The following is a 52,372-nucleotide window of genomic DNA, read 5'->3' as shown; positions in this document are numbered from 1 at the left end:
AAGAACAGAAAACCAAACATCCCATGTTCTCACTCATAGGTGGGAACTGAACAATGAGATCACTTGGACCGGGAAGGGGAACATCACACTGGGGCCTATTATGGGGAGGGCGGAGGGGGGAGGAATTGCATTGGGAGTTATACCTGATGTAAATGACGAGTTGATGGGTGCTGACGAGTTGATGGGTGCAGCACACCAACATGGCACAAGTATACATATGTAACAAACTTGCACATTATGCACACATACCCTAGAACTTAAAGTATAATAATAATAATAATAAAGAAAAATGAAAACAAGAAAAAAAAGAAAAAATACATCGCTTTAGACATGAAATAGCAAAAATTACTCATACATCTTTAATGACCAAATTATTAGCTAATAATTAGCTAATAAATCAAATTATTAACTAATAAATTTACATGCCTTTCATCATTAAGTTAAACACTGCAAGACAAAGACTGTCATTTTTTAATTTTTCAAATGAGGAAAGAGAAACTCTGGGAGGACAGGACACCTGTCAGTGCCACACAGCTGATAGGTGGTAAAACTGGCATATGAGCAGAGATCTTCTAATGCCCATTGGGGTGCATTATCACTTACACCAGAGCTGGCTCAAGAACAATTTTAGAAAAACAAAACAAACCCCTAGATATTAGTTACTCTAAAGATACACCACGTTGACTCTTCAGAAAGCAACAGGCTTCACATTAAATAGAGGCTCATTTGTCTAGAAGAATAAGAGGACCAGAGATGCTCAAAAGAAGGAATAAAAATTAGAGTCCTCTCCTCTGCATCACCATATAGTGAAAGTTGTCAGCATTATTGAGGAAAAGGTCAATTTCAGATAATTTATTGGAGAGAACTTGAGAATCTGTGGCTTCTCCACCTCTCAGTCACCTCCAGACATGGCTGCTTCTGTTGTTTTTGGTCTGTAATTGTAAAAAATAATAGAATGCAATAATGCACAGCAAGGAAGAGAAAGTGATACACAGAACAACAGCTGTGGATTCAATAGATGATGGGAGGTAGAAAAATCATTGAATGAACCCAGAGCACAAAACTATCACTATGTGCAGACTTGAATGGAAACTGATATTCAGTGGTCATGAATATCTAAATACAACTAGATTTATACATGTTACTAGATCACCAATGACAAAGTGTGTGTGCAAAGCCATGTTCTGAAAAGAGATCATAATACTGATTTTACATTGAGTAGTGCAGTAATTTCCAGCTTTTTAATTAATAAAAATTTAAGACCCACATATACAGCGTTTTATTGATTATGTTTACAGAGATAATGAAAAATTTACAGAGAATTTTCACGCTGATCACATATATTTCTATTCTTTCAATTATTCCCACTTTAGAGAGGAGAAACTGGGCCATGGAGATTCAGTACTTTGGCCAAGGACACAAAGAATACATGTGGACAAGCTGTAGCTGGAACCAACAACTGCTGCATCTTGCTGCCTTCTCTCTATCCTAAAAATTCATTTCAACTATATCACCAAGAACTACTGAAATTCAGTATTTCAGGACTGATCTAATTAGTGACTCTCTTTTTTTTTTTTTTTTTAGGCAGAGTCTGGCTCTGTCACCCAGGCTGGAGTGCAGTGGCCGGATCTCAGCTCACTGCAAGCTCCGCCTCCCGGGTTTACGCCGTTCTCCTGCCTCAGCCTCCGGAGTAGCTGGGACTACAGGCACCCGCCACCTCACCCGGCGTTTTTTGTATTTCTTAGTAGAGATGGGGTTTCACAGTGTTAGCCAGGATGGTCTCGATCTCCTGACCTCGTGATCCACCCGTCTCGGCCTCCCAAAGTGCTGGGATTACAGGCTTGAGCCACCGCGCCCGGCCTAATTAGTGACTTTCAAAACAAACATTAATTTAGTTAATAATTCCAGCACCAGTTGAGTAAAATGTGGGTCAGAAGAGTTTGGTTTTATTACCTTTAAATCATGAGTCCAGGTCCTCATGAGCCCTTTATCCAGGGCGAAGAGAAGCAGTAATTTACTGCCTGACTCATGTAGCTATAAACTCTAAAAGAACCAAACTAGCTTAAAGCAATAAATTTATTCCTCAAGAGATAGTTGTCCTTGCTGTGCTCCTCCTTTCTTCGGCTAAGGTAAGGCTCCTGCCTTGACAGTTTCTTTAATAGAATGAAAGAAATATAGACAATTTAGAGACAAAAGGGGTCTCTGAGACCAACTAATCTAAATTTTGTGTGTGTGTGTGTGTTTTGTTTAGAAATTAGCACTTGGTGACTCAGTGAGTTAGAGTGTCATTAATGCATCAATACAAGATTTTTCATTAGAATCCAAGTTTCCCTCCTTGCTGCTTCAGTGATGTCTCACATCTCATCCTACAGAATCCCCACCTCAGTCCAAATGATCAATAGGGTATCGATATTAAGCCATCTACAGTCACAGAATGATGCTAATCTCAGCTTTGCTGGAGTGGTGAATTCGAGGGTTTTTAAAGAAATTAATATAGTTAATTTTTACAGCGGCTTTAAGTTTCCAGCAACACTAAGTGGAAAGTATACAGTTCCCACTAACTCCTTCCCAGCACCAACACATAGTCTCCTACAATCAACAACCTTATTATTGAGGTTAATTAATTATGGTTAATAAATCAACAATCAGATATAATCACCAACCAAAGTTCATAGTTTACAAAGGATTCACTCTTTGTGTTGTACATTCTATAGATTTTGACTAGTGTATAATGCCATATATCCACCACCATAGCATCATACAGAATCGTTTCACTGCCTAAAAATCTCAGTGCTCTGCCTATTTTTTTTTTTTTTTTTTGAGAGAGAGTCTCTCTCTCTGGCTGGCAAGCTGGGGTGGGGGGGCGGGGTCTCGGCTCACTGCAAGCTCTGCCTCCCGGGTTCACGCCGTTCTCCTGCCTCAGCCTCCCAAGTTGCTGGGACTACAGGTGCCCGCCACCACGCTTGACTAATTTTTTGTTATTTTTAGTAGAGACGGGGTTTCACCGTGTTCGCCAGGATGGTCTCGATCTCCTGACCTCGTGATCCACCCGCCTCAGCCTCCCAAAGTGCTGGGATTACAGGAGTGAGCCACCCCACCCGGCCTCTGCCTATTCTTTAGGCCTTTCCCTGCTAGTCTTTGGTAACAAGTGAACATTTTAGTGTTGCCATAGTTTTGCCTTTACTAGATTATTATATAGTTGGAATAACACAGCATGTAGCCTTTTCAGGTTGGTATCATTCATTTACTAATATGCATAAGATTTCTCCATATCTTGTCATACCTCAAAAGCTTATTTCTTTTTACTACTAAATAATAATAAAATAGTATTTCCTTATACTGATGTACCACATTTGTTTGTCTATTCATCTACTGAACATCTTGGTTGCTTCCAATTTTGGCAACAATGAATAAAGGTCCCGTGAATGTCCATGTGCAAGTTTTTTGTGGACATAATTTTTCAACTCATTTAGCAAATGTCAAAAGCACACCAGCTGGATCATACGGTAAGCATATTTTTGTTTTGTAAGAAATCACCAATTTCTTATTGTTGAGCTTTAAAACATCTTTGAATAATTTGGATAATAATATTTTATAAGATATATTTTTTGGAATTATTTATTCTCACTGAACTTAACTTCTCATTCCCGTAAAAGTGTCTTTCATAGAGTAGAAGTTTTTAATTTTAATGAAGTCCAGATAATTGTTTTTTCTTTCATGTATTGTGCATTTGTTGTTGTATTTATAAAACCATTGTGAGGCCAAGGTCATCTAGATTTTCTCTTATGTCATCTTCTCGGAATTTTATAGTTTGTGTGTTACATTATCTCTATAAACAAATTTCAGTTAACTTTTGTAAACAGTGTAAGGTCGACATCTAGATTCTTATTTTTGCAAAACAATGCTTAAGAAAAGTGGGACAAACAAAAAAGCTTCTGCACAGCAAATAAATAATCAAGAGTTAACAGACAGCCTACAGAATGGGATAAAGTATTTGCAAATTGTGAATCCAAAAAAAAAAAGCTAATATCCAAAGTCTACAAGGAACCCAACTCAAAAGACAAAACAAATAGCCCCATTAAAAATTGGACAAAATTCCATTTGTCTTGAACTATTGTTGCATTTGCTTTTGAGGTCTTAGTCATGAATTCTTTGCCTAGGCCAATGTCAGAGAGGTTTTCCTAGGTTTTCTTTTAGGATTTTTATGGTTTCAGGTCTTACATTTAAGTATTTAATCCATCTTTAATTAATTTTTATATACAGTGAAAGACAGGGGTCCAATTTCATTCATCTGCAAATAGCAAGCCAGCTTTCCGAGTACCATTTATTAAATAGGATGTCCTTCCTACAGTGTATATCTTTGACAACTTTGTCCAAGATCTGCTGGCCATGGATATGTGGCTTTATTTATGGATTCTCTATTCTCTTCTAATGTAGGAATAAGACTTTAGGTTATTTTTTGGAATGTTTAAAGTAGAAGTCACCTCTTTATTTTGGATTATATTTACTTTATTTTATTTTATTTATGTGGGTATATAGTAGGTGTATTTATTTATGGGCAACATGAGATGTTTTGTTACAGGCATACAATGTGTAATAACCACAACATGAAGAATGGGCTCTCCATTTCATCAAGCATTTATCCTTTGTGTTACAATCCAGTTATACTCTTTTAATTATTTTTAAATGTATAATTAAATTATTAATGACTATATTCACCCTGTTCTGCTGTCCACTAGTAGGCCTTACTTCTTCTAACTATTTCGTGGAACCTATTAACTGTGCCAGATCCACCCCACCTTCCCACTACACCTCCCAGCCTCTGGTAACCATCCATTTCCTCTCTACGTCACTGAGTTTAATTGCTTTGATATTTAGAACCCACAAATAAGTGAGAACTTGCCATATTTGTCTTCTGTCTCTGGCTTATTTTGCTTAACATAATGATCTCCAGTTTCATCTATGTTGTTTCAAATGACAGGATCTCATTCTTTTTTATGGCTCAATAGTACTCCATGGTGTATATGTATTAATACCACATTTTCTTTATTCGTTCATCTGTTGATGGACACTTGGATTGTTTCAAAATCTTATCTCTTGCGAACAGTGCTGTGAGAAACACAGAAGTGCAGCTATCACTCCAATATACTGATTTCCTTTGGGGGGAATATGGACCCAGCAGTGGGTTCTTCATTGACCCAGTGGTCATTCAGTAGGACATTGTTTAATTTACATGTATTTGTGTAGTTTCCAAAATTCCTCTTTTTATTGCTTTCCAGTTTTATTTCACTGTGGCCAGAGAAGATGTTGTATATTATTTCAATTTTTTGAATGTTTTAAAACTTGTCCTGTGACCTAACATATGGTCTATCCTTGAGAATAATCCATGTGTCAAGGAAAGGAATGTGTTTCCTGGAGTCATTGGATCAAATCTGTAAGTATCTATTAGATCCATTTTGTCTACAGTGCAGATTAAGTCTGATGTTTCTTTGTTGATTTTCTATCTGGAAGATCTGTCCAATACTTAAAGCAGGGTATTGAAGACTCCAGAAATTACTGTACTAAAGCTTATCACTCTCGTTAGGTTTAATCATATTCGCTTTATATATCTAGGTGATGCACTCTTTGAAGCATATATATTTAAAATTGATATATCCTGTTTTTGAACTTTCCACTTTATCATTATATAGTGTCACTGTTTCTTCTTACAGCTTTTATCTTAAAATATATTTTGTCAGATATAAATAGAGCTACTTCTGCTCTTTATTGTGTTCCAATGGCATGGAATATCTTTTTGCATTCCTTTACTTTTAGCCTATCTGAAGTAACCAGATCTGATATTTTCAATATCTTTGTAGGGTGAAGTGTGTTTATGGTACACAACAGATCAATGAATCTTGTTCTATCATCCATTCAGCCAATTTATATCTTTTAACTAGAGAGTTTAGTACATTTACATTCGGTTTTATTTTTGATAAGTAAAGATATACTTCTGCCATTTTGTTATTTGTTTTCTGATTGTTTTGTGGTTTTCTCTTCCTTTCTTCCTTTCTATCATCCTTTTAATGAGGGTGAATTTCTCTGGTGATATGATTTAGTTTCTTGCTTTTCATGTTTTGCATTACTGTTGTATGTTTTTTGGTTTGAGGTTATTATGAAGCTTGCAAATACTATCTTATAACCCTTTATTTTAAGCTGATAACAACTTAACACTGTTTACATAAACAGTGTTATGAACAAGCAAGCAAAACTCAATAAAAACTATGTCTGAAATGCTTTTCTCCATTTTTAAACTTATTGTTGTTGCTATTTGTATCGTATTGTGTTCTATGTGTCTTGAAAAGTTTTCATAGTCATTATTTTTGATTGGTTTATCATTTAGTCTTTCTACTTAGGATAACAGTAGTTTTACACACCACAGTTACACTGTTATAATATCCTGTGATTTTCTGTGTACTTACAATACCAGTGAGTTTTGCATCTTCAACAAAGTCAACAATAACAGTCAGAAAAGAACTCCCTATTGAATACAGTGTGCTGGGATAACTGACTAGCCATATGCAGAAGATTGAAACTGTCTCCCTTCCTTTCACCATACACAAAAATTAGCTCAAGATGGATTAAATACTTACACATAAAACCTAAAACAAAAACACCCTAGAAGAAAACCTAGAAAATACCATTCTGGACTTTGGCCTTAGCAAATAATTTTTGACTAAGTCTCCAAAAGCAATTTCAACAATAAACAAAATTAACAATGGAAAGCAATTAAGGAGCTTATGCACAGAAAAAGAAACTATCAAAAGTAAACAGACAATTCATAGAAAAATATAGTCAAAAATATGCATGCGGAAATGTTCTATTATCCAAAATCTCTAAGGTACTTAAAAAATTCAACAAACAGAAAACAAATAACCTCATTTAAAAAGGGCAAAGGACATGAACAGACACTTATCAAGAGAAGACGTAGATGCAGCCAATAAATATATGAAAAAATTCTCATCATTACTTGCAATAACACCATCTCACACTTGTCAAAATGGCTACTATTAAGAAGTCAAAACCAAGATATGCTGGTGAAGATGTGGACAAAATGAAACATTTATACACTGTTCATGGGAATATAAACTAGTTCAGCCACTGTAGAAATCAGTGTGGAAATTACTCAATGAACTTAAAATAGAAATGCCATTTAACTCAGCAATTCAATTAATGAGTATATACCCAAAGGAAAATAAATTATTCTGCCAAAAACACACATGTATGTTCATTGCAGCACTATTCACAATAGCAAAGACATGTAATCAACCAAGATGCCCATCAATGGACTGCATAAAGAAAATGTAATACAAATGCATAATAGAATGCTGCACATCCATAAAAAAGAAAAGATATCATATCTTTGCAGCAACATGAATGCAGCTAGAGGCCATTATCCTAAGTGAACTGATGCAGGAACAGAAAACCAAATACTGTATTTCTTGCTTTTAAGTGGGAGCTACATATTGATTACACATGGGCACAAAGACAGAAACAACAGATACTGGGGATTGCTTGAGAGTGGAAAGGGCACATGGATTGGAAGGCTTCTTAATGGGTACTATACTCACTACCTGGATGATAGCATCATTTGCACATTAAGCCTCAGTTTACTGATGTTACTCATGTTACACACACAATTTACTCATGTTACAAAATTGCCCATGTACATCCTGAAAATAAAAGTAGAAAGAAGACTAATTAAATAAATAAGCACCAGAAAAATTGGCCCCATAATTTTGTTTAAAAACTATTTTGGGTTTAGTTTTGATTTAGATGAGAGAATGGCATAAATTTAGAACTTTGATGTTTCATTATTATTTTGCTTTTTGTCTTAGTACAAGTTTTAGTGATTTTATGACTATATTATATTTAAGTTTTTGTGTTTTAGTGGGAGATTATTTGACATTTTATGAATGGCTGTATGTAAATTTTAAACCTTCTGAGAGAATACAGTATATCAAGGAGCTATCATTATGACTATTAGGAGAATAATTTTAATAGTTTGAAGTCTTTTTTTGGTCAGGATTTTTATGAACCAAACTAATTAAAACGAAATAGATTAAAGAATGAGTTAGCTAAAGAGTCTATTTTTAACTAAATATTCCTAGTTTTATCGTTGAATTTTTATATGTCATATTTATGTGAATCAAGAAGTGTTAATAATTGGATAGTTTTTGTGTTCAGTCACTTCAGTAATTTAGAGTCATTTTGTTATTTTGTATGACTCTAGTAAGGGAATTTAAAGAAGTCCGTTATGTCATCATAGCCTTTGTGGTATAATTTGTTAAAGAGCCTATTATGAGGGATACATTTTTAATTATTGTTTTATATATTTCAAGTAACTATGGAAAAGGGATCTAACAAATGATGTCTATCTAGAGTAGTGAATGCCTTTTGTCAATTTTTTTTTTTTTTTTTTTTTTTTTTTTTTTGAGATGGAGTCTTGCATTGTTGCCAGGCTGGAGTGCAGTGGTGTGATCTTGGCTCACTGAAACCTCCGCCTCCTGGGTTCAAGCGATTCTCCTGCCTCAGCCTCCTGAGTAGTGGGGATTACAGGCGTGTACCACCACACCCAGCTACTTTTTGTATTTTTAGTAAAGACGGGGTTTCACCATGTTGGCCAGGATGGTCTCCATCTCCTGACTTCCTGATCCACCCGCCTCGGCATCCCAAAGTGTTGAGATTACAGGTGTGAGCCACAGGGCCTACGATTTTGTCAATTTTTTAAAACAGTGTTATTGGTTAAGAGGAGTGGTCCAGTGTTTTGTTTTTTGACTGATTATGGAATAACAAAGGTACTATTCAATGTTTTTGCCCACAATGGCTCTTTTATTTTTATTTATTAAGCCCTAAGTTTATTGTGTATAAGGTTGATTGTGAAATATTTTATGCATGAAAGTATATCTTATGAGTATACATAAGATCCTCTATTTTAGTTTTAATTTTTATAGACACATAAGTAAGAAAAAAGAAGTAAGAGTCTCTGTGATGTTAGAGAAATCTTGATGTGTTATTTTGGGATCACTGTCTACATCTAGGATGTTATCTGAAAAACATTTACCTTTAGATTTGTAATAAGTGTATAGTTTTAAGAGTCTGGATGACCATTTTGAGTTGTGAGATTACAAACCTAAGGTTTCAGATCTCAAAGTTTTGTTGTAGTCTGGTCGGAAAAGGTCTTTGTTTGATGCTGTTTTAGAAGACCCAAATTTTAGGTTTTAGATTGTGACAGGTTTGATCATATTTAGTTAGTAAATTGTGAAAAGATTTTTTACCAGGGAAAATATATTTTGGTATAATGTATTAGAGTCTCATAAAATTTAGTGATATTAGAGTGCAAGTATGAATGATATATGAGGATTTATTACTAGGGGCAAAGGCCTTTTAGTGACTATTTTATAAAGGGTTAACTTGTTTTTTGTTGGAAGTAGATCTGATTGCCATTATTCTGTGTTAGTTTTACTAATGCAATCTAATTGATTTAGTCAACCTTATCTAATATTATTGTATTTGTAATATTTTATAACTTTTATTGAAAGATATTGTTCAAAATGTCCTATGAGGGAAATGTGTTTTTAGCAACCTTTTAGTTACTGCTATAGTATTAGTCTTTTTGTATGGGGAAATTTTTAAGTAGCTAGAAAACATGCATTGAAAATAATAATTGAATGAAATAGCTCTAAAAATATCAAAATAGCCCATTAGGGTAGTAGAAATGTATGTGAAGTTTTAGTTGTCTTTTTAAGATTGTGGATTTGACCAACTAAATTAGTCATTAATTATTTTAGTAATTTAGAACAGTAACTACACAAATATATACATATGTCTGTATATGTATATTATATATGTGTGTGTGTGTGTATATATATACATATATGTACACACTTAGATTATTTGTTTTTTTATCATGAGTAACAAAGTGCAGTTTTAAAAATAGTATAATAATGGAAGTTTTAAGGACTCAAGAAGGACCAGAAGGTATGTTGTATCTTTGTTCTCATTGGTTTCAAAGAACATCTTTATTTCCACCTTCATTTCGTTATGTACCCAGTAGTCATTCAGGAGCAGGTTGTTCAGTTTCCATGTAGTTGAGAGGTTTTAATTGAGTTTCTTAATCCTGAGTTCTAGTTTGATTGCACTGTGGTCTGAGAGACAGTTTGTTATAATTTCTGTTCTTTTACATTTGCTGAGGAGTGCTTTACTTCCAACTATGTGGTCAATTTTGGAATAAGTGCGATGTGGTGCTGAGAAGAATGTATATTCTGTTGATTTGGGGTGGAAAGTTCTGTAGATGTCTATTAGGTTTACTTGGTGCAGAGTTGAGTTCAATTCCTGGATATCCTTGTTAACTATCTGTCTCGTTTTTCTGTCTAATGTTGACAGTGGGGTGTTAGAATTTCCCATTATTGTTGTATGGGTGTCTAAGTCTCTTTGTAAGTCTCTAAGGACTTGCTTTATGAATCTGGGTGCTCCTGTATTGGGTGCATATATATTTAGGATAGTTAGCTCTTCTTGTTGCATTGATCCCTTTACCATTATGTAATGGCCTTCTTGGTCTCTTTTGATCTTTGTTGGTTTAAAGTCTGTTTTATCAGAGACTAGGATTGCAACCCAGCCTTTTTTTTTTTTTTTTTCATTTGCTTGGTTGATCTTCCTCCATCCCTTTATTTTGAGCCTATGTGTCTCTGCACGTGAGATGGGTCTCAGTGAACTCCCATTCACAATTGCTTCAAAGAGAATAAAATACCTAGGAAGTCAGAAGACAACAGATGCTGGAGAGGATGTGGAGAAACAGGAATGCTTTTACACTATTGGTGGGACTGTAAACTAGTTCAACCATTGTGGAAGACAGTGTGGCGATTCCTCAGGATCTAGAACTAGAAATACCATATGACCGTATACATTACTGGGTATATAGCCAAAAGTTATAAATCATGCTACTATAAAGACACACGCACACGTATGTTTATTATGGCACTATTCACAATAGCAAAGACTTGGAACCAACCCAAATGTCCATCAATGACAGACTGGATTAAGAAAATGTGACACATACACACCATGGAATACTATGCAGCCATAAAAAGGATGAGTTATTGTCCTTTGTGTAGGGACATGGATGCAGCTGGAAACCATCATTCTCAGCAAGCTATGCCAAGAACAGAAAACCAAACACCGCATGTTCTCACTCATATTTGGGAATTGAACAATGAGAACACTTGGACACAGGAAGGGGAACATCACACACCAGGGACTGTTGTGGGGTGGGGGGAGGGGGAAGGATAGCATTAGGAGATACACCTAATGTAAATGACCAGTTAATGGGTGTGGCACACCAACATGGCACATGTATACATATGTAACAAACCTGCACATTGTGCACATGTACCCTAGAACATAAAGTATAATAATAACAAAAAAAGAAGGACCAGAAAGCCCTCTAAGCTCTCTATGTATCTATGCTTAACACTGGATTTTCATCTTTTTATTTGTTTCTTTTTATTATGCTTTAACTTCTGGGATACACATACAGAATGTGCAGGTTTGTTACATAGGTATACATGTGCCATTGTGGTTTGCTGCACCCATCAACCTGTCATGTACATTAGGTATTTCTCCTAATGCTGTCCCTCCCCTACCCTCCACAGCTCCAAAGGCCCCAAAGTGTGATATTCCCTCCCCTGTGCCTATATATTCTCATTGTTTAACTCCTACTTATGAATGAGAACATGCCGTGTTTGGTTTTCTGTCCTTGTGTTAGTTTGCTGAGAATGATAGTTTCCAGCTTCATCCATGTCCCTGCAAAGGACATGAACTCATTCTTTTTTACAGCTTCATAGTGTTCCATGGTGTATATGTATCACATTCTCCATCTTTTTAAATACAAATTTTGTGTTTTGAATTTAGGTGTGCAATACTGTTTATTAAAAGGGTTACTATAGGCAATTGAACTCAGACCATGGAGTTTCTTTAAATTATGTACCTTAATAATTTTAGCATTGGGTAATTTAGTCTGAAAATTTGACAGAGTATTCTTTGCTATTTGGTTATTATTATTTTTGTTTAGGTTAGAATTTTTATAAATGAGACAATCTCCTTATTAAAGTTTTGGGGATTTTTGTCTAGTCTAAATGATGTGAATATTAAAGTTATTAAAAACTTGTACTTAAAATCATTTGTCAGAATCCTTTTAAAGTTTTTTGTGTACCTCTTTGAAGACACAACGCTCTAGGATTTCACTTGTTTGTAAAGACCTTTTAGAAAAATATATTTGAATTAAGTAATTAACTGTGGGAATGATATAAAATGGCTACTGTTAAAGACAAAATTAACAGGGAAATTTGGTTAATTTTGTGTCCCATAATAATTGCATAGGTCCCTGGACATGATGAATAATCCTTCAATAGTATTTTTGAGTTAAATTTACTAATACTTTGTTGAGGATTTTCCATCAATATTCATCAGAGATATTGGTGTGTAGTTTTCTTTTTTTTTTTAGGTGTCTTTGTGTGGTTGAGGTATTATATAGTGACTTTCTTTGCCTCTTCTTATAGTTTTTGTCTTGAAACCGACGTTGTCTGATATAAGTGTAGCTACTCGTGCTTTTGTTTGATTGCCATTGGGATGAATTATCTGTTTTCATCCCTTTATTATCATTCTATATGAGTCTTTACAAGCAACATGTATTTCTTCAAGGCAACAGATCAATGGGTCTTGTTTTTCCATCCATTCAGCCACTCTGTATCTTTTGATTGGAGAGTTTAGTTCATTTACATTCAGTGTTATTATTGATAAGTGAAGACTTACTCATGGCATTTTGTGGTTAACTTGTTGTTTTGTGGTCTTCTCTTTCTTTTGTTCTCCCTTCCTATTTTCCGTTTAGTGATTTTCTCTGGTGATATGATTTAGTTTCTTGATTTTTATTTTTTGTGTATCTGTTGCATGTTTTTTCGTTTGAGGTTACCATGAGGATTCCAAATACCATAGTATAACCTATTCTTTTAATGTGATAAGAATTTAACTTTGTTTGAATAAACATCCAAAGAGACAACAAGAAATAATAATTATTTGCCTTAACTTTGTTCCTTCACTTTTGTTGTTTCTATTTATATCTTTTTGTATAGTCTGTCTTTAAAAGTTTTTGTAATTACTGTGTTTGCTCATTTTACCATTTAATCTTTCCATTTAGAATAAGAGTAGTTTACACACAAAAGTTACAGTGTTATAATATTCTGTGGTTTTCTGTATACTTATTATTGTCAGTGAGTTTTGTATCACCAGGTGATTACTTATTGCTCATCCACATCCTTTTCTTTCTGATTGAAGTACTCTCTGGAGCATTTCTTGCAGAACAAGTCTGGTGTCAATCAAATCCCTTAGCTTTGGTTTCTCTGAGAAAATATTTCTTTCTGCATGTTGGAGGAATTAAGTGGATATAGTATGCTAGGGTAAAAGTTTTTATCCTTCAGCACTTTAAATGTGTCACACCACTCTCTCCAGTTCTAAAAATTTTCCACTGAAAAGTCTGCTGACAGACTAACAAACAGAAAGGAATAGCACACATCAACAAAAAGGACATCCACTCAGAACCCCATCTGTAGGTGGGTTCAGACACCAAAGGTAAATAAATCTATGAAAATGCAGAAAAACAACCTCAAAAAGGCTGAAAATTCCAAAAACCAGAATGCCTCTTCTCCTCCAAAGGATCACAATTCCTTACAAGCAAGGGAACAAAACCGGATGGAGAATGTGTTTGATGAATTGACAGAAGTAACCTTCAGAAGGTGAGTAAAAACAAACTCCTCTGAGCTAAAGGAGCATGTTCTACCCCAATGCAACAAAGCTAAGAACCATGAAAAAAGGTCAGAGGAATTGCTAACTAGAATAAGCAGTTTAGAGAAGAACACAAATGACCTGATGCATCTGAAAAACACAGCACGAGAACTTCATGAAGCAAACACAAGTATCAATACCTGAAACGATCAAGTGGAAGAAAGGATATCAGAGATTGAAGATCAATTTAATAAAATAAACGTGAAGACAAGATTGGAGAAAAAATAATGAAAAAAAATGAACAAAGGCTCCAAGAAATATGGGACTATGTGAAAAAACCAAAACTACATTTGATTGGTGTACCTGAAAGTGATGAGGAGAATGAAGCCAAGTAGGAAAATACCCTTTAGAATATCCAGGAGAATGTCCCCAGCCCAGCAAGACAGGCCAACATTCAAATTCAGGAAATACACTGAACACGACAAAAGTACTCCTGGAGAAGAGAAATCCCAAGACACATAATCATCAGATTCACCAAGGTTGAAATGAAAGAAAAAATGTTAAGAGCAACCAGAGAGAAAGGTCAGTTTACCCAAAAAGGAAGCCATTCAGACTAACAGCAGATCTCTCTACAGAAATCCTACAAGCCAGAAGAGAGAGGGGGCCAATATTCAACATTCTTAAAGAAAAGAATTTTCAACCCATATCCAGTCAAACTGAGATTCATAAGCAAAGGAGAAATAAAGTCCTTTACAGACAAGCAAATGCTGAGAGATTTTGGCACCACCAGGACTGCCTTACAAGACCTCCTGAAGGAAGCACTAAATATGGATAGGAACAACTTGTACCAGCCACTGCAAAAACATACCAAATTGTAAAGACCATTGACACTATGAAGATACTGCATCAACTAACGGGCAAAATGACCAGCAAGCATCATAATGACAGGATCAAATTCATGCATAACAATATTAACCTTAAATGCAAATGTATTAAATTCCCCAATTAAAAGACAAGACTGGCAAATCAGATAGTCAAGACCCATCAGTGTGCTGTATTCAGGAGTCCCGTCTCATGTGCAAAGACACACATAGGCTCAAAATAAAGGGATAGAGGAATATTTACCAAGCAAATTGAAAGAAAAAAAAAGCAGGGGTTGCAATCCTAGTCTCTGATAAAACAGTCTTTAAGCCAACAAAGACACAAAGAAACAAAGAAGGGCATTACATAATGGTGAAGGGATCAATGCAACAAGAGGAGCTATTATAAATATATATACACCCAATACAGGAGCACCCAGATTCATAAAGCAAGTTCTAGCAAGTTCTTAGACACCAACAGAGAGACTTAGACTCCCACACAATAATAGTGGGACACTTTAACATCCCACTGTCAATATTAGATCAGTAGACAAAAAATTAACAAGGATATGCAGGACTTGAACTCAGCTCTGGACCAAGCAGGCTGAAGAGACATCTACAGAACTCTCCACCCAAAATCAATAGAATATACGTTCTTCTCAGTACCTCACTGCACTTATTCTAAAATTGACTACATAATCAGAAGTAAAACACTCCAGCAAATGCAAAACACAGAAATAATAACAAACCATCCTTCAGATCACACACAATCAAATTGGATCTCAGGATTAATAAGCTCACTCAAAATCACACAACTACAGGAAACTGAACAATCTGCTCCTGAATGACTACTGGGAAAATAAAGAAATTAAGACAGAAATGCATAAGTTATTTGAAACCAATGAGAACAAAGATACGTTCCAGAATCTCTGGGAAACAGCTAAAGCAGTGTTTAGAGGGAAATTTATAGCACTAAATACCCACAGGAGAAACTGAGAAAGATCTAAAATGGACACCCTAACATCACAATTAAAAGAACTAAAGAAGCAAGAGCAAACAAATTCAAAAGCTAGCAGAAGATAAGAAACACCTAAGATCAGAGCAGGACTGAAGGAAATAGAAACACAAAAAACCCATCAAAAAATCAATGAATCCAGGGCCTAGTTTTTTGAAAACACTAACAAAATAGATGGACCACTAGTCAGACTAATAAAGAAGAAAAGAGAGAAGAATCAAATAGACACCATAAAAAATGATAAAGGGGATATCAGCACTGATCCCACAGAAATACAAACTACCATCAGAGAATACTATAAACACCTCTATGCAAATAAACTAGAAAATCTAGAAGAGATGGATAAATTCATGTACACATATATTGTCTGAAGACTAAATCAGTAAGAAGTTGAATCCCTGAATAGACCAATAACAAGTTCTAAATTTGAGGCAGTAATTAATAACCTACCAACCAAAAAAGCCCAGGACCATGCAGATTCACAGCCAAATTCTACCAGAGGTACAAAGAAGAGCTGGTACCATTACTTCTGAAACTATTCCAAACAATAGAAAGAGAGGGACTCCTCCCTAATTCATTTCATAAAACCAGCATCATCCTGATACCAAAACCTGGCAGGGACACACACAAAAATTTCAGTCCAATATTCCTGATGAATATTGATGCAAAAATCCTCAATAAACTACTGGCAAACTGAATCCAGCAGCACATCAAAAACTTATCCACCATGATCAAGTTGGCTTCATCCTTGGAATGCAAGGATGGTTCAACATGCACAAATCAATAACCATAATCCATCACATAAACAGAACCAATGACAAAAACCATACTATTATTTCAATAGATGCAGAAAAGGCATTGGATACAATTCAACACCACTTCAACTCTCAATAAACTAAAATTGATGGAACATATCCCAAAGTACATATCCCAAAAATATAAGAGATATTTATGTATGATAAATGTGATATTCCCTTTATCATACTGAATGGGCAAAAACTGAAAGCATTCCCTTTGAAAACTGGCACAAGAAAAGAATGCCCTCTCTCACCACTCCTATTCAACATAGTATTGGAAGTTTTGGCCATGGCAATCAGGCAAGAGAAAGAAATAAAGCATATTCGAATAGGAAGAGAGGAAGTCAAATTGTCTCTGTTTGCAGATGGCATGATTGTATATTTAGAAAACCCCACCATCTCAGCCCAAAATCTCCTTAAGATGATAAGCAACTTCAGCAAAATCTCAGTATACAAAACCAATGTGCAAAAATCACAAGCATTCCTATACACCAATAATAGACAAACAGAGAGCCAAATCATGAGTGAACTCCCATTCACAATTGCTACAAAGAGAATTAAATACCTAGGAATCCAACTCACAAGGGATGTGAAGGACCTCTTCAAGGAGAACTACAAACCACTGCTCAGAGAAATAAGAGAGGACACAAACAAATGGAAAACATTCCATGCTCATAAATAGGAAGAATCAATATCATGAAAATGGCCATACTGCCCAAAGTAATTTATAGATTCAATGCTATCCCCATCAAGCTACCACTGACTTTCTTCACAGAATTACCAAAAACTACTTTAAATTTCATATTGAACCAAAAAATACCCCATACAGTCAAGACAATCCTTAGCAAAAAAAAAAAAAAAAAACAACAGGTGGAGTCATCATGCTACCTGACTTCAAACTATACTACAAGGCTTCAGTAACCAAAACAGCATAGTACTTGTACCAAAACAGATATAAAGACTGATGGAATAGAACAGAGGCCTCAGAAATAATGCTACACACCTACAACCATTTCATGTTTGACAGCCGTGACAAAAACAAGCAATGGGGAAAGGATTCCCTATGTAATAAATGGTGTTGGGAAAACTGGCTAGTCATATGTAGAAAACTGAAACTGGACCCCTTCCTTACACCTTATACAAAAATTAACTCAAGATAGATTAAATACTTAAATGTAAGACCTAAAACTATAAAAAACCAAAAAGAAAACCTAGGCAATATCATCCAGGACATAGGCATGGGCATAGACTTTATGACTAAAACACCAAAAGCAATGACAACAAAAACCAAAATAGACAAATGGAATCTAATTAAACTAAAGAGCTTCTGCACAGCAAAAGCAACTATCAGCAGAGGGAACAGGCAACCTATGAAATGGGAGAAAATTTTTGCAATCTATCCATCTGAAAAAGGGCTAATATCCAGAATCTACAAGGAACTTAAAAAAATTTACAAGAAAAAAACAACACCATCAAAAATGGGCAAAGGATATGAACAGACACTTCTCGAAAGAACACTTTTATGCAGCCAACAAACAGGTGGAAAGAAGCTCATTATCACTGGTCATTAGAGAAATGCAAATCAAAACCACAATGAGATACCATCTCATGCCTGTTAGAATGGCGATCATTAAAAAGTCAGAAAACAACAGATGCTGGAAAGGATGTGGAGAAATAGGAACACTTTTACACTGTTGGTGGGAGTGTAAATTAGTTCAACCATTGTGGAAGACAGTGTGGTGATTTCTCAAGGATCTAGAACCAGAAATACCATTTAACCCAGCAATCCCATTACTGGGTATATACTCAAAGGATTATAAATCATTCTACTATAAAGATATATGCACACGTATGTTTATTGTGGCACTATTCTCAATAGCAAAGACTTGGAACCAATCCAAATGACCATCAAAGATATACTGGATAAAGAAAATGTGACATATATACACCATGGAATACTAGGCAGCCATAAAAAAGGATGAGTTCATGTACTTTGCAAGGACATGGATGAAGCTGGAAACCATCATTCTTAGCGAACTAACACAGGAACAGAAAGTTAAACACCACATGTTCTCACTCATAAGTGGGAGTTGGACAATGAGAACACATGGATACAGGGAAGGGAACATCACACACTAGGGCCCATCAGTGGGTGGGAGGTAGGGGATGGATAGCATTAGGAGGAATACCTAATGTAGGTGACGGGTTGATGGGTACAGCAAACCACCATGGCACATATATACCTATGTAACAGAGCTGCACGTTCTGCAGGTGTATCCCCAAACTAAAAGTATAATTTTAAAAAATGAAATTTGAGTCAAATCAAACCAGATCAAAAAAACAAAAATAAAAACAGAGTGTCACTAGAAGCAATGGTAAACAAAATGAAAGAAGAAAAGAAGTAGCAGAGGATCTTAAGTTTGTTTTTGTTTTTCTCCTCTTCATAATGGAAAATCTCAATCATAATAAGAAATAGACCAGTATAATAAATCCTCCTGTGTACTCAGAAACAAATAAAAAATTAAAAAATAGACAATGTTTTTTATAGAATGAAATTAAATGATCTTTCTAAATTCACATTGTATGTGCAGTCATTGTGTACAACACAACAATCATAAGTGCTCTAAAGCTCCCTTGGCTCTCTGCTTTAAACTTCACTCATGACTTAAGGACTCACAACTACCGCCTATTATGAAAGACCTGGCTACCCCTGATATGTTTTCAAGGATGTTGTTAGACAAGAATGAAGTCTGTTAAAGTCAGTGACACAGAGTAAAGAGTCACCCACCCCTAATTTTTCTCAACTTCTCAACCAGGCAGTGGGCTTCCTGTTGAACATAGTCCACAGTGCTCCTTTTTCCCTTCCCCAAACTCCACAAGGTTGTGAGAGAGAAGTGCTGGATAGCCATCCATCTCTTTCCATTGTTGAAAATGAATCCTAATAGAAGCGGGGCAGAAACTAGGAGAAATAATTTAGACAAGGAAGTAGGAGCTGAGCAGCCACATGGATAGGCCACATGCTGTTTAAGGAGCTCTACAAGTCTCTATCTCTCATTCTTCCCACCCCCACTACCAATGCTCACACAAGCACATACACATCTACCAAGTACTTTATTAAATTTTTCTATCATTTCCTCTTCCAAAAACCGCCTCTTCCAGAGAACTTCTTGCCCACATCAATCAGAACTTCCTATCCATGCAATAGCAGAATGGGCTTCATTCCAAAATACACAGTGAAAATGGAGTCACAGACTTTTGACAACTGGAAAATAGAAAGGACATGTCAATATTAGAAGATAATCAGTAAGAAAATGACTCTTAACAAAGAAAAGTTCAAGACTGGATGGCTTTACTGCTTAATTACATTAAAAAAAATCAATGAACTAACACCACTCTCCACAAATTATTTCAAAAAAATTGAAGAGGAAATAATCAACCTTAATTCAAACTCCAAGACGACCATTACCCTGATACTGAACCAAGAAAAAGACACAACCAAGGCCGGGCGTGGTGGCTCACACCTGTAATCCCAGCACTTTGGGAGGCCAAGGCAGATAGATCATGAGGTCAGGAGTTAGAGACCAGCCTGACCAACATGGTGAAACCCCATCTCTACTTAAAAAAAAAAAAAAAAACACGAAAATTAGCTGGGCGTGGTGGTGCATGCCTGTAATCCCGGCTATTCAGGAGGCTGAGGCAGGAAAATCACTTGATCCTGGGAGGCAGAGGTTGCAGTGAGCTGAGATTGCCGAGACTGTGCCATTGCACTCCAGCCTGGGCGATAGGGCAAGACTCCATTTCAAAAAAAAAAAGAAAAAGACACAACCAAAAAAGAGAAATCTAGAGGCAAATATCCCTGATGAGCACAGATGCAAAAACTCAAAACAAATTACTAGCAAACTTAATCCAACAGCACATCAAAAAGATAACATACAATAATCATGTGAAATTTTACTAAGGGATGCAAGATTATTTAACATACACATATCAATAAATGTGATACACCATATCAACAGAATGAAGGGCAAATACCAAATAATCATCTCAATAGATGCAGAAAAAAAAATTTAATTCAACATTGCTTCATGATAAAAAGTGTCAACAAATTAGGAATAGAAGGCACATAATATAATAAAATCCATATATGGCAAATGTACAGCTAACATCATACAGAAGTTCCCTCTAAGAACTGAAAAAAGACAGGAACACACTTTTTCCACTTATATTAAACATAGCACTGAAAGTCCTAGCCAGAGCATTCAGGCAAAAGAAAGAAATAAAAGTCATTCAAACTAGAAAAGAGAAAGTCAAATTGTCCCTCCTCACAAACGACATGATCTTATAGCTAGAAACTCTAAAGACTCCACAAAAAAAATACTGAGATCTGACAACTGTATTCAGTAAAGTTGCAGGAAAAAATATCAACATGCAAAACTCAGTACCTTTTCTATAAGTCATTAATGAAGTATCTGAGAAAGAAATAAAAAAGGCAGTTCCATTTACAACAGCTACAAAAAATAAAATAGATAGGAATACATTTAACAAGGTGGTGAAAGACCTCTACAAGGAAAACTACAAAATATTGATGAAAGAAATTAAAGAGGAAACAAATGGAAAGACATCCCGTGCTCATGGAATTGGATAAAATAATGTTGCTTAAATGCTCATATAGCCAAAATAATCTATGGATTAATTGCAATTGCTATCAAAATACCAATGACATTCTTCACAGAAATAGAAAAACCCTAAAATTCTATGGAGTCAAAAAAGAGCCACAATAGCCAAAGCAATCCTGAGCAAAAGAAACAAAGCTAGAAGCATCACACTACCTGACTTCAAAATATATAAGTCTGTAGTATTTAAAACAGCATGGTATTGGTATGAAAACAGACACACAGACCAAGGAACAGAATACAGAACTCAGAAATTAATCTACATATTTAAAGCTAACTAATTTTTGACAAAAGCACAAGAATATACATCCGGGAAAGGATACACTCCTTAATAAAGGTGTGCAAAAGATGAATATCTATATGCAGAAGAATAAAACTGGACCCCTAGCTCTCACAATATACAAATATCAACTCAAAATGGATTAAGAACTTAAACATAAGACCCATTACTATGAAAGCACTAGATGAAAACATAGTGAAATTCAGGACATTAGTCTACACAAAGATTTTATGGATAAAACCTGTAAAACACAGGCAACAAAAGCAAAGAGACAAATGGGACTATATTAAACTAAAAAGCTTCTGCATGGCAAAGGAAACAATCAACAGAGTAAAGAGATAATCTGTTTAACTGGGAAAAACACTTGCAAACTATTCATCCAACAAAGGAGTAGTATCCAGACTATAGAAGAAACTCAAATAACATTTTTAAAACCCATCAAAAATTGGGCAAAAGATATGAATAAGCATTTCTTAAAAAAAAAAAAAAAAGACATACAAATGGCTAGGAGGCATATGAAAAAATGTTCAATATCACTAATCATCAGAAAAATGCAACTCAAAACCACAGTGAGGTACTATCTTACCCTAGTTAGAATGGCTATTATTAAAAGGACAAAAAACATACTGGTGAGGAGGTGGAAAAAGGGGAACTCCTACACGCTATTGATGAGAATATCAATTAGTACAGCCATATAGAAAATAGTATGGAGATTTCTCAAAAAACTAAAAATAGAACTATCATATAATCCAGCAATCCAACTACTGAATATGTATCCAAGGGAAATGAAATCAGTATGTGCTCCTGTGTTTATTGAAATACTATTCACAATAACAAAAATATGAAATCAACCTGTGTCTATCAACAGATGAATGGATAAAGAAAATACACACAATGGAATATCTGCAGAATGGAATACTATGTACCTTTAAAAAGGAATGAAATCATGTCATTTGCAGCACCATGGATGGAACTAGAGGACATTACATGAAGTGGAATAATCCAGGGACAGAAAGACCAATACCACATGTTCTCACTCATATGTGAAAGTTAAAAAAAGTTGATCTCATGGGGATAGTAAGTAAAATAACAGATACCAGAGGTTGGGAAATTTGTATGGGTGTGGAGCAGGATGCAAAGAGGTTGCTTAATGGATACAAACATAGAAAGAATAAGCTCTGTTACACAGCAGGGTAGTGTGACTATAGTTAACAATAAAGTATTATATATTTCAAAATAGCTAGAAGAGAGGATTTGAAATGTTCCCAATACATAGAAATAATAAATATTCAAGGTAATCGACACCCCAAATACCCTGACTTTATCATTACATAGTCTGTATATGTAACAAAATATCACATGTACTCCCATAAATATGTACGAATATTATATATCAATTCAAATTTTAAGAAACCCTCAGGTGGTTTCAATCTGGATTCCCATACTGATGATCAGCTGGGAATCTATGACTTTGGGGAAAATCAGTGCATTCTATGGCTTCTATAGTGAAAGAATTGTATGTTGCAATACTTTACCAAGCACTATATTTTTTTCCTTGTAAATGAAATCCTTTTAAATATTTAATACATGCTACTAACTTCTCAGCTGCCTGAACATAAAATGCCTAGTATAATCCATACATTTTGAATACCCAAACACACATCAAGTAATTACTTAAGTAAATATATACAAATTTTACCATTAAGCACCCTAAAAACACTGGAAATTACCAAATATCGTTTGTTTCAAATGGAGAAAGAGAGTCTCCGGTAGAAGGAGACCTGTCAGTAATGCTCAGCATATATAAGTGGCAGAACTTGGATTTAAACAGATCTTCTGATGTCCATTGTGGTATACTATGATTAATAGTACTGCTGCACTGAAAACAATTTTAGCAAAACAATCCAATCCACTAAAGCATTAGTTACTCTAAATAAACTCCCCACTGACTATTTACAAAACCACAGGCTTCCTGTTAGACACCTCTTACTATAAGTAGGCTATAGATGCTGTAAAAGGAGAAACAGGGTCCTGGAGCAAGATGGCCAAATAGGAACAGCTCCAGTCTCCAGCTCCCAGCACGAGCGACACAGAAGACGGCTGATTTCTGCATTTTCAACTGAGGTACTGGGTTCATCTCACTGGGGAGCACCGGACAATTGGTGTTGGTCAGCGGGTGCAGCCTGACCAGTGAGAGCTGAAGCAGGGCAAGGCATCACCTCACCTGAGAAGTACAAGGGGGAAGGGAATCCCTTTTCCTAACCTAGGGAAACTGAGACACACAATACCTGGAAAATCAGGTAAATCCCACCCTAATACTGTGCTTTACCAAAGGTCTTAGCAAATGGCACACCAGGAGATTATATCCCACACCTGGCCAGGAGGGTCCCAGGCCCACGGAGCCTCCCTCATTGCTAGCACAGCAGTCTTAGATCTAACTGCAAGGCAGCAGTGAGGCTGGGGAAAGGCTGCTGCCATTGCTAAGGCTTAAGTAGGTAAACAAAGCCACCAGAAAGCTTGAACTGGGTGGAGCCCACAGCAGCTCAAGGAGGCCTACCTGTCTCTGCAGACTGCACCTCTGGGGACATGGGAATAGCTAAACAAAAAGCAGCAGAAACCTCTGCAGATGTAAATGACCTTGTCTGACAGCTTTGAAGAGAGCAGTGGATCTCCCAACAAGGAGGTTGATATCTGAGAACAGACAGACTACCTGCTCAAGTGGATCCCTGACCCCTGAGTAGCCTAACTGGGAGACATCCCCCGCTAGGTGCAGACCGACACCCCACACATCACATGGTGGGGTACACCCCTGAGATGAAGCTTACAGAGCAAGAATCAGACAGGAACTCTCGCTGTTCAGCAATATTCCACATTCTGCAGCCTCCGCTGCTGACACCCAAGCAAACAGAGTCTGGAGTGGACCTCAGGCAATCTCCACCAGACCTACAGTTGAGGGTCCTGACTGTTAGAAGGAAAACTAACAAACAGGAAGGACACCCACACCAAAACCCCATCAGTACGTCACCATCATCAAAGACCAAAGGTAGATAAAACCACGAAGGTGGGGAAAAAGCAGGGCAGAAAAGCTGGAAATTCATAAAATAAGAGCGCATCGCCCCCTGAAAGGAAAGCAGCTCATCACCAGCAACGGATCAAAGCTGGATGGAGAATGACTTTGACGAGTTGAGAGAAGAAGGCTTCAGTCCCTCAAACTTCTCAGAGCTAAAGGAGGAACTACATATCCAGTACAAAGAAAATAAAAATCTTGAAAAAAAAAATGGAAGAATGAATAACTAGAATAATCAATGCAGAGAAGGCCATAAATGAACTGACAGAGATAAAAACCATGACACAAGAAATACATGACAAATGCACAAGCTTTAGTAACCAACTCGATCAACTGGAAGAAACAGTATCAGTGATTGAAGATCAAATGAATGAAATGAAGCGAGATGAGAAGTCTAGAGAAAAAAGAGGCACAAGAAATGAACAAAGCCTTCAAGAAGTATGGGGTTGCATGAGAAGACCAAATCTACGTCTGATTGGGGTGCCTGAAAGTGAGGGGGAAAACGGAACCAAGTTGGAAAACACTCTTCGGGATATCATCCAGGAGAGCTTCCCCAACCTAGTAAGGCAGGCCAACTTTCAAATTCAAGAAATACAGAGAACGCCACAAAGATACTCCTCGAGAAGAGCAACTCCAAGATACATAATTGTCAGATTCACCAAAGTTGAAATGAAGGAAAAAATCTTAAGGGCAGCCAGAGAGAAAGGTCTGGTTACCCACAAAGGGAAGCCCATCAGACTAACAGCAAATCTCTCGGCAGAAACTCTACAAGCCAGAAGAGAGTGGGGACCAATATTCAACATTCTTAAAGAAAATAATTTTCAACCCAGAATTTCATATCCAGCCAAATGAAGTTTCATAAGTGAATGAGAAATAAAATCCTTTACAGACAAGCAAATGCTTAGAGATTTTGTCACCACCAGGCCTGCCCTACAAGAGATCCTGAAGGAAGCACTAACCATGGAAAGGAACAACCAGTACCACCCATTGCAAAAACATGCCAAAATGTAAAGGCCATCGATGCGAGGAAGAAGCTGCATCAACCAACGAGCAAAATAACCAGCTATTATCACAATGACAGGATCAAGTTCACACATAACAATATTAACCTTAAATGTAAATGGGATAAATGGTCCAATTAAAAGACACAGACTGGCAAATTGGATAAAGAGTCAAAACCCATCAGTCTGCTGTATTCAGGAGACCCATCTCACATGCAGAGACACACATAGGCTCAAAATAAAGGGATGGAGGAAGATCTACCAAGCAAATGGAAAACAAAAAAAAGCAGGGGTTGCAATACTAGTCTCTGATAAAACAGACTTTAAACCATCAAAGATCAAAAGAGACAAAGAAGGCCATTACATAATGGTAAAGGGATCAATTCAACAGGAAGAGCTAACTATGCTAAATATATATGTACCCAACACAGGAGAACCCAGATTCATAAAGCAAGTCCTTAGAGACTTACAAAGAGACTTAGACTCCCATACAATAATAATGGGAGACTTTAACACCCCACTGTCAACATTAGACAGATCAACCAGACAGAAAGTTAACAAAGATATCCAGGAATTGAACTCAACTCTACACCAAGCGGACCGAATAGATATCTACAGAACTCTCCACCACAAGTCAACAGAATATACATTCTTCTCAGCACCACATCACATTTATTCCAAAATTGACCACATAGTTGGAAGTAAAGCACTCCTCAGCAAATGTACAAGAACAGAAATTATAACAAACTGTCTCTCAGATCACAGTGCAATCAAACTAGAACTCAGGACTAAGAAACTCAATCAAAACCGCTCAACTACATGGAAACTGAACAACCTGCTCCTGAATGACTACCGGGTATATAATGAAATGAAGGCAAAAATAAAGATGTTCTTTGAAACCAATGAGAACAAAGATACAACATACCAGAATCTCTGGGACACATTTAAAGCAGTGTGTAGAGGGAAATTTCTAGCACTAAATGCCCACAAGAGAAACCAGGAAAGATCTAAAATTGACACCCTAACACCACAATTAAAAGAACTAGAGAAGCAGAAACACATCTCAAAGCTACAGAGCACAAATTCTGAAACCAAGCAGAACTGGGGAGAGAAGCGCAAAACCTCCAAAAACAATAACCAGAGCTGGTTTTTTTAAAAGATGAACAAAATTGATAGATCGCTAGCAAGGTTTAATAGAACAAAAAGAGAAAAGAATCAGCCAGATACCAATAAAAATGTTATGTGGATATCACCACTGGACCCATGAAATACAAACTACCATCAGAGGAATACTATACCCCTACTCTAAACAACTGAAACCAGAGAAATAATAATTTCCTGATACCATAATTCTCCTGAAGACGTCCAGGAAGGTTTAAAACCCTGAATAACAATATGCTCAAACTGGAGGCAATAATTATTGCCTACCAACCCAAAACGGACCAGACTGATTCACAGTCAATTCTAGAGCAAGGCGGAGGAGCTGTTCATTTCTGAAACTATTCCAATCAATAGAAAAAGGAATCCTCCCTAACCTATTTATGAGGCCACATCATCCTGATACCAAAGCCTGGCACAGATACAAAAAAGAGATAGAATTTGGCATCCAATACCCCTAATAAACATCAATGCAAAACTAATAAAATAATACTAGCACGAACTGCAACAAAGCTATCTACCACATCAATGGCTTAATCCCTCGGGATGGCAATATGGCCTCTAACATATGCAACCAATAAACATAATACAGAATATACCAGAACCAAAGACAGAAACCCATGATTATCTCAATAGATGCAGAAAAGGTTCTTTGACAAAATTCAACAGCCTCCTTCATGATAAAAAAAACGCCTAATAAATTCGTATTGATAGAACGGATTCAAAAAATAAGCATTACAGCATGTCCCACAAGCCACACTGAATGGGCAAAACTGGAAAAATTTCAAACAAGAATATAGGATGCCTTCTCACTACTCCTATTCAACATAGTGTTGTTCAAGAAACCAATTTAGGTGCAGAAAGAAACAAAGGTATTCGGTTAGGAAAGAAGGTGTCAAACTGTCCCTATGTTTGCAGATGACATGATTGTATATTTAGAAAATCCCATTGTTCCTGTACCAAAATCTCCTTAAGCTGATAAGCAACTTCAGCAAAGTCTCTGATACAAAATTAATAAAAACCACAAGCACTCTTATACACCAGTAACAGAACACAAACCAAGGAGGAACTCCTATCCAAAATAGTCAAGAGGAATAAAATACCTAGGAATCCAACTTACAAGGGATGGAAGGACCCCTTCAAGGAGAACTACAAACCACTGCTCAGGGAAAATGGACATAAACAAATAAAAGAAATACAATTAATGCCATGATAGGAAGAACTAGAGTCGTGGTGCTCAGCCATACTTGCCCAAGGTAATTTAGGACCATGCCATCCCCATCAAGTTTCAATGAGCTTCAAGGAATTGGAAAACTGCTTTAAAGTTCAGGAACCAAAGACCCTGCATTGCCAAGACCATCCTAAGCCCAAAGCTGGAGGCATCGCCACTACCTTGACTTCAAACTATACTGCAAGTCTACAGTAACCAAAACAGCATGGTACTGGTACCAAAACAGAGATATAGGCCAATGGAACAGAACAGAGTCCTCAGAAATAATACCACACATCTACAGCCGTCTGATCTTTGACAAACCTGACAAAAACAAGAAATGGGGAAAGGATTCCCTATTTAATAAATAGTGCTGGGAAAATTGGCTAGCCATAAGTAGAAAGCTGAAACTGGGTCCTTTCCTTACTTCTTGTATGAAAATTAATTCAAGATGGATTAGAGATTTAAATGTTAGACCTAATACCATAAAAACCCTAGAAGAAAACCTAGGTAATACCATTCAGGACATAGGCATGGACTTCATGTCTAAAACACAAAAAGGCAATGCATAAAAAGTCAGGAAACAACAGGTGCTGGAGAGGATGTGGAGAAATAGGAACACTTTTACACTGTTGGTGGGATTGTAAACTGGTTCAACCATTGTGGAAAACAGTATGGTGACTCCTCAAGGATCTAGAACTAGAAATACCATATGACCCAGCCATCCCATTACTGGGTATATACCCAAACGATTATAAATCATGCTGCTATAAAGACACATGCACATGCATGTTTATTGTGGCACTATTCACAATAGCAAAGACTTGGAATCAACCCAAATGTCCATCAGTGACAGACTGGATGAAGAAAATGTGGCACATATACACCATGGAATACTATGCAGCCATAAAAAAGGATGAGTTTGTGTCCTTTGTAGGGACATGGATGCAGCTGGAAACCACCATTCTCAGCAAACTATCGCAAGAACAGAAAACCAAATACCGCATGTTCTCACTCATAGGTGGGAATTGAACAGTGAGATCACTTGGACTCGGGAAGGGGAACATCACACACCAGGGCCTATTATGGGGGGGTGGGGGAGGGATGGCATTGGGAGTTATACCTGGTGTAAATGATGAGTTGATGGGTGCTGACGAGTTGATGGGTGCAGCACACCAACATGGCACAAGTATACATATGTAACAAACCTGCACGTTGTGTGCATGTACCCTAGAACTTAAATTATAATAATAAAGAAAAAAGAAGAAGAAACAGATAGAGTTTTCCCCATCCATCACTGCAGATGTGAAATTTTATTACTGGGGAAAGAGCCCATCTCAGAGGATTTGGTGTGGAGGGCTTGAGAAACTATGGCTTCTCCAGTTTCCAGTCACCACCAGATAAAGCTGCTATTGTTGCTTTTTTTAGTATATCATTGTCAGAAATAATGGAACAAAATATAGTACATCAAGAAAGTAATATTGGAAGGAGAACAACAGGTGTGTGCATTGGAGGTGGATGGGAGGAGGAGACTTCATTAAACAAATCACAGCACATAAGAACCATAATATGCAAACCTGAATGGGAGATGACATTCAGTGGTCATGAGGATGTATATACCACTAGAATTATATACATTACTAAATCACTAATGGCAATGCTTGCACAAAGTTATGTCCTTAGAGATATTATTATATTTGTTTAAAATTGTTCCATGTAGTTATTTCTAAGTTGTTTTATAAGGAAAAATTAAGTATCTGTCAAGACCCCAGTTACATAGTGTTTAACCCTTGTATTTTCAGGGGCTTGGAGATGTTGTACCTTGGCCAAGAATATAGTGTCTACTGGTGGTAGAGCAAAAGCTAGACCCATAACGTTTGTACCTCATATACTTCTCTCTAGGGAAAATATTCAGTTCAACATTCACTGAGTGTGCACTGTAATACCATATTTCACGATTTCCTCTAATCAGTGACTTTCAAAATAAACATTGAGTTAATCATTGCAGTACCCGTTCATTGCAATGGGGACTAGGAAAGTTTGACTTTGTAAACTTTAGAACTTGCATGAATCCAGGTCTAGGTGAACTTTGCATACTAAGACAAAGAGAAGTAGTAACTTGATGCCTGATTCACAAGCTCTAAACTCTTAAGGAACCACACACTTCCTTATTTTGGGTAAAATAAACTCAGGCTCTCTTTAGATCATTGCTTTATTCCCTAAGAGATGTAGGTCCTGCATTCCTCCTTCCTATCATGAGGTTCCTGCCTTGCCCTGTATCTTGTTATAAAGTGAGAGAATTATAGATAATTGGAGACAAAGGGAATCTCAGAGGTCCACTCGCCTAATCCCCTACTTTATTTTTAAGAATAAGCAATTGGTGACTCAGCAAGGTTAAGTGTTACTAATGCATCAGAAAAAGACCTTGTTTTGGAGTCCAGGTTTCCAGTTCCCAGTTTATAACTTCTCATATCAATAAGATTTCCCATCACTGCCCAAATGGATGGATGAGATGTCATTGGCATAAAGCACTCCACAGACACAGGGTAATGAACTTTGCCTGGCTAGAGTTTCTGTTTTTAAATAATTGTTTTCATTGAAAAAGAATATACATAAAGAATGCTGCACATGTGCTAAATATATAGCTTAATGAATTATAACAAAGTGAATATATCTGTTTAGCTAACACAGACATAATTCCTCTTGGGCCAGGAAAAAAAAAAAAAAAATTTCAGGACCCCAGAAGCTTCCTTATGCTTCCTCCTACTCACAGGTAGATAGATTTTTAAAAATCACAAGTGTAAAGAAAAGTTGAATGTATATACAAAGACTTTCTTTTCTTTTAAACTATTTTACACTAACTTGCTGACCTGATGTTCCTAAGACCAAAATAAGTTAGTATGAATTTCTTAAAACAAAGCAATTCTCCTATGTTAACTATATAACACAACTCTCTAAATCAAGGAATTAATATTAAGCATTAGAGTCATCTAATCCCAGACCTCATTTGTGTTTTCCCAATAAATTATAATGAAATCCTCTATGTGCACCTCAGAATTCATTCTCCAACTCCCAAAACAAGGCAAGCTCTCCCACCTTTCTCATATGGATGCCTTTCTTGCCTCTCTTGGGCTCTGACATCCATTCTGAATTGCCCCTTTATGGGGATGCTGTTTCTCAGTGGGAAGGCCTATGTAAACCTACCCCACAAAGTCGAAGGAGGCTGAGAGGCTGCAAAAAGAGGCTGAGAAATTCAGTTTCTTTAAAGAAATATTTAATAGAGACTAATGAACAAAAGCCATGTCTGGGTTGTCATGGTGGTGAGACAAGGCAATGGATCTGTCACCATTCCCCTGCAAGACCCAGGGATTATATACCATAGGAGAGGGTTACAAATGTCAGAAAGAATGGGTGGAAATTTGCCCTAAGGGCAGGATTAACCTGTTTACTAAGGTTGACTTGCCCTAAGGGCAGGATTTAGGATAAGTACCTGCTCTTAAACAAGGGACAATAGGTAAACTGGAAATTTCAGAGGCCGTCCCAGAAATGGGGTTAATTAGAAGCTAACACTGAAGATTAGTATTCAAGATAGAGTTACTTCAGCCTCCACAGGTACCCTTTTCAACATGCTTGACTCTGAGTTCATTTATCAGGCAGCCCTATTTTCTGCACGAATGTCCTCCTCACTTACTCAAGCCCTGATACCCCATGCCCAGTTCCCACAATGGATACCCTCTTCTTGCTTGGTTCGGTCTATGAAACTCCAAATTAGGTGATCATCAGCATGGAGGTCCTGCTCGTTTGCTCAGGGTCTGATCCATCATTCCAGGCCACCACTCTCTGCAAGCAACCTCTTCTCCCTGATCAGGGTTTCATGTACTACCCCAGGATGCCTGTCTGCAAGAGTGTCATTTTCAACTTGATTGGGATCTGACAACTGACGGCGTACCTAGCTTATCTCTAGTGCCATAAACAACTAATTTGCTTGGACCCATAATGGATTTGGTACTAATTTTTTTTAGAAGAAAAGGAACAGGAACCAGAGAAGGAAAGAGGGAATTCAGTCATATATTTTGCAAATGTCTTGTCAGTTGAGTGTTTTTTATCTTTTAACGAAGCCTTTCAACAATTCATTAATCTCTTTTATTATGGTTGGTACCTCTTTCATCCTAATTAGGGAATATTTTTCTTCTTGTGGTAGGCAGCATAGTAGACACCAAAATATGTCTACAACCTGATCACTGGAACCTGTGAATATCTTACTTTACATGAAAAAAATAGAATTGGCAGGTGTGACTAAGAATCTAGGATAATTACAGATTATTGTGTATGCCTCTTTCTATAAGTAACCAGTGATTGTGAGCTTAGAAAATTTCCCTAGGTCCTGAGACCTGGCCTTGGGAGATGAGAAAGTTACTGAGAAACCATGGTTTACTCCATGCCCTATATGGTTGTGATCAGCATCACATCTGGTGAAGGTGAGGCATCAATTACATTACTGGAGAAACCAAGAGCTAGGCAAAGAACACAGGATTGGACTTCATGCCCGTCTCAGCCACAACCCAGGTTTGCTTTACTTCTGTTACACTGTTTCTTTCTTTTGAGAAGAATCCCACTCTCCTATTATGGAAATTCAATGACATGTTGCTTCTAAAATGAGGACTTTCATCAATATATTAATCTTTTCCATTATGATTGGTGCTTTTAAAAGTCCTACTTAAGGAATATTTTCCTACCTGTGGTAGGCAGAATAATGAACTGCCAAAATGTCCATGGCCTAACACCCAGAACTTGTGAATACATTATCTTATATGACTACAATAAACTGAAGATGTAATTAAGTTAGTGATCATGACATACAGAATTATCTAGATGGGATGCATTTAATGAGATAGGTTCTTATAAGCAATAAGGGGAAGAAGGAGGGTTAATGTATTAGTTCATTTTCATACTACTATGAAGAAATACCCAAGACTGGGTAATTGATAAAGCAAGAGAAGTTTAATGGACTCTTAGTTCCATGTGGCTGGGGAGGCCTCACAATCACAGTGGTAGGGAAGGAGGAGCAAAGGCACCTCTTACGTGGTGACAAGCAAGAGAGCATGTGCAGGGGAACTGCTTTTTGTAAAACCATCAGACCTCATGAGAGTTTTTTACTATCATGAGAACAGTATGGGAAAACCTGCCCCCATGATTCAGTTACCTCCCACCAGGTCCCTCCCATTACACATGGGGATTATGGGAGCTACAATTCAACATGAGATTTGGATGGAGTCACAGGCAAACCACATCAGTCAGAATCAGAGAAAGATTTGAAGATGCTGTGTTGCTTGCCTTGAAAATAGAGGATGGGACCACAAACCAAGGAAGGCAAATGGCCACTGCTATAAGGTGAAAAAGACAAGGAAACTTATTCTTAACTAGAAACCCCCAGAATAAACACAGCCCTGCAGACCTTTTAATTTTAGCCCAGTGACATCAATTTTGGACCTTTGACACCAGACCTATCAGATAATAAATCTGCATTGCTTTAAGCTACTAAGGTTGTGATAATTTGTTATAGTAGCAATAAAAAGGTAGCATACTTTCTGAAATCATGAGTATGGTATATGTGACCTAGACAATTAACTGTTTCAAATTTCACATTTGCATTTCACCTAGAATTGTTTTCTATATATGTATGATATAGGGGTCAAATTCCATTTTTATTTATATGAGAATAGTAAATTTATGCAGCATCATTTATTGAAAAGCCTGTCTTTTTTACAAAACTGTATGCCATCTTCATCATAAAGTGTTCACATGTATGTGAGGCTGCTTCTTGAATCTCTGTTAAAATTGAATGATTTATTTATGTCATTATAGCAATAGTACATTCTATTCACTACTGTGCTTCAAAAATAGACTTTTATATCTATTAGAGTAATTGCTTACACTTCATTCTTTTTGATCTCCTTAACTATTCTTTTGTTTGTTTGTTTGTTTTTTGAGATGGGGTCTCACCCTGTCACCCAGGCTGGAGTGCAGTGGTGTGATCAAGGTTCACTCCCAGACTCAAGGGATCATCCCACCTCGCCTCCCAAGTAGCTGGAACCACAGGGGAATGCCATCATGCCTGGCTAACTTTGTATTTTTGGTAGAGACAGAGTTTCACTATGTTGTTCAGGCTAGTCTCGAACTCATGAAATCAAGGAGATCTACCCACCTTGTCTTCCAAAAGTGCTAAGATTACAGGCGTGACCCAATGCAACTGGCCTCTTTCTTCTCCTTACCTATTGTTGGCCTTCATAATTTGTACATAAATTTTAGAATCAGAATGTAATTTTCACATGAAAAATCTATTTTGATCTTGACTATGATTGGTCCTTGATTATGATTGATATCTTTATATTATCAAGTTTCTAATCAATAAATATAACACATTATTCCATGTATATATAGTTTCCTTCATTTTTCTGAATAATATTTTATCTATGGCTTCTCCACCTCACCTCCCAGTCACCTCCAGACGTGTCTGCCTCTGTTATTTTTGGTCTGTCATTGTCAAAATAATATAATAACACACAGCAAGAAAGGGAAATTATACACAGAACAACAGTTGTGGATTCAATAGAGGATAGGAGGTAGGGAAATTGCTGAATGGACCCAGGGCTCAGAACCACCACAATGTGCAGACCTGAATGGAAACTGATAGTGATCATGAAGATCTAAATACAACTGGATTTATACACATCACTAGATCACTACGCACAACCAGTAAAGGCACCAAAGAAAAGATCACATTTTTCCAAACTCTGATTACTGCAGCATCATCTTTTATTAAGAAGCCACCTCTTAATTTATTACAGCTTAATTTTAATTTATTAAGAGGCAATTCTCTCACCTATTAAGAGAAGCTACTCCCATAAACGCTAATTGCACAATGTTTTATTGGTCATGTTTACAGAGATTCTCACAAATTTACAAAGAATTTTCATACTCATCATGTCTCTTTGTATTCGCTCAATTACCTTTGTATAATGCAAAATTGTTGCCATTTTAGAGAGGAGAAAGCTAGATCAGTATGACCAGTACTTAGAATAGCACACACAGAATGAACAAGCTGGCACTGGAACGCTGCACCCCGCCTTTGCTATCTGTCCTAAGCAAAACGCTCAGTTCACCTCAAATGGCAGATTTACTGATTGCAATGAGTTCCAACATTAGAGGACTGGAATCCACATTAACTTTTGAAAACAACATTAATTGGCTGGGCTTTACAGCCAGTTCCATTCAGTTGTTCGTGTGTTCATTCCATGAAAACAATCCTCTAAATATCTGGCTGAAGCGAAAGAAATCCCGCGGGTCACCAGAGCATGAAACCGGAGGGGAATACCCGGCAGCTCAGGCATGCTCAAGGTCTACCAAACTGTTCTGAGCTGTGAAATCTAGTTACAACAAGGAAGTACTGAGTATTGTTCCATTACTGGCTTAACCTTTGACCTCTGGGGACAGGGCACAGATAACAACCAAAGCAGCAGAATCCTCTTCTGCAGACACAAACACCTGTCGACAGCTGAAGAGAAGCAGTGATCTCCTGCAACATGAGGCGGATCTATAGCACAGACTGCTCAGCTCAAGGGGTCCCCACCCTGAGAGCTCTAACTCAGAGACATCTCCCATTAGGTGTGTCTGACACCCCACACTCTACAGGGTGGAGCACCCTGAGAGGCAGTTTCCCAGCAAGAACGACAGGTATACCCGTTCAGCAATATTCTATCTCTGCAGCCTGCTGCTGACACCCAGGCAACAGGGCCCGAGGACCTGGCATCTCCAACAGACCATAGCTGAGGGTCCTGACTGTTGTAGTTGAAAATCACTAAACAGGGAAGACACCCACACCAAACCCCAACAGGAGACGTTGACCATCATCAAAGCACTTGAAAGGACCGACTGACAAACCTGAGAACAAGAAATGGGGAAAGGATTCCTATTTAATAAATGTACAGTAATTGGCTAGCCATAAGTAGAAGCTGAAACTGATCCTTTCCTTACTCCTTATACAAAATGAATCGCGATGGATTAGAGACTTAAGAATCTAATAATTAATAAAAATCCCGGAGGAAACCAGAAACACCCAGGACAGGCATGGGCAGCACTTCAGTGCTCAAAAGAATAAAGCAACGGGCAATAAAAAGCCAAAATTGGACAACGGGATTCATTAGTCCTAAAGAGCTTCTGCACAGCAAAAAGAAACGCCACCAGATGAACAGGCAACCTACAATGGAGTATTTGCAACGTCATCTGACAAAGGGCTAATATCCAGAACCTACAAAGAATCAAAACAAATTCGTATAAAAACAAGAACCCCAACAAAGACAGGAACATATTTCAAAAAGAAGACGCATTCATACAGCCAAATTGAGTGACACTACGGAAAAATGCCTATCATCATCAGTCAGAGAAAATGTAAATCAAACCAATGAGTATACCACCACACCAGTTAGAATGCCGACTACAAAAAGTCAGAAACAATGGTGCTGAGAGGATGGAGAAATAAAGGGAATTATTCTTTACACTGTTGAGGACAAACTTAGTCTTAACCCATTATGGAAACAAAGTACACTCAAGGATTCCAGAACTGATGTACCCATATGACCTACGGTCCGCCACTGCAGTATATACTCCAAGTTGATTATATAAATTATGCTGCTATAAAGATGGCCGATGCAATACCTATGCTTATTGCAGCACTATTCATTAAAGATTGAATCAAACCACCAGTGACAGATTGATTAAGAAAATGTGGCACATATAATAACTATGCAAAGCGATGAGTCAGACCTTTGGTGGACATGATGTTGAAACCATCATTCTTTAGCAAACTATCACAAGAACAGAAACCAAAACACCGTGATGTTCTCACCTAGGTGGAATTGAAACAACGGATCATCTGGGACCGAGAAAGTGGAAACATCACACAATCGGGCCGCATCATGGGGAGGGGAGGGGGGAGGGATTTGCACCGCGAGTTATACCCTGAATGTAAATGACGAAAGGATGGGTGCAGCACACCAACATGGTACTGCATAATATATGAAATAAACCCACGTTATGCACATGTAATCACAACTTAAAGTATAATAATAAATAAATTAAAATATATATATATAAATAAAATACTATATATAAAAAAAAAGACCAGAGGTAGATAAAACCACAAAGATGAAAAGCAGGTTAAAAAGAAAAGCTGGAAATCAAAATAAGAGCGATCTCCCCGGAAGGGAGCAGCCCAACGCCAGCAAACGGGACCGGGTGCCGGACTGGAATGACTTTGACGAGATGATAGTTAAGGCTCTGTTCCACCAAACTTCTCAGAGCTAAAGGTGGAATTACGTCTGCAAAAAGAAACTAAAAACTTTAAAAGTGGAAGAATTGATGGCTAGAGTAATTAATGCAGAATCCAGTCGCACGAGTGATGGAAACGTAATAACGAGAAATACGTACGCTTCAGTAACCGACTCATCTGACCAAAGAGTATCAGCGATTGAGGACCAACGAATGAAATGGGTAAGCGAAGAGAAACCAAAAAAGAAAGTAAAGAAAAGAAATGAACAAAGCCTGCAATAGCGGTGGGGATGTAAAAAGACCAAATCTATCGCCTGATTGGGGTGCCGGAAAGTGAGGTGGAAATGGAACCAACCTCTGAAACAATTGTGTCATCCAGGAGAACTTCCAACCCAGTGGGCAGGCCAACATTCAAATCCAGGTACACAGAACGCACAAAGATACCCCAGGCGACAACCCAAGACACATACCTCGCTGATTCACCGTGCTGAAAACAGGAGCGCAGTAACCTGGCACAGCCAGAGGAAAGGTCAGGCGCCACCACTGCGGGAACAACGACTAACAGCAGATCTCTCTCGCAAAACTCCAGCCAGAAGAGAGTGGGGCCACACTACAACATTCTTAAAGTTGTTAATTTTAAAACCCAGAATTTCATCCAGCCAAACTGTTTCATAAGGGAAGCAGAAATAAAATCCTTTACAGAGCGCAATGCTTAGAGATTTGTCACCACCAGGCCTGCCTTACAGACTCCTGAGAAGGAAGTACTCAACATGGAAAGGAGCAACTGCACCAGCCATTGCAAAACATGCTAAAATGTGGAAACACCATGTCTGAAGAAACTGCATCAAACGAATTGAAAATAACCAGTTAATATCATAATGGCAGGACCAGTCTGGCATGATAAATAATCTTAACTTTAAATGTAGTACGGACTTAAATGCCCAAATCACATTTTACTGGCAAAACTGAGAAGAGTCAAGATCACTGTCTGTTGTATTCAGGAGACCCATCTCACACCACAGAGACATTACATAGGCTCTAAAAATAAAGGATGGAGCAAAAGATTTACCAAGCGTTGGAGAACAAAAAGAAGGTGCAATATCAGCCCCATGCTCAGACTTAAACCATCAGCATCAAAAAGAGACAAAGAAGCCATTACATAATGGCAAAGGGATCAATTCACAGGAAGCATTAACTATCCTAAATATATATATACCCAATAGGAGCACCTAGGGATTAATAAAAGCAAAGTCCCAGCACTACAAAGAGACTTAATTCACACAATAATAGCTGGAGACTCTAACACCCACTGTCAACATTAGACAGACTTCAACGAGACAGAAAGTTAACAACGATATCCAGGAATTAAACCTTATCTCTGCAAGCAGACCTAATAGATCTATAGAACTCCGCACCTAAATCAACAGAATATACATTCTTCTCAGCACCACGCATTTACTCCAAAATCAATGAATCAAAGTAAAGCACCTCAGGAAATGTACAAGAACAGAAATCTATAACAACCACCCCACAGAACGCAGCAATCAAACTAGAACTCAGGACTAAGAAACTCAATCAAACCACCAAACTACATAAACCGAACAACCTGCCCCTGAATGACTAATAAGCATAACAAAATGAAGGCAGAAATAAAGATGTTCTTTGGAAACCAATGAGAAACAAAAGATAACAACATACCAGAAATCCCAAATGCCATTTAAAGCAGTGTGAGGGAAATTATAGAATTAAATGCCCACAAGAGAAAAGGAGGAAAAGATCAAAATTGACACTCTAACATTGCAATTAAAAGAACTAGAAGCTAAGAGCAAACACATTCAAAGCTATGAAGAAGGCAAGAAATCAAGATCAGAGAAGAACTGAAGGAGATAGAGACACAAAAAAACCTCCAAAAATCAAATGAACCAGGAGTTAGTTTTTGAAAAGACCAACAAAATTGACAGACCACAAGATCAATAAAGAAGAAAAAGAGAGAAGAATCAAATCCTGACCGCAATTAAAATGAGATAGGTATGTGGGATATCAACTAGTACAGAAATGGCAAACTACCATCAGGAGAATACTATAAACACCTCTACTGTAAATAAACTGGAAGAAATCTAGAAGAAATGGATACCTGACACTCACACTTTCCAAGCATCCAAACTTAGGAAGAAGTTTGGAATCCTGAATAGACCAATAATAGCAGGTTCTTGGAATTGAGGCAATAATTCACAGCCTACCAACTAAAAAAGTCCTGGACCAGATGACCATTGAATTTTACCCAGAGGGTATTAAGCGGAGGAGTTGGTACGGTCTCCTTTCTGTTCATTCCACCAATAGAAAAAGAGGGAATCCTCCCCTAACTCATTTTATGGGCCGATCATCCTGATAACACAAAGCCCAGTAGAGATTACAAAAAGAGAATTTAGACCAATATCCTGATGAACACTGCACGCAAAATCCTCAATAAAAATACTGGCAACCGGATTCAGCAACACATCAAAGCCGTCCACCTGTTCCATCATGGTCCGTCCCCGATGCCATCACCGCAAACAAACATAACCAGCAACCACGCAACCCCAATAGTTCAATGGCGCAGCCGCTTTATGCACCACAGCCTTCATGAAAACTCTCTAATAACGGTATTGATGGGAACGACTCGTGTCAATAAGAGCTATTTATGACAAACCCACAACCACTGCAACCATGTTCCAAAACCTTGAAACCGCACAGCATAGATGTTCTCATCACCTATCCAAATATGTTGGAAGTTCTGGCTTAGGCAATTAGGCAAGAGAGAAATCAAGGGTATTCAGTTAGGTTAGCAGTCAATTGTCCCTTCAAAGATGAGAAGACTATATTTAGAAAAACCCCATTGTTCCAGCCTGCAAATCTCCTCATTGATAAGCAACTTTAGCAAAGCTCTGTATATGCACCATGTGCAAAAATCACAAGCATTCTTATACACCAGTAACAGACAAACAGAGAGCCAAATCAGGAAATGAAACCTCCATTCACACTGTTTCATGAGAATAAAATACCTGGGAACTAAACTTACAAGGCATTTTCAGTGACCTCTTCAAGGAGAACTACAAACCGCTCAGTGAAATAAAAGAGGACACAAATAAATGAAAAGAAACATACCATGCCCTGGGCGGATAGGAAGCACCAATACCGAAATGGTACTGACTGCTGTATCAGGATTCAATGCCATCCCATCAATGAGTTTCTTCAATAAGAATTGAACCGCTGAAAAGTTCCATAACCAAAAGAGCCCGCATCTCCAAAGACAACCTAAGTCAAAGAATGTTGGTGCATCACGCTACCTGACTTCAAAGTCTTATACTTACAAGGCTGGCAGTAACCGCGCACAGTACTGGAACAAACAGAGATAGAGTAGACCGAAGGAAATGAACAGAGTCCTCAGAAATTTAAATACTCCAGTTGTTGCCATCTGACTTTGGACAAACCCAGAGAAAACAAGAATGGGGAAAGGATTCCTGTTTAATAAATGGTGTTAAAATACACAGCGGTAGAAAGCTGAAACTGGATCTCTTTCCTACTCCTTATACAAAATTAATTCAAGATGGATTTATCAACAAGTTAGACCTAATACCATAAAATCCTAGAGGAAAACCTATAGTAACACCCAGGACATAGTATAAAAAGACTTTCTGCATGTCTAAAACACCAAAGTAACGGGCAACAAAAGCCAAAATTGACAAATGGATCTCATTAAACTAAAGAGCTTCTGCACAGCAAAAGAACACCAACAGAGCGAACAGGCAACCTACAGAATGGGGAGAAAATTCTTGGTAATCACCATCTGACAAAGGCTAATATCCAGAACCTGGCCGTTAGGTCCCAAACAAATTTATGAAAAAACGTGTTCAACTTATCAAAAAGGCGAAGATACATCATGAGCATTTCTCGCGAAGTCATCTATACAGCCAACAGACACATGAAAAATGCTCATCATCAATTTCAACAACAGAGAAATGCAAATCAAAAACCACAAATGAGATACCACCACACCAGTTAGAACAATTAAAAAAGTTTGTAAACAACAGGTGCTTAGGATGTGGAGAAATAGGAACACTTATACTGTTGGTGGATTGTAAACCAGTTCAACCATTATGGAAAAAAACATGCATTCTCAAGGATTCAGAACTAGATGTACCATATGACCCAGCCATCCCATTACTGGGTATATACCCAAAGGATTATAAATTATGCTTACATACACACATCGTGATGTTTATTGCAGCACTATTCACAATAGCAAGACTTGGGAATCAACCCAAATGTCCACTGGCATTATTTGATTAAGAAAATGGCACATATACACCATGGAATACCATGCAGCCATAAAAGTATTATTTGTGTCCTTTGTAGGGACATGATGCAGCCTGGAACCGCCCTAGCAAACTATCACGAACAGAAACCAAAGGTTCGTGATGTTCTCACCATAGGTGGGAACTGAACAATGAGATCACTTGGACCGTGCTGCTGGGAACATCAGCGCCCGGGCCTACTGGCGGAGGGAGGGAGGACTACTGGGAGTTATGCCCGATGTGGAACAGCCATGCGCCACCGATGGGTGCCAAGTATGCATATGTAACAAAACCTGCACGTTATGCAATATGTACCTTGGCAAATTTAAAGTACTAAATTTTCAATATTAAATTAATTTAAAAGTAAAAAAATAAACATTAATTTAGCACAATTCCAGCTGAGAAAAATAGGGTCAAAACTTTATTCTTAGCAACCTTAAAATGTGAGCAGTTCAGATCATGGTAATAGTGGATTGGAATTCCACCTGATAGAATTCAAACTCCAAAAAGAATCCAAATGGATGAGATGAAACAGCCAATTTTCTCTTTTTAGAACAATAATTTGATTCCTTGAGAGATGCCCTTGCTCTGATCCTCATTTCTTCTGCTGAGACGAGGCTCCTGCCAAGACCTGTCTTTTCATGAAATGAAAGAAACAGGTAATTTGTTCTTCAAGAATGAGAGATTGATGACGCAGTACGTTAGAGCATCACCAATGTTGCAGTACAAGATTTTGTATTAGAATGTCAGTTTTCTAAATTCCCAGTTCAGTGACATCTCACATCCCATCCCATGTAATTCCCACTTCAGTACAAATTATCAAGAAGGTTTCAGCATTAAACCCTCTACAGTCATGGAGTGATACAAACCTCAACTTGACTAGTTGTGAATTAGAACAGGTTTTTAAAAAAATAATAGAATGTATTTTTTAGAGCAGTTTCAGGTTCCCAGCAATGCTAAGTGGAACGTACATAGTCCCCATAGACCTCCTCTAATCAGTGACACCTTGTCTCTCCCACAATCAGCAATTCTTATCAGTGTGGTTCATTAGTTATAGTCAACTAAACAACAAGCCATAATCATCAACCGAAGTTTATAGTTTACACAGGTCTCACCCTTTGTATTGTACTTCTGTTGGTTTTGACTAATGTAGAATGACATGTATCCACCATTGTAGCATCATATAGAATATATTCACTGCCCTAAAAATCCTCTGTACTCTATTTGTCTCTCGTTTCTCTCCAAGCCCTTGGAAACAAGTGAACATTCTAGTATTTTCATAGTTTTTTCCTTTACCACATTATTGTATGGTTGGAATCATATAGTATTTAGTCTTATCAAGATTGGTTCTTTCATTTATTAATATTCATAAGGTTCTTCCATGTCTTCTCATGCCTTGAAAACTCATTTCTCTTTACCACTAAATAATAATTCAGTAATATTCTTTTGTATTAATGCACCACCATTTGTTTATCTGTTCATCTATTGAAGAATATCTTGGTTGCTTCCAGTTCTGGGAAATAATAAATAAAGCTACTATAAATGTCCATGTGGAAGTTTTTGCATGGATGTAAGTTTTCAACTTTTTTGACAAATATCAAGGAACACAATTGCTAGAACATATGGTAAGTATATTTCAGTTTTGTAAGAAACTACCAAACTCTCTAACAATGTGTCTGTAACATTTTGCATTCTTACCACCAACGACTAAAAGTTCCCATTGCTCCACATCCTTGCCAACATTTTATCAGTGTCCTTAATCACTGTATAGGTATGTGTCATTATTTTAGTTTGCAGATCCCTAATGATGTATGGTGTTGCACAGTTTTCATGCTTATTTGACATCTGTATGTCTTATAGGGTGTGATGTCTGTTCAGACCTTTTGCTGATGTTTATAAAAAGGATGTCCAATGTTATATTATTGACCTTAAGAGTTCTTTGTGACTCTTTTATATACATAACAGACTTTTATAAGGTATATCTTTGGGGACTATTTCCTCTCATCTAGCTTTAATTCTAACTCCTTGACAGGTTTTTCTCCTCTTTTTTTTTAGAGTAGAAGTTTTTAATTCGATGAAGTCCAGCTTATTGGTTCTTTATTTAATGGATTGTATATTTGTTGTGGTATTTTTAAAAAATTTCCAGATCAAGATTATCTAGATTTTCTCCTATGTTATCTTCTTAGGATCTTATAGTTTTTGTCTTACATTAATTTCTATGAACTATTTTGAGTTAACTTTTGTGAATAGGATAAGGTCTACATCTAGATTTTTATTTTTCCAAAAAAAAAAAAGGTTTAAGACATGGTAACTTAATTAAACTAAAAAGCTTATGCACAGCAAACAAACAATTAACAGAGTAAACACACAATCTATAGCATGGGAGAAGATATTTGCAAACTCTGCATCCAAAAAGGGCTTATTTGGAATCTATAAATAACTCAAACTCAATAAGATAAAACAAGTAATCCCATTAAAAATTGGGCAAAATTCCATTTGTCTTTAGCTATTGTTTCATTTCTCTTTAAGGTTTTAGTCATGACCTCTTTGCCTAGGTTCATGTCAGGGAGCTTTTCCTAGGTTTGCTTCTAGGATTTTTATGGTTTCAGGTCTTACATTTAAGTCTTTAATCTATCTTGAGTTAATTTTTATATACAGTGAGAGGTAGGGATTCAATATTATGCTTCTGCATAAGGCAATTCAAATTTCCTGGCACCCATTTCTTAAATAGGATGTCCTTTCCACAGTGTATATTTTGATCAACTTTGCCAAAGATCTGTTGACTGTAGGTACGAAGCCTTTATTTGTGGATTCCCTTCGTTCTTGTGGAATAATGACTTTAGTTTATTTTTTGTAACAATTAGATTAGAGGGTACCTCTTTATTTTGGATTTTTTTATTTTTAAAAGAGAAAAAACTGTTTTGGTATTTATTCTTTTCAAAATGTTTATTATGTTTATTTAGTATGAGTCACTCTTTTTTGGTTTGGTCTGGTTTTTTGTGGCCTCATGTATGAGTCAAGTTTAAAATAACGACCTCTTGGGACTCCTGGCAACATGGCCACATAAGAACAGCTCCAGTCTGTAGCTCCCAGTGAGCTCAACGCAGAAGGCAGGTGATTTCTGAATTGGCAACTGAGGTACCCAGTTCATCTCATTGGCACTGGTTAGAGAGTGGGTGCAGCCAACGGAGGCAAGCCAAAGTAGGGTGGGGCGTCACCTCAGCCAGGAAGTGCAAGGGGATGGAGAACTCCCTCCCCTAGCCAAGGGAATCCTTGAGGGACTGTGCTGTGAGGAATGGTGCACCCCAACCCAAATATTATGCTTTTCCCATGGTCTTCACAACCCACAGACCAGGAGAGTCCCTAGGATGCCTACACCACCAGGGTCCTGGTTTTCGAGCACAAAACTGGGTGACTATTTGGGCAGACACCAAGCTAGCTGCAGGAGTTTTTCTCATATGCCAGTGGTGCCTGGAACACCAGTGAGACAGAACAATTCACTCCCCTGGAAAGGGGGCTGAAGCCAGAGAACTCAGTGGTCTAGCTCGGTGAATCTTACCCCCATGGAGGCTAGCAAGCTAAGACCCACTCCATTGGCTTGAAATTCTTGCTGCCAGCACAGCATTCTGAGGTCTACCAGAGACGCTCAAGCGTGGTGGAAGCAGGAGTGTTCGCCATTAGTGAGGCTTGAGTAGGCAGTGTTCCCCTCACAGCCTAAACAAAACCACTGGGAAGTTCCAAGTGGGCGGAGCCCTCTGCAGCTTAGCGAAGCTGCCAGACGTTTCTCTCTAGATTTTTGCTAGATATTTGCTCATAGCCAGACTGCCTCTCTAGATTCCTCCTCTTTGGGCAGGGCATCACTGGAAAAAAAAAAAAAAAAAAATGGCAGCAGCCCTAGTCAGGGACTTATAGATAAAATTCCCATCTCTCTGGGACAGAGTACCTGGGGGAAGGGGCGGCTGTGAGTGCAGCTTCAGCAAACTTAAATGTCCCTGCTTGCCGATTCTGTGCAGCGGATCACCCAGCACAGCACTCAAGCTTGGCTGACAGTCAGATTGCCTCCTCAAGTGGATCCCTGAGAGGAGACACTTCCCAGCAGGGGTCAACAGACACCTCACACAGGAGAGCTCTGGCTGGCTTCTGGTGGGTGCCCCTCCAAGATGAAGCTTCCAGAGGAAGGAACAGCCAGCAATCTTTGCTGTTCTGAAGCCTCCCCTGGTGATATGCAGGAAAACAGGGTCCGAAGTAGGCCTCCAGCAAACCTCAGCAGACCTGCAGCAGAGGGGCTGGACTGTTAGAAGGAGAACTAACAAACAGAAAGGAATAGCACCAACATCAACAAAAAGGACATCCACTCAGAACCCCATATGAAGGTCACCACCATCAAAGACCAAAGGTAGATAAATCCATGAAGATGGGAGGAAACCACTGTAAAAAGGCTGAAAATTCCAAAAACAGAATGCCTCTTTTCCACTAAAGCATCACAACTCCTCACCAGCAAGGGAACAAAACTGGATGGAGAATGAGTTTCACGAATTGACAGAAGTAGGCTTCAGAAGGTGGATAATAACAAACTCCTCCAAGCTAAAGGAGCACGTTCTAACCCAATGTAAAGAAGGTAACAAACTTGAAAAAATGATAGAGGAATTGCTAACTAGAATAACCAGTTTATAGAACACAAGTGACCTGATGCAGCTGAAAAACACAGCACGAGAACTTCATGAAGCATACGCAAGTTTCAATACCTGAAATGATCAAGTGGAAGAAGGGATATCAGAGATTGAAGATAAACTTAATGAAATAAAGTGTGAAAACAGCATTAGAGAGAAAAGAATGAAAAGGAACACACAAAGCCTTCAAGAAATATGGGACTATATGAAAAGAAGAAATCTACATTTGATTGGTGTACTTGAAAGTGATGTGGAGAATGGAACTAAGTTTGAAAACACTCTTCAAGATATTATCCAGGAGAACTTCCCCAACCCAGACAGGCAGACCAACATTCAAATTCAAAAAATACAGTCAACACCACAAAGATACTCCTCAAGAACAGCAACCCCAAGAAACATGATCATCAGATTGACCAAGCTTGAAATGAAGGAAAATATGTTAAGGGCAGCCAGAGAAAAAGGTAGGGTTACCAACAAATGGAAGCCAATCAGACTAACAGTGAATCTCTCTGCAGAAAACTTACAAGCCAGAAGAGAGTGGGGGCCAATATTCAACATTCTTAAAGAAAAGAATTTTAAAACCATATTCAGCCAAACAGATTCATAAGCAAAGGAGAAATAAAATACTTTACAGACAAGCAAATGCTGAGAGATTTTGACACCACTAGGACTGCCTTACAAGACCTCCTGAAGGAAGCACTAAGTGTGGATAGGAACAACTGGTACCAGCCACTGCAAAAACATACCAAGTTGTAAAGACCATCGACACTATGAAGATACTGCATCAACTAATGGACAAAATGACCAGCTAGCATCATAATGACAGGATCAAATTCACGCATGACAATATTAACCTTAAATGGAAATGTATTAAATTCCCCAATTAAAAGACACAGACTGGAAGATTGGATAAAGTGTCAAGACCCATCAGTGTCTGTATTCAGGAGAACCATTTCACATGCAAAGACACACATAGGCTCAAAATAAAGGGATGGAGGAACATTTACTGAGCAAATGGAAAGCAGAAAAAAAGTACGGGTTGCAATTCTAGTATTTGATAAAACAGTCTTTACACCAACAAAGATCCAAAGAGTCAAAGAAGGGCATTACATAATGGTAAAGAGATCAATGCAATAAGAAGAGTTAACTATACTAAATATATATGCCCCCAATAGAGGAGCACCTAGATTCATAAAGCAAGTTCTTAAAGACCTACAAAGAGACTTAGACACCAAAACATTGATGTAAATGACGAGTTGATGGGTGCTGACGATTTGATGGGTGCAGCACACCAACATGGCACAAGTATATATATGTAACAAACCTGCACGTTATGCACATGTACCTTAGAAATTAAAGTATAATAATAATAATAATAAAGTAGGAGACTTTAACCCCCAACTGTCAATATTAGACAGATGAATGACAGAAAATTACCAAGGATATTCAGGACTTGAACTCAGTTCTGGACCAAGTGGACCTAATAAGCATCTACAGAACTCTCCACCCCAAATCAACAGAATATACCTTCTTCTCAGCACCACATCACACTTATTCTAAAATTGACCACATAATTAAAAATAAAATACTACCCAGCAATTGCAGAAGAATGGAAATCATAAGAAACAGTCTCTCAGACCATGGTGCAATCAAATTAGAACTCAGGATTAAGAAGATCACTCAAAACCACACAACTACATGGAAAATTAACAACCTGCTCCTGAATGACTATTGGGTAAATAAAGAAATAAAGACAAAAATAATAATAGTCTTTAAAACCAATGAGAACAAAGACACAAGGTGGTAGACTCTCTGGGACACATTTAAAACAGTGTGTAGAGGTAAATTTATAGCACTAAATGCCCACAAGAGAAAGCAGAAAGATCTAACATCAACACCCTAACATCATATTAAAAGAACTAGAGAAGCAAGAGTAAACACATTCAAAAGCTGGCAGAAGACAAGAAATAACTAAGATCAAGCAGAACTGACATAGGTAGAGAACCAAAAAATTCTTCAAAAAATCAATGAATACAAATCCAAGAGTTGGTTTTTAAAAAGATCAACACAATAGATAGACTGCTAAAGAAGAAAAGAGAAAAGAATCAAATAAACACCATAAAAAATGATAAAGGGGACATCACCACTGACTTCACAGAAATACAAACTACCATCAGAGAATACTATAAACCTCTATGCAAATAAACTAGAAAATCTAGAAGAGACGGGTAAATTCCTGGACACATAAACCCATCCAATTCTAAACCAGGAAGAAGTCGAATCCCTGAATAGACCAATAATAAGTTTTAAAATTGAAGCAGTAATAGCCTTCCAAAAAAAACCACCCAGGACCAGAAGGATTCACAGCCAAATTCTACCAGAGATACAAGGAGGAGCTGGTACCATTCCTTCTGAAACTATTCCAAATCATAGAAAAAGAGGGAATCCTCCCTAACTTATTTTATGAGGCCAGCATCATACTGATAACAAAACCTGGCAGAGACACAACAGAAGAAGAAAATTTCAGGTCAATATCCCCGATAAACCTTGATGCGAAAATCCTCAATAAAATACTGGCAAACCAAATCCAGCAGCACATCAACAAGCTTATCCATCACGACCAAGTGACCTCATAACTGAGATGCAAGGCGGGTTGAACATATGCAAATCAATACGTAACCCATCACATGAACAGAACCAATGACAAAAACCACATGATTATCACGTTAGATGCAGAAAAGGCCTTCAATAAAATTCAACACCCCTTCATGCTAAATACTCTGAATAAACTAGATATTGATGGAACGTATCTCAAAATAAGAAGAGCTATTTATGACAAATGCACAGCCAATATCATAATAAATGGGCAAAACCTGGAAGCATTCCCTTTGAAAACCAGCACAAGACAAGGATGCTCTCCCTCTCACCACTCCTATGCAACATAGTATTAGAAGTTTTGGTCAGGGCAATCAGGCAATAGAAAGAAATAAAGGGTATTCAAATAGGAAGAGAGGAAGTCAAATTGTCTCTGTTTACAGATGACACGATTGTATATTAAGAAACCCCATCATTTCAGCCCCAAATTTCAGCCCTTAAGCTGATAAGCAACTTTAGCAAAGTCTCAGGATACAAAATCAATGGGAAAAATCACAAGCATTCCTACACACCAATAACAGACAAACAGAGAGCCAAATCATGAGTGAACTCCCATTCACAATTGCTACAAAGAGAATTAAATATCTAGGAATACAACTCACAAGGGATGTGAAGGACCTCTTCAAGGAGAACTACAAACCACTGCTCAAGGAAATAAGAGAGGACACAAACAAATGAAAAAACATTCCATGCTCATGGATAGAAGGAATCAATATCATGAAAATGGCCATACTGCCCAAAGTAATTTATAGATTCAATGCTATCCTTATCAAGCTACCATTGACTTTCTTCACAGAATTGGAAAAAACTACTTTAAATTCATATGGAAACAAAAAAGAACTCTCATAAGCAAGACAATCCTAAGCAAAAAGAACAAAACAAGAGTCATCACACTACCTGACTTCAAACTATATTACAAGTCTACAGTAACCAAAACAGCATGGTACTGGTACCAATACAGGTATATAGACCAATGGAACAAAATAGAGGCATCAAATATAACACCACAAATCTACAACCATCTGATCTTTGACAAACCTGAAAAAAACAAGCAATGGGAAAAGGATTCCCTATTTAATAAATGGTGTTGGGAAAATTGCCTAGCCATGTGATGAAAACTGATACTGGACCCCTTCTTTACACCTTATACAAAAATCAACTCAAGATCGATTAAAGCCTTAAATGTAAGTCCTAACACCATAAGAAGCCTAGAAGAAAACCTAGGCAATACCATTCAGGACAAAGGCATGAGCATAGACTGTATGACTAAAACACCAAAAGCTATGACAACAAATCCATAATTGACAAATAGGATCTAATTAAACTAAAGAGCTTCTGCACAGCAAAAGAAACTATCAGCAGAGTGAACAGGCAACCTATGGAATGGGAGAAAATATTTGTAATCTATCCATCTGAAAAAGTGCGAATATCCAGAATCTACAAAGAAATTAAACAAATTTACAAGAAAAAAACAAGCAACCCTATCAAAAAGTAGGCAAAGGATATGAACAGATACTTCTCAAAAGAAGACATTTAGGAAGCCAACAAACATATGAAAAAAAGGATATTATCACTGGTTATTAGAGAAATGCAAATCAAAACCACAATGAGACAGCATCTCATGCCAGTTAGAATGGCCATCATTAAAAAGTCAGAAAACAACATATGCTGGAGAGGATTTGGAGAAATAGGAATACTTTTTCACTGTAGGTGGGAGTGTAAATTAGTTCAACCATTGTGCCAGCCAGTGCGGCGATTCCTCAAGGATCTTGAAAGAGAAATACTGCTTGACCCAGGAATCCCATTATTGGGTATATACCCAAGGGATTATAAATCATTCTACTATGAAGATACCTGCACACGTATGATTACTGTGGCACTATTCACAATAGCAAAGACTTGGAACCAACCCAAATGTCCATCAATGATAGACTGGATAAAGAAAATGTAACACATATAAACCATGGAATACTATGCAACCATAAAAAAGATGAGTTCATGTCCTTTGCAGGGACGTGGATGAGGCTGGAAACCATCACTCTCAGCAGACTAACACAAGAACAGAAAACCACACGCCACATATTCTCACTCATAAGTGGGAGCTGAACATTGAGAACAGATGGATTCAAGGAGGGGAACATCACACACTGAGGCCTCTCAGGGGATGGGCTACTATGGGAGGGAGAGCTTAGGAGAATTATCTAATGTAGATGATGGGTTGATGGATGCAGCAAACCACCATGGGATGTGTATATCGATTTAACAAACCTGTACTTTCTGCCCATGTATCCCAGAATTTATGGTTTAATTTTTTTAAAAAGTATTAAGTTTTAATTTTTGTGGGCACGTAGTAGATATATTTTAACCAAAACAGTGTGGTATTGGTACAGAAACAGACACATAGGCCGGTGGAAAAGAATGGAGAACCCAGAAATAAAGCCACACACCTACAGTCATCTGTTCTTTGACAATGTTCACAAACCTTAGGCAATGAGAAATGTCCTCTCTATTGCATAAATTGTACTGGGACAGCTGGCTAACCATATGCAGAAAAATAAAACTAGACCACTTCCTTTCACCATGTACAAAATTAACTCAAGATAGATTAAATTTTTAAATGTAACAACAGAAATTATAAGAATCCTAGGAGGAAAAAAAACCCCTAGGGAACACTATTTTGAATGTAAGTGTTGGCAAAGAATGTATGACTAAGTCCTCAAAAGTAATTGCAACAAAAAATAGACAGTGGGTCCTAATTAAACTAAAAAGATTTTGCACAGAAAAAGAAACTATCAACAGAGTAAACACACAACCTACAAAGTGGGAGAATATGTTCACAAGCAAAGCATCTCACAATGGTCTATTATTGCAGAATCTGTAAGGAACTTAACAAGCAAAAAACAACTCATTCCATCAAAAAATAGGCAAAAGACATGGGCACTTCTCAAAAGAAAACATATAAGTAGCCAACAAACATGTCAAAAAGTATTCCACATCACTAATTATCAGGAAATGCAAATCAAAACAACAATGAGGGCCGGGCGCGGTGGCTCACGCCTGTAATCCCAGCACTTTGGGAGGCCGAGGCGGGCGGATCACAAGGTCAGGAGATCGAGACCACAGTGAAACCCCGTCTCTACTAAAAATACAAAAAATTAGCCGGGCGCGGTGGTGGGCGCCTGTAGTCCCAGCTACTCAGGAGGCTGAGGCAGGAGAATGGCGTGAACCCGGGAGGCGGAGCTTGCAGTGAGCCGAGATCGCGCCACTGCACTCCAGCCTGGGCGACAGCGCAAGACTCCGTCTCAAAAAAAAAAAAAAAAAAAAAACAATGAGGTATTATCTCACACCAGTCCGAATGGCTGCTATTACAAAGTGAGAAAAAAATAACAGATGCTGGAGAAAAAGGCATGCTTATACACGGCTGGGGGTGATGTAAATTTGTTCACCCACTATGGAAAGCAGTTTGGAGATTTTTCGAAGAACTTAAAACAGAACTACTATTTGGCCTAG

At 37.6% G+C, this 52,372-nt stretch overlaps 1 long non-coding RNA gene across 1 annotated transcript; it reads left to right on the top strand.

The window, feature by feature from the left end:
- Nucleotides 1–2,096: 2,096 nt before the first annotated feature.
- On the top strand, nt 2,097–32,856 carry LOC110744155. Its single transcript, XR_002524382.2, has 3 exons — nt 2,097–2,129; nt 3,417–3,506; nt 32,258–32,856. It is a non-coding gene; the product is annotated as an uncharacterized LOC110744155 (long non-coding RNA).
- Nucleotides 32,857–52,372: the final 19,516 nt, after the last annotated feature.

The sequence above is a fragment of the Papio anubis genome, chromosome 11 (assembly GCF_008728515.1).
Source record: "Papio anubis isolate 15944 chromosome 11, Panubis1.0, whole genome shotgun sequence".
Classification (NCBI taxonomy): Eukaryota; Metazoa; Chordata; class Mammalia; order Primates; family Cercopithecidae; genus Papio; species Papio anubis.
The sequence above is the reverse complement of the archived record's forward strand: the minus strand, read 5'-3'. Positions and strand labels throughout refer to the sequence as shown.